This window comes from Castanea sativa, chromosome 11, assembly GCF_040712315.1.
Source record: "Castanea sativa cultivar Marrone di Chiusa Pesio chromosome 11, ASM4071231v1".
Lineage (NCBI taxonomy): Eukaryota > Viridiplantae > Streptophyta > Magnoliopsida > Fagales > Fagaceae > Castanea > Castanea sativa.
Genome location: NC_134023.1, coordinates 59,444,726 through 59,516,814, shown reverse-complemented (window position 1 = coordinate 59,516,814; position 72,089 = coordinate 59,444,726). Strand labels below are relative to the sequence as shown.

The 72,089-nt window shown below is 32.6% G+C and overlaps 4 protein-coding genes and 1 long non-coding RNA gene across 6 annotated transcripts; 1 reads left to right on the top strand and 4 right to left on the bottom strand.

The window, feature by feature from the left end:
• Positions 1-17,233: 17,233 nt before the first annotated feature.
• LOC142616830 (uncharacterized) lies at positions 17,234-17,821 on the top strand. The gene has a single exon (XM_075789596.1). The coding sequence runs from the start codon at positions 17,234-17,236 to the stop codon at positions 17,819-17,821; it is 588 nt and encodes a 195-aa protein (XP_075645711.1).
• A 24,300-nt stretch (positions 17,822-42,121) lies between these two features.
• Positions 42,122-46,138, bottom strand: LOC142615111 (uncharacterized). Of its 2 annotated transcripts, none has more exons than XR_012840657.1 (3): positions 45,743-46,138; positions 42,485-44,369; positions 42,122-42,381 (listed from the first exon to the last, which is right to left on the bottom strand). It is a non-coding gene; the product is annotated as an uncharacterized LOC142615111 (long non-coding RNA). The 2 variants fall into 2 exon arrangements; XR_012840656.1 differs by lacking the exon at positions 45,743-46,138 and having other exon boundaries at positions 42,485-43,785; positions 44,312-45,602.
• Positions 46,139-48,653: 2,515 nt separating this feature from the next.
• On the bottom strand, positions 48,654-50,433 carry LOC142614435 (NADPH:quinone oxidoreductase-like). The gene is made up of 3 exons (XM_075786955.1): positions 50,298-50,433; positions 49,911-50,102; positions 48,654-49,044 (listed from the first exon to the last, which is right to left on the bottom strand). Exons 1-3 carry the CDS (start codon positions 50,377-50,379, stop codon positions 48,743-48,745), a joined length of 576 nt encoding a protein of 191 aa, XP_075643070.1. The 5' UTR covers positions 50,380-50,433; the 3' UTR covers positions 48,654-48,742.
• A 10,247-nt stretch (positions 50,434-60,680) lies between these two features.
• On the bottom strand, positions 60,681-64,499 carry LOC142617381 (NADPH:quinone oxidoreductase-like). The gene is made up of 3 exons (XM_075790209.1): positions 64,312-64,499; positions 64,043-64,231; positions 60,681-61,114 (listed from the first exon to the last, which is right to left on the bottom strand). Exons 1-3 carry the CDS (start codon positions 64,406-64,408, stop codon positions 60,804-60,806), a joined length of 597 nt encoding a protein of 198 aa, XP_075646324.1. The 5' UTR covers positions 64,409-64,499; the 3' UTR covers positions 60,681-60,803.
• Positions 64,500-68,316: 3,817 nt separating this feature from the next.
• On the bottom strand, positions 68,317-72,022 carry LOC142614454 (NADPH:quinone oxidoreductase-like). The gene is made up of 3 exons (XM_075786973.1): positions 71,788-72,022; positions 71,527-71,715; positions 68,317-68,864 (listed from the first exon to the last, which is right to left on the bottom strand). The coding sequence occupies exons 1-3, from the start codon at positions 71,882-71,884 to the stop codon at positions 68,560-68,562; spliced, it is 591 nt and encodes a 196-aa protein (XP_075643088.1). The 5' UTR covers positions 71,885-72,022; the 3' UTR covers positions 68,317-68,559.
• Positions 72,023-72,089: the final 67 nt, after the last annotated feature.

Here is a 72,089-nt window from a genome sequence, read left to right as displayed (position 1 = left end):
AAACCATTGATAATTTAATCTGATGTAAACGTGGCAAATACATTATTCTTTGAGAAAGTTGTGAAATTCTATGCATGAGGACTGAGCAGATATAGAATATTATTATTTTATTTTGTTTTAATTATGTATTTATTTTTATTTTTATTTCGAATAAGGGTATGATTTAATTAAAATTTGAAGAAGTTAGTCTGGTGAGGATAGCATCTCCCATGTGTTGTGTGAGAGAGTTGATTCCTTTTTCTTTTTTTTTTTCTAAACCAAGTTTCTATCTGTAAAACCCGAACGGCATATAAGTAGTTTCTATCTTCCACTTCTTTTGGGGGATTGAAGTTGCAAGAAGACAAGGCAGTCCCAACTTCTACTTGGAGGGTGAGTGCAAGCAAATAGGAAAATTAGCAAAGTTATCCCTACTTTTTCCCCTTAATACACTGATTCATATATATTGATCACTATTTGTTTTGTGTCTTTTTATTTTTTCTTATTCATTTGTACAAAAATATGCCACGTGTTGTTATAGTTCAAGTTGAGGGGCAAGTGTTTCAAAGTGGTCTAATGCTAATTGTTGGCGAAAATGGGCAAATTCCCCCTTTTCTAAGCTAATTAGGGAAATTTCCCTCTTTTGAAACTTGATTTTCTCAAAATCGAGTTTTAAAATAAAAAAAAAAATTATGGAGCCCTATAGCGATGTTTTAAGGAGCCTATAGCGACGTTTTAAGGACCTATAGTGGCGTTTTGTAACTCGAGCTCCATGAGCTCAAGTTCCATGCAAGTTTTTCTTTTTCTTTTTTACCTATAACTCGATTTCTTGAAGCTCGTGTTCCCAAATGCCGCTATAGGCTCCTTAAAACGTCGCTATAGCACTTAACTCAATTTTGAAAAAATCGAGTTTCAGAATAGGGGCATTTTCTTAATTAGTTTGGGAAATGGGGCATAATGCTAATTTTTTTTGCGCGAAAAGGGCATTTGCCCATTTTGGCCGCTAATTGTTATATAAAACTGTTTTAGTAAATGTAATATGAAGTGCCTTGATTGTACTTTTCAAAAACTCTAGGAACACAACTTAAACTACAATTTTTACCAAGACCATCTACATTGCAAATTTTGAGTGGTGAAAAAAAAAAGTAGATCGATGTAAAAGTAATAGTCAACCAATTACGGTCTACCACGTAGGATAATTATTTCAAAAGTCATAACATTTTATGTGGTACTAAAATTATTCTATTCATTTTACCACAACTTTGAACCTATCAAATAAGTAATCATCATTACAAAAAATAAATACAAATTGGATCATGCCTCTATATATATATATCGGCAGCCCAATGCCAACAAGTTGCCTAAGACTTGGCCTAACCTGACCTCTCCTACTAGTAGGATTTTGGACTTGACCAACTAGAACTCCACCCAACAATTTTTCTTAATGATTTTATTCTTAATTATTGTTTAATATTGCCCCCTCTCAACAAAAATCTTGACTTTGACACTAATTTCAGCTGACATGGATGAATTAGGCTTTTATAAAATAGAGATTTAAATATGTTTTTGGTCCTCAATTTTTAGGAGGTGAGTTTTTTTTCATTTTATTATAATCCTTATTCTTTGAATGGTGTTTTATTGCCACCATTACCCATACCTAACTAAAGGAAATTGGTATCTCCAACTTTCCTCCAAATAAAAACATCTCATTTTCATTGCAGATAAAATCGATGAGAAATTTTTCTTCCAGAATCGATAACATATATATCTCCCTATCTTTTTCTCCAGGTAAAAGCCCAATGGAAATTTGTAGCAACACCATGCGCAGGCACTACAATGTCCATAAAGAATGGAAAGAACACCTTCCTCCGATAAAATTCTTTTTAAAAAATCATTTTTTTTTTTTAGTGATGTGAACTAAATTACAAATTTTATTAAATAAGTTTTACAATGTAAAGTGCCACCAAACACAATAAATAATTAAAATAAATAATGATAAAAAATTTCCTCAAATGTCCATAAAGAATGGAAAGAACACCTTCCTCCGATAAAATTCTTTTTAAAAAATCAATTTTTTAAGTGATGTTAAATATATTACAAAATTAATTAAATAATTTTTTCAAAGTCAAGTGTCACCAAAAATAAAGAAATGATAAAACTTCCTCATCAATAGTGCTATTTACTCTTGAGTTGTTCTTTGTTCTCTTTCTAAGAGTTGGCAATTTTACCACCACAGTATTCACAAGAAATTTAATATAATGAGATAAAGACACTAATTATTTTTTTAAAGAGTTGATAATTTTACCACCACCACATTCACAAGAAATTTAATATGATGTGATCAAGACATTAATTATTTTTTAGATCAAAATGAGGTTCCTAGTGCGCTAGGCACATTTAGACTATATCTTAAAAGAATTAGTCACAATTGAAGTTTTTGTAATTGTTAATAAAGCCCAGTTCAACTTAGTATATACCCGATTGAGACCATCACACACACCCACACAACACACACAATCAAATAAATTGGGGTATCACAAAACTCATATATCTTCACAATATATTAAACTATAAATTCATCATAAATCAAAATAAAATAAATTATACGAGATCCACCGTTAAAAATAAATAAATAAATAAAAAAGAGAAAAGAAGAACAGTTTTCTAAGGAAACACAGCCTCTCAACCAGCACATTGCAGGTGCAGGTGCAGCATGTATGATATATGCCTTGGATGCATGCACAGTTCATGTGATGTGCTTTAAGGGTTGAGGCTGGAAGGAAGAAATGCAAATAGGTATTTTACAGAAAAATTTAGAGATAGACATTCATTTGATTGGTGCATGATCAAGTTACGATGAGTTTGCCTATATATCAAGGGAGGTTCGGTTTGAAAATGATACAAGAAACCTTAATAATAAACTAATAATTTGCCAAGACCGTACTCTTTATATCAGACATATATTAGAGTTGTCATTTTTCCTGGCTGGGAGAGGTTTCTGGCCCATTTCAACCTTTGTTTACATTTTTCTTCTCAGGATCAATAATACAAATTTCTATCCCAAAAAAGTGGAATGGAGTGCATTCATTTAAAGCAAGAGAGTTAATCTCGTACCAGAGGTTGTACCGGTTTGACCAGTAGAACGATATATTTTGGTACCGAACAATACCGGTGTGCCGTTTCGGGTTTACCGTTATTTTATATATATATATATATATGTGTGTGTGTGTGTGTGTGTGTGTGTGTGTTTGCGTGTGTGTGTGCCGGTTTTTTAATATTTGTACCGGTTTTTTTTTTTTACCTGCCGGTATTGCCCGAAATCAGCCGGTATGGCTAGTACAGCCGGTATTTAAACCGGTACGAAATGTTGGCGTTTCGATACCGGTATACATACCGGCTAATACTGGTACGATATTGACTACCTTGATTTAAAGTCATTAATCATTATACAAAGTGGAATAAATTATAGTCTAGATAGATCAATATTTCCAATTTTTGTTTTAACCATAGTTATAATTTTATTATTAAATTTTAAATGAGTTTACAAAATCTAAACACTATATTTACTCCCCTTTGAATTATAGCCTTTAAATGGACATTCCTCATTTCATTTTAAAATTGAGAAAATCCGAATCTAGAAAGGAAAAGAGAGGCTCGGGGCTCCTTCCCTGGTCCACAATTTTATTAAAACTAAATTACAATTTTGGCCCAAAGTTTGAGGTTTATTCATTTTGGTTCTTGAAATTTGAAAATTTTCATTTTGATCACAAAATTTGATTCTGTTTTCAAAATAGTCTTCCCATCCATCTCTATTAGTGAGTTAGCCATACAGTGCCAAAAAACTAAAAAAGAAATAAATAAATAAAAACTCAATGCTGGAATAAACTGAAAAAACGAAGAAGTAAACATGAAGGTACAAAATTGATGAAAACAAGTTTGTCATCCAAATACTTCATTATAACATGTTTTGATATTATACGTACCTTTTAAAAATCCAATCACAATCATTAGGATTTGAAAGTAAGCTAAAGCCCTTACCACTTGTACCAAGTGCCCAGTGGTAAGGAATCAGCTACTTCACAAGATAAAATGAATGGTTTGGAGTGGAGATCTTTCACTCTTCTTTGACTGCCACCTCCAGTTTAGTTGTTGCCCTTTTCTTTAATGTTTGTTTAATTACTAATTTTCCAAAAAGGTTAAGTTATTGAGATATGGTAAATTTAATTATTTAACTACATATTTTTAATACACCCCTAATGTTTGGACCCAAATTTGTCTAAATAGGTTAGGCCCATCACATAGGATTTTAAGTGGAAAGTAAAGTGGATGAGACATGAATTGAACTCAGGATATCCTACTCTAATAACATGTTAAATTACCAAAATTTTAGGTTATTTGAATATGGTAAATTTAATTATTTAACCACATACTTCTAACAATGTTGATGTAAAGATGGAAGGAACTAGAGAGAAAAAGGAGTGGAGAACTTTTTTTTTTTACATATTTTACTAGGGGAAAAGGTGATGTTTATATAGAAATCATTAAAAGTGGATGTGAAATAACTTGTGTAAGAAAATCATTACTGTTTGTTTGTTTAGACCCCTATAAATTAGATTTGTTTAACCTAATTAATTAACAAAGTAGTTACTTAGGTTATGATTTGCACACAGGTGTTCATGATTGGCAAATAACAGTAGTGAGATAGCTATTTATGCATTTCTCCTAGAATTTTCTAATCCTTACGATCAAAATATGTGACATCAAAATCAAGATTGTTTGCTTAAAGACTATTATAAACAACTCACACAATTAAGCACTACATAGCACTACATAGCACAAATTAGCAAAGTCCAGAATATAGCTCATCAAAGCTAAACAAGGTACACAGTCATGAAATATAAATTTCATTAGCCAACCTCAATTACACATTCAATGATGTGCAATACAAACAAAATATATATATTTTTTTTTGTGTTTTTAAATTATGACCAAAAATAAAAAATCACTCATTATGCTAAATGAATAAAATACAATAATAATGCATGACAGTGCTCAACTAAGCTATCGAGGGTACACAAACAAGAAATATCAATTTCTTAATTAATCTATGAGTACATGTACAAACTAGTACATACTCATACACAATCAGAAATCATTTATGCACTCAATTATGCAATACACACTTTCTATGTTTCTCCACAATATCAAGCATATTCTAAGTCAAGAGAAAGATATTAAAATTCATGTAGTCCTTAAGAAAAATAAAACAAGACTCTAAACAAAATATTTTTGTCTTTTGAAAATTTTCACTGTTTTTGGATTTTTTTTTTTTTTTTTTTTTTATAGACTAAAAACCTAATAAAATAAAACAACCAAAAACTAGAAAAAAAATGTTCACAAATAATTGAAAGACTTAAATCATGGACAAGCAAACAACACTCACCTTAGCATATCTTTTCTCACCCAACAACAACAAAGGTGACCAACAACACCACAAAGGTGACAAATAGACACAAACACAGATTTCTTTTGCACCTTAGTAGCAGGTTTAGACACAGGTTTAGAAACTTCAATGTCTAACTTTTACCTTTGTCTAACCTAGCAAAATAAGCTTTTTCTTTATGAATCCTCTTAAAAGGAGGAATATACACTTTGTCTACTTTAGGCTTATTAGAAACAAAAACAGATCTGTCATCAAGTTTAGCTTTAAACTCAACTAATTCTTGTTCCAAGCTTTTCATCTTTTCATCCTGAGAGGAAAATTGATTTCTCAAAAATTCATTCTTTTTATTAGAATCATCCAATCTCACAATAAATTCCTCTTTTTCAAGATTAACCAATTTTAACTCTTCCTTGAATTTATTAGCAATTTTCAAAGATTTAAATAATTCCTTATAGAGAGTTTCACAAGCATCAATAAAATGAACAAAAACATTAGTGTCCTTTTATTAAATTCATCATAACTAAGAGTAGTAAGACACTTAAAATTATCCATGACAATAGGGATCAAGGATCTCGCTCAGGACGTTAATCCTATCAAAGTGAACCTGCTCTGATACCACTTGTTTGTTTGTTTAGACCTGTATAAATCATATTTGTTTAATCTTTTTGGGTTCAAATAGATTGACCCCGGTTAATTAATTCAATTACCCAAATTAATTAATTATGTCAAATTACATGCAAATTGTGGGGGTACCAACAAATCACCAAATAAACTAAATGCACAAGCGAAAATTAAATTGACATGGTGATTTGTTGATAAATGGGGAAAACTTCTCGCAAGGCAAAAATCTCACTGGGTGAATTTAAGATCACCACTCCCAAGAATCCACTAATCAATAATCAAGCGGTTTCAAGTACGTGGAATCTTACCACTACCCTAGCCTATCCTAATATACGAACGAACAGTTGAACTTTTACTCCAATACCCAATTGGACTTAATCTTTTAGGAGCCTTCTTTCCTTTGTAGCATAAATTTCCAATCTGTGACTAACTCCTTTGCACAAATTCTAGTACATGACTAACTCTAGCAACTTGAATGGTTGTTGTTGGCTGTAAAGTTCTTTACTTCATCAATAATGAAGTGAAGAACTTTTGTTGCATAAATCTCCAATCTGTGACTAACTTCTTTGCACAGATCCTAGTACGTGACTAACTCCAGCAACTTGAATGGCTGTTGTTGGCTGCAAAATTATTCACTTCATCAACAATGAAGATCAAGAAGCACTTGATTATAAAACCCTACAACATACAAACGTAGTTGCTTCACACATAAAATATATGTTTTAGATCTTTGTTTTTGTGTGTGATCACTTTTAAAATAAACCTTATATATGACTAGGGTTATGAGAAAAGAAACCCTAATCAAACAAGTCATCATGGGCCAAATTTCAGATCTGGAAATTCTGAAATCGTAGTTCTCGATAAATTGAGCTTGTGTCGAGTTTCTCCATCAATCCTCAATAGCAGCATCTGTTGTGCTTGTGTTGAGACTTAATGAAACAACTTTTCTTCACTTGTTTCTTGGATTAACCTTCATGTCTTTAACGAAATCACTTGATATGTTTGAACAACATACTTCTTGATATATTAAACCCAACTTAGATCTACCCAAGTACAAATAAAGTGCGATTTGTCAAAGGATTAGTCAATTACATAGAAAATATGACCCAACAAACCTAATTAATTAGACAAGTAGTTACTTAGGTTAATTATGAGATTTTGCTTAAACACAAATAGTCATATCATGACAAAGTTACGAAAAGTAAGGAAGACAAGCGACATGATTACCTAGGAAAATCAATGAAATCAACAGTTTCAAGGTAAAAAACTTGGGGAGGATTTAACCTAATCTATTCTCAAGGCAAACAAATCCACTATGATAGAATGAAAGTTTACAATAGATTTAAACCCTAAATCTAAAGCTACCACTTGTAGAACTTACTCACACGACCACTGCAGCTTCGACTCCACAGACTCTTCTATCTTGAATTTGCTAAACACAAATACCCACGTTTTTGACTTTGAGATGTCACTCAAAGGTTTTAGATCATTATCAGTAGTTGATCTTTATGTAGCAACTTGTTTTCACCAGTTTTTTATTGTAGATCTCGTTCCGGCAAATGCTTATTGAGTTAGAAGGTATAGAAACCTCTCAGATTTCACAGGAGTAACTCACAAGTCTTTCAAGGACTTTTAAAACGTAGTTAGGGTATTCCTTTTATGCCTAGTAGTGTTTCACTCGAACCCTAAATGTTTTCGAGTGCTTTGGGCTTGATTTAAAATCTGCTATTTGCGATTTTCAATCTGTCGAGTCCGATTTTCGATTGGTTGAGCTTCACAGAAACTGAACTCTTCTTTCTACAGCTTGCATGTTCTTAAATCTTGACTTGAACCAACATGAGCGATGTCTAACCCCTGATCTAAACATGTTTTGATCTCGGTTTGCCAACATACATAAATTTAGAAATCTAAACATTTAATCCTAAATATTTAGAACCTAACAATTACCAAATCAACAAATACGAGAGAGATAAGATGGAAAGAGGATAAATAATAATTTGATTCTCTTATATATATATGGGTGATTTGTCAAAACAACAACCCGATCTAAACATCAACAAGAACACAAATATATTCTATAGGCAAAAACAATAAATAGATTTTGTATATAAGATGAAATTTGTACAATAATTAAATAACCCATAGACTAAATGTCTGTTTGTGAACAACTTATTTAGCTTTTGTTGAAAACATTTTGCTGAAAGTGTGCTAAAGTATACTTGTATCTTGAAAGATTTTTAAAAAAGTGGGGAAAAGTAAGGTTTTAAAAAGCTGTATATAAAAGCTAAAGCTAAAAGCTTGTGTTGGACAAAATCTTCGTAAAGAAGATTTCATCCCTGATACAATCTGTGGTGCTTAGATACTCACGGAAGTCTGCCTCTCAAGATAAAAAAAAAAAATCAATCGCACTAAAAAGAAACACTGCAAGATGCATGCTCAGTGAATTGAACTATATCTCTCTATCCACAATCTTCACATAGAGACTCTTCAAATTCCTCTACTCTCTTCCTCTCCATTGTTACATCCTTGAGAGATACATTAACAAAACATTTTATCACCATACCCATATCTGTGAGAAGGCTGTTTGGTGCTTCGGGTAGCAGTTAGGAAGGGACCAATTTCATATTAGTTGATGCTATGGGCTATAGCGGAATCCAGTAAGCTAAAGAAGAAATAGGTTCGGCGCAACCTTGTTGGAGTAGGAGCTTGGAGGGCTTAGGTACACTGGGTAAATTAGGCTTGGAGGGTCTTCTGCTGTTCATGTATCCAAACTACATTTTTTAGTAGATTATTGACCGCTTGGAGGGCGGTGGAGAGATTTTACGCCGAGGGCTTCGGTTTCCTCTTCGATAACACATCGTTGTGTTGTCCTTGTGTTTGCATCTCTCTTCCCTTATTCTTTGCCATTTAATTTCTGCTGTGGATGTGATTTTATTTGGTTTAGATTGTTTATCAATTCTCTTATAAGCTTATGTTCATTTTCCACACATACTTTGTTTGATATTAAGCTTGAATTGGTAATTTGTAATTTGGGGGTCTAAACGTTCATAGGTGTTTAATACACATTTTGAACTTTCAATTATTGTTTCACTAGAAGTTAACATACAATTAAATTAATTACAATTATAATGAATAATACCCTAACACATTCTATGGACTTCAAGACCTCTCTGTGAGCCATGAATAAGTCATACTTGCTCTCTCTTGCTTAATGAGCTTTTTTTTTTTCTTTTTTTTTTCTTTCTTTCACTAGTGCACCATTGGCAATAACAAGATTGTTTGTGTGGGCTTTATAGGCTTGCTTGGTATAACATATAGAGACATACTTTAACCTAAAAGGCCTAAGCTTAATAGGTATGTATTCGACTATGTTATATTAACCGCTCAATTTTCTCATCATTATTCAATATGGGACTTTACACACACATGTACCAAACACAAACTAGGAAAACAATTATTAGAAGGACCAAAAGTTGAAAATTCCAACAATGATCAAGAAAATTAATATATACTATAATTGTTTTTGTTCCTAAAGGACTTAATTTATCAAATTGTATATAAGTTTACGGTCAGGAAAATTAAGGCCCTATTTGGTAGTGATATTCAAGTATTGTTGTTCAAAATGATGTGAAAATTGTGGTTTAAAAAGTTTTGTGAAAACACGTATTTATAGTATTCATAATGTAAAAAATGTGTTCGGTATCGTATTTCTAATAATATATTTTCAAATGTGAAAAAAATAAAATTTTGTATCTGGTATATGTATGTATTTCTTTTTTTAAAAAGCTTAAAGTTTTTACTTTTTCTGACAATAACAGTACTTTTAAGTTTTTTAATTTTGTTGCCCATGACTCACCCATTCCCATAGCCGCACATATTTTGACACTTCCTCTTCTTCCTATCTTCTTCTGCCTCTTTTTCCCACGTCTTCTTCCCATCTCCTTCTTCATTTTCTTCCCACAAATTCCCAAAGGCCTATTTTACAAAAGTCATAAAATTACGCCCAAATCATTCAACCAAAATTGAGTACCCACATGAGAATAAGAGAGAGCCCCGTGTGTTTGTTGTTGTTGTTTTTTTTTTTTTTTTTTTTTCCTTCTGGGTTGGGAGTTTTTTTTTTTTTTTTTTGCTATGACGATCTTGACAGTTTTTGAATTTTTGTTCCCTTGTGAGAGACAAAGGACAATGAATTGGAGAGAGAGAGAGAGAGAAATTCAATTAATATTTGTCAAATCTATGGGTCCCATCGTTTTTAACTTATTTACAAAATTGTCATTGAGTAATATTGTTTGAAAACTGAAAACTAATAAGATGAGTTTTCTAAATTTTGTATTTAAACCAAGGAAGACGATTTCGCACCGTATTGGTGGGCACTGTCGAAATATTCCATTCTGGTACCTTAATTGGTACCGAAACAAGGCTAAATCGTACCGCTCCAAATACCGGGGTGTAGCGGCTTGTTTAGGCTATTTCGACAGATTTCTGAGCTTTTTAGTGGTATTTGCATTTCCGGCCGATACAAATTTAAATGGGTGTTTTGAAAAAAAAACTTTATACTTATAGCAACTAGTGGCCATCATTGAAGCATCAGCTTGCCAGATCATCAACAAAATCATCTTCTTCTTCGTTTTAGCCATTTAGATCTTCTTTTGAGCCACTGTAATCTCCCTTCATTTGCTCCGCTTGTATTCTTTCTCTAGACAGTACATAGGCTTTGAATTTTTTACGTTTTACTTTGATGTTGTACTAGTACTAGTCAAGCTGTGGTGCTGCTCATCTCATTTACTCTTGGTTTCTCTGCCAAAAGCTTAAAAGCTTTTATTTTATTTCCTTTTTCCAAAACCCACGTGACTCCTTGGTCCTTATCTCTTCTCTTTAATGCTTATTATGCATTTTTTTTCTTTGGCTGAATGCTTTGCTCTTTCGAATTTTCAATTACTTGTTTTTTTGGTCAATTTCTTAGATGGGCAAGTATGGCATCCAATACGGTATTGACTCACTTGATTTAAACATCCTAAAAGGAATAACGTAACTCAAACACTCTTAAAAAAAAATCCTATCAAACATGTTTTTTTTTTTTTGAACAATTTTCAGTGTTTAAACACTAAAACTGTTGTTTGAAATCATCAACCCAACAGGCCCTAAATATTCCACATCATGACTAAATAAGGTTTTAGGCAAAGAGAATAAACTATTAGTACTAACTACTAAGAAGCCAGTGGACCCTTAACTACCATTCCCTTTACTCGATTGAATTTGACAAAAATACTCGATTGAATTTGAAAGAAAGTTATTTGATTGAAACAAAAATTAGGACTAAACTAAATCAAACTTTGGACTAATTAATAATTGTAATATGTATTTTAGAACAAAGAAATAGACAAAGATTCATTTTAAATGTGTTTGGAGGAATATTCTCTAACATACTGCTTGAAATGGAAAATTTAGGCCGTGATTGTCTAAGCATGTGGGCCCCAAATCCAATTAAGTGGACTTGAATACCAAATTTCAAGACCAAGGGTCTATTTGGAATTCATTTATTTTTCTAAAATTGAAAACTTTTTGCTGAAAGTATTGTAGATAAAAGTAAAAGTTAGCTGAAATAGTATAGTGAGATTCATGAATAATACCAAAAAATGCACTGAGGTCTATGAATAATAGCAAAAATAAGTTGAATAGTAAAATAAACTGACTTTTTAATTTAGAGCTAAACGCACACCAAATGTAAACAAAAGAAAAGAGAATAATCTTTAAGATAAATGCAGCCTCCACCTAATTATACTAAAAGATTATTTGTAGTGAATAAATCATTTTTAACAAAAGAGCATTTGACCTTTAAGTTTTAACTGATCATGTTAATTTGTCAGTGTGTTAGGGCCCGTTTGGTACATGTGTTTAAAAACTGAAAATTGTTGTTTGAAAAAATTTGTGAAAATACGTGTGAATGAAAAAGTGTGTGGAAATACGTGTAATGTTGTTTAAAAACTGAAAATGTTTGTTTGAAAACACAAACCAAACACCCCCTTAGCCTCCACCAAATTATTTCTCAAAAGAGCGCTCCCCAAATTGTCTATTGACACTCCAAAAAAAAAAAATCAATGGTGTAATCTATAAAATATAACAAAAGAAAATATAATTTAATTGGCTTATTGTAAATTAATTCAAGAAAAACAAATTTGGAATGAAACCAAGAAAATCAAATCAGAACCGTAACCCAAATACCTAAATAAAAATCAATCCAACTATATTACTCAAAATTAATTCCTATGTGTGTGAACCAAATTGTTTATTAGCGCTCCAAAAAAAAAAGGGTTGTTTTCACTTTTTTCATCATTCAACCGAATAGCAAAAAGTCATGAATAGGAATGGGTATGCTAAATACTAATTATACGGAATGCTTTTATTTATATTTTTATGTCACATACTCATACGCAAGGGCGGAGGCACACAAGCTTGGGGGGCCATGCCCCCCCCCCCCCCTCCAAAGCTTTTGAAACCCCTATATAATACTTTATAAAAACAAGTTGGCCCTGCATATGTATTAATTGGCCCCTCTAAAAAAATTCACATACCTAGCCTAATGTTAGTTTTAGTGGTTTCCCCTTCGAAATATGTTGTGGTTGTATGATCGATCAAAGGGCTAAGGCAATTATCTCTCAAAACTACATAGAATGACACATTAGCATGAGTGATAAAAAAATATTTGATACCATAAGTATGTCTCAATCTTTTTGGTTGATGATTGGATGTACCCAGAACATTGAACAATTAGGATTAAAGAAAGTATATGGAAGTAATGAAAATAATTAGCTAAGTGGGGTTGTCTAAAAATTATGCCTTTGGCTCAACAAATGATTGGAACAATTGTCATCTGTTTTATTTCGTTATGGGTCTTACGCATCATACAATGTTAATTTCTTTATAGCATTTCTTTTGAAATATGACCATTTTTACAATTACAATATTTTAGTTTCTCAAGTGGACTTCACCCAACAAAACACACATTTACTCAAACCAAAAAAAAAAAAACATACAAAGTTGTCAAGATGCTATTTTTTTTTTAAGTAAACAAAAGTGCATTATGTTTGTTCGCATTCCAATGTAAAAGTCGCTAAAAGTTTATTGTTTTGCTTAAACTATTGATTTTTTTTTGTAGCATTCTTAGTCATTAAGCTTCATTTTTTTATTTCTTTTAATTCTATCTCACACACACACACACACACACACACACACACACACACATATATATATATATATATGAGTTATGACCAATGTACAAACATGTAATTTGGCTCGCCCAAGTTAAAAATCCTGGCTACGCCCCTGCTCATACGATTATTTACAGTGAAAGCCCTTTTTTTTTTTTCAATTGTAGTAATCTATAAAATAAACTCATGTAATCATATTATTCAAGCATTTCACAAATACAAATTCTCTCTCTCTCTCCCTCTCCCTCTCTCTCTCTCTCTCTCTCTCTCTCTCTCTCTCTCTCTCTCAGTTATGACCTCCATAGCCAAAGCTTCACACTTTGATACTCACTTTTGGTCTCTTAAATACGTAAGAATTAAAGCTAGCAGTGAAGAAATAATTTGTAACTAATCCTGCATTCCTGTGACAGCAGCAAACGCTCACGAGGCGACAAGACAAGATATGGAGGTTCTCTCCAAATTATGTATTGACGTTCTTTAGAATTTCCCTCTTTTTGTTGAGTTTCATGCCTTACATTGAATTTTTTTTTTTTCTTTTTTTTTTGGGCGTTGAGTTTGATATATACCTTATCTCAACTCAGTGGCGACGCCACGTGCAATTCAGGGTGTTCCTAGGAACACCTTGACCTGAAAAAAAAAACCTGAAATTTTTTTTTTTAATTTTTTATATTTGCTCTGTATTAGGAACACCCTCAATCACAGAATTAGGAACACCCTCAAATTATTTTTAAAAAAAAATTATATGTTCTACTTTCAAGCCAAAAAAAAAAGCCAAAAAAAAATTGAACTAAAATTTGAAAAAAAAAATTGTAACAAAGCCAAGCCCACGGCAAGCCCAACAGATTACAAAGGCAACAAACTCACGGATTCTCCACACAAAAAAAAAAAAAAAAAAAAAAAAAAAAAAAAAAAAAAAAAGAGCAACGCCTCAGTCCCGAAAGATCTAAATCAGAAATCACTAAAGGCATTATCAAAAAAAAAAAAAACCACTAAAGGCCTAAAGCAAACCTAAACTCAGTCTCTCAAAGCAACGCTGCTTGAGCCTCAAGCCAACAGACGGAGATCGGATCGGTCACAGCTCGCTCGTCGAAGATCGGATTGGTCACAGCTCGCTCGTTAGAGATCGGCCCAGTCCAGATCGTTGTTGTCGCTGGTTCGCCCCTCTGCGTCGTCGTTGTTTGTCGCTCGTCGCTAAGCCTCATCGGACTATCAGAGGATGGAGATCTTAGATCGGCAAATCACTCATCACGGTGTCGCCTCGTCACTGCCTCAATAGCCTCAGCCTTCAAGCCTCCCTGCTCAGCTGCTCCGGTGCTCCCTCCCTCAAGGTACTTCTCTCTCTCTTTTTTTCTCTGACTCTCTCTAAGTCTCTCTCTCTCTCTCTCTCTCTCTCTCACTCTCTCTCTCTCTTTCTGAATGAAATGAAAATTATGAAATAAATGAAACTCTCTCTTTGTCTGTCTGTCTCTCTCTCTCTCTCTCTCTTTATTCTTTAATAAGACTAACTCTCTCTCTTTACTCTTTTGATTCTTGAACCGTGAGTCTGTCTGTGAATTGTGATTGGCTCATTGGCCAAACTTTAAGTCTTTAACTTTATTAATATTTTGTCTGTTTTTGACTTTTTGAATTTGGCTTTATCAGTTTATCTTATCTGTTAGTGTTGGTGTGTGTAGTCAGTAGTGTGTTGGTGTTAATTGTCTTTTAGTGTAATGTGTGATTGTGAAATTTTCTGATTGGCAGGGGGCATCAGGCATGAGGCGTGCTTGTGTGTTGAGTGGGGAGGGGGTAGATGGGCACATGGGGGGCCGGGCTGCCCATTACACTACTTTAGTGCTTTAATTATTGTGCTGCACATGAGATGTGTAATGTGCACATTAGTGGCTCTTTTAGTGTAAACAATATAACAAATCAAAGCAATATAATTAATGACAAATAAATTAAAGCAATATAGTTTATTGTTAGGCTAAACAACAATAATTAAAGCAGTATAATTAACCAATACATTATAAAAGACAAACAAATTAAATTATGTTAAGCTAAACAATAATTAATAATTTTACAATTAATGAAACAACAATATAACAAATTATAGTTTATAAAAAGAGAAATAATATGTCCACAACATTTTTACAACATTTTTACAACAAATCCTAAGTGGCAAGTTGTTACTGGTTGTTTTTGTTGGGACAAAAAAGTAATCTTAGTGTTAGATTCAAATTTGAACCTATAACAACTAACCACCTATGATTTGTTGTAAAATTGTTGTAAAAATGTTGTGGACGTAGCACCTCTCTTATAAAAAACAACAAATTAGTGAAACAACTAAACAACAATAATTAATCATTTTATTAATATTTCAAATGAACTTATAGTTTATTGTTTATTCTTTTGCTAGAATTATGGACAAATATTTGATAAGAAAACCACGTACCCAAGATTCATCTTTTGTGCAAGATTCATCTTCATCTTCTAACTGAATTCGTGTTGACTTTAACTTAGAAAATCTTCCTTCAGATCCTGGGCTACGTCAAAAAATATCATCTTATCATCCTAATAATCATGATGAAATAAGAAGACATTATTTAACAAAAGGCCCTTGTCAATTTGTTCATGATTTCCCTGTATCAAAATTTTCTGGAAAGCCCTGTCAATTTAGATCCGATTGGTATGTGAATAGAAAATGGTTGGAATATAGTATAGACAAGGATGCGGCATTTTGTTTTTATTGTTACCTATCTGGGCAAGATGTTGGTAAGCAAGGAGGAGGTGAGACTTCTGTAACGAAGGGATTCAAACTTTGGAATCAGCTTGTGAAGTTAGATTCTTATGTTGGAGAAGTTAATAGTGCTCATAACCAAGCTATCAAGAAGAATGAAGATCTACTGAAGGAAAAGAAACACATTCAAAGTGTTTTGGTTAAGCAATCAAATCAAGATAAATTTGAATATCAGATTCAATTAAATGCAGTAGTTGATTGCATAAGATTCCTTTTATGCTGAGGATTAGCTTTTCGTGGTCACGATGAATCTCAAGGTTCAAGTGATAAAGGAATTTTCCTTCAGCTTCTACATTTTTTGGGGGATCATAATGATACTATCAATGAAATGTTGCAAAAAGTTTTGAAAAATTGCAAGCTTACCCACTTTGATATTCAAAAGACATTGTGAATGCAATTGCACGTGAAACATCCAAAGTCATCATCAATGATCTTGACAATGGGTTCTTTTCAATATTAGTTGATGAGTCATGTGATATCTCAGTGAAAGAACAAATGACCCTTGTTCTTCGTTATATGAACAAAAAAGGAATTATTATAGAGCGGGTCCTTGGTATTGTATCACCGCTTTGTCACTCAAATATGCTATTGAATGTTTACTTTGTGAACATAATTTGAGTTTATCAAACCTACGTGGGCAAGGTTATGACGGAGCTAGTAATATGCAAGGTGATATCAATGGTCTCAAAACTTTAATTTTGAAAGAGAATAAGTCAGCATTTTATGTCCATTGTTTTGCTAATCAACTTCAATTGACACTTGTTGCCGTTGCTAAAAATCACATTAACATTGTTGAATTGTTTTTATGTGGTTAGTAATTTAGTAACTATTGTTGGAGGCTCATATAAGAGACGAGATGCTCTTCGAGATGCACAATTTGCCTAAATTAAAGAAGAGAATGGTGTACGTAGAAGTGGGCAAGGTTTGAATCAAGAGACAAATCTTAAACGCCCTGGTGATACACGTTGGGGATCATATTATGGGACTATTTTCAACTTGATTTTGATGTTCTCTGCTGTTGTTGATGTACTTGAGATTATTGAAGAAGATGGCCTCTCCGACCAAAAAGTTGAAGCTCGATCTATTATGAGGTCAGTTCTATCTTTTGAATTTGTCTTTGCTCTATACTTGATGAAAAAAATTTTAGGGATCACAAATGAGTTGTCAACAGCATTGCAAAAAAAAAAAATTCAAGATATAGTAAATGCTATGGATCTTGTTAAAGTGTCTAAGCAACGATTTCAAGTAATGATAGATGATGAATGGGAATCTTTATTGACTGAAGTGTCTTCATTTTGTACCACACATGATATTTCTATTTTGAACATGGATGAAATATTTGTAGTTAGTGGGAGGCCGCGACACAATACTAAACAAAATACAAATTTGCATCATTATCATGTTGAGCTATTCTACACAGTCATAGATATGCAACTTCAAGAGCTTAACAACCGTTTTTCTAAGGAAAATACCGATTTGCTACTTTGTATGGCTTGCTTGAATCCAAGTAATTCATTTGTGGCTTTCAATAAGGAAAAGTTGATACGTCTAGCTAAGTTCTATCCTTCTAATTTTCTTGGGACAGATATTTTAGCACTTGACTCTCAACTTCAGAATTACATTTTTGATATGCGCAGCAATGACTTCTTTTTAGAGCTTCAAGGAGTTAGGGAACTTGCTGAAAAGTTAGTGAGCACAAGGAAGCATGAGATATATCCGTTAGTCTATTTGCTTGTGAAGTTAGCTTTGACCCTTCCAGTTGCTACTGCAACAGTAGAAAGAAGTTTTTCAGAATGAAATATATAAAGAATGAATTGCGCAATTGAATGGGAGATCAGTGGATGAATGATTGCTTGGTTGTGTATATTGAAAAAGATGTAATTTGTAGCATTGATAATGAGACTATCATACAACGATTTCAAAATATGAAAACTCGTAGAAGGCAATTGTAAATTTTATGTAATTGCGTGTTTTTTTATTGTTGTTGTTGTCAATATATAAAATTTTCTTTTTATTAGATTGTGTAATTTATGCTTGTTGAGGAACACCCTGAAAAAATTTCCTAGAGTCGCCACTGTCTCAACTATTCGTTTTTGTTGTTGGACTCCTCTGTGAAACCTTTTCCCAATTATCAAATATTCATTCTCTTCTCTTTGCCACAAAAAAATGAAATAAAATCCAAAACCCTGAAAGCTAAGCCTGTCTACCAAAAAAATGGCAGTAAACAAAGCCATACTCTACGGAGTGTCCTTTGCAGCCTAAATGCCCTAAACTGTATTATCATTTTTCTAGAGGGAAAAACCTATTGCCCAAAATAACTGAAGCAGTGACTTAAAAATCACGATTTTTAGTTATTTTGTGTACAATAAATAGTTTCCTTCTCTAGAGAATTTGTTTAATTTGCTCCAGAATTGTTGTTTGTACTTTGTACTCTGTGCATGTAATATGCGTAATTTTACGTGAGTGTAGGAACGATGTACTGAGTATCAATTTTTACGGAAAGCTTAAACTAGAAGAGGGTTCAACTTGAACGTGACTTGATCTATTTAACAATATCTATCCATTTATATATTAAATCCAAATCATCTATTTCATTTTTGGTGCTCCACTCTAAATATTCTCCACCATTAGATTTTATTGGTAGAGCAAGAAAAATATGAGAGAAGATTGGACTCCCTATTTAGGGGTGAAATTATATGCTCTTTTAAATGTTCTTTTTATCCTTAAAAGAAAACCCAGCCCAAAACACATATCAGTAAATCCCAAAACCAAAGAAACAACAACACATATCACCTCTCTCTCTCTCTCTCTCTCTCTCTCTCTCTGAGTATATCAGTATCTCTAACTCTAAGGTTCCGCTTGGTTGGAGGGATGGAAAAGTGGGAGGATAGAAAATAGTAAGAGGGTAGAAAAATTTTTAATTTCTCTTCTTTTTGTTTGGCTTAGAGTGGAAAATTTGAGGGATGGAAAAAATAAGTTTGAATAAATTTACTCATATACCCTTGTTAAAGAATGATGCCCAATTAAAACAAAAAAGTGACAAATAATATAACTTTAGAAAAAAAAATCATGCCCAAGCCCTAAAATATATTTTAAAAAAAAGCAACAAATAATATAACTTTATATAATTTAATAATTAGGAAATATAGAATTTTTTTACACGTGTATATTAATTTTTATCATGTTATGTTAAATTTGTCATAAAATTAGTGATTCAAGAAAAAAAAATAGTAAAGTTATTGATTTTTCAAGTATTTAATTGGTTAAGTAGACACTTAGTGTATTATTTATGTATGGATAAATGGTTATGGAAAAATTATTAAATACTTCAAAAGTACAATAAATGCGTACCATAAATGCGTACTATAATTAGAAGAAAATAAAAGGATGTATATATGAGTAGATACATAGTCATTTTTAATTAAATTGTCTTTATGAATATTTACTTATTTAGTTTCAAAAAGAGATGGCATGTGTCATCGTAGTATGTTTGGTGAAATGAACACATCATCATTACAAGCATCCTTATTTGGGGACTAACTTTTATAATATACTAGTTTTATTATGTTAGTGAGATGCACAAAAGGACTAAAAATATGTTAAAAATATATTTGTCAATGATCTCTTGTAATTCAATCGACACTTTTCAAGGTTGAAATCACCATTTAGCACTGTAACTATCACACAATGATTATCAAACTAAACATAAACTAACTACTAAAAATGCTATTGCATCAGTGAAATTATATTTATTTGAAAATAAGCAACTATACACTAGCATTCCCTTTACCTTAAAAAATTCTAAGGGATAAAATTGAATAGGATATATATATTATATATTTAGTAGAATATATAAGTACACATGAGTTTACATTTTTTTTTTTTTAATGTACACATAAGCTCATTCTTAAAAAAAATTTGTATGTACACATAAGAAGAGGAGAAAATACCTAGAGGTTCCGGAAGTATTGATGACTGATACACGCCTTCGCATTTAGCTTCATGCTTCACGTGTTTTAAGAATTCTACGTCATAAGATAGTGGCAAACGGACAAAAAAGAAGATGAGATTGTGACCGGTTTCCCAATTTCTTCCGATAACTATGATGTGCTGGATTAAAAAAAATATATGGTGAGTTTTATGTATAAGTAATGGTCAATAGGGGTTGAATTAGAAATTTTACTTTGGGGACGAGGCTAAACTATCAAATTGATTCAAAAGTTAAAAAACACTCAAAAGTACCATGCGGCACATGCGTGCGTGTGTGCACACCTAAGGAAGCCAATTTTAAAAGAGTAAAAGTCAAAGCTAAAAAAGAATGAATAGTGTAAAAATTAAATGGTAAATTCTATCCTATATGATTAGGAGAAGAAATTATTATTTACATTGGAAGGACTGCTGATGTGGTCTTCTCTGACGAATAGTATGATGTCATCTAGGTAAATGTATGTATGAGTTTTCCAATCAGTGCAAGGAATAAAAAATAAAAATTACCAAATGATGTCACATTTGCATAAATAATAACATTTTTTTAGTTAGGAGGTCAAATAGAACCACATCAGTATTCATCCGGATAAATCTAATAATTTCTCCATTAAGAGATTCAATTATTTTCTTGTATGGACCAAGTATTTGTAAAATATTATTTTCTTGTAGGGACCAAGTCTTCATAAAATATTTGTGAATCTATATACTTACCTACTGATACTTAATTGTAAAAGTTTTTGTATGGGTGGGAGCTTGGCATAGTAGTTTGTAGGGGGTTTACTTTTTCTTTTTCTTTTTTTTAAATTTTTAATGAAACATAATAACTTCGGAAAAAAAAAATTTATTAATTACCAACATCGTTACGTCATGATTTTTTTTTCTACGATGTCATGAGCACATAATATATATATATATATATATATATATGTATATATGTTGGGATACTAAGGCAGAACTAAAACTGGGCTGGGTTAGGAGTGGCCTTTCTTAATTTGGTTTTTAGATTGTAGAAACCACATAGCGATTAGACAAGGAAACTAGGGAAACTGGGACTATCTGACCAACGTTACCTGACTAGTATTGCTGGAGGGCGACTGTTTAGGTAGCTTCTGGGGTTGGGGCTGATGTGCTGACTTCTTTCTAGACATTTTGGGCTAGACTCTGCAAGAATTCACGGGTAAGGAAATCAGGGATACTATTTTGGGTTCCTTCTATGAATTCTCTCTCTCTCTCTCTCTCTCTCTCTCTCTCTCTCTCTCTCTCTCTCTCTCTCTATATATATATATATATATATATATATATCATATACTACATAATAAAAATTGGGCTTAAACGCCGTGGTTGCGTCAAGTGGCTTCACCAAATTACAGATTTATTTTTTAGATTTAAAAAATATATATAATTTTTCTTCTCTTATAATTTCTAAGTTGATAAAAAAATTTATTTGATTACAATCCAAATTCTTCATCTAATCCATCTAATTCTTATTTAATTTTAATTTGATTACAATCCAAATTCTTCATCTAATCCATTTAAAAAACAAGTTTAAGTTTAAGTAAGACTCTAATTCTATTTGTTCTAATTGACTTATTGGGATAAAGTAACAATAATTATTGTATCAATTTTTTAATAAAGTAACAATTTTACTTTTAGCCTAATTTAAACATTAATTTTTGTTTTTTTGTGTGTGGATAAAGTATCAAATGATAGCTAAGATGTATTAACGTTAACGTAAACTTAATTTAAAAAATCTAATTAAGGTAAAAACAAAAAAAATTAGGATAAAGTTACCCAAAAAAACTAATATATATATATATATATATATATTTGAATAATGACAAATTTTGCAAAAAAATAAATGACAAATTCAAATCCACATAAGTTTGAAGAAAAGCATGCAAATTTTCTTTCATGATATTGACAAAAAATAATATACAAAAAAAAAGAATAAATCATCTTATGCATTCTAAAAATAAACATATTTATTGCACTCTTTTCATAAGTTATTGCTTTATATATATATATATATATATATATATATATATATATATATATATATATGCATTTCATAATAATTTAGTTTCACAGAATATGAATTTATTATATAACTTAAAAGTAAAATATTTATTTATTTTTATTATCTACTCTATTATCTAATTTTAAGTAAATTAATAAAAACAATATTTACATATGAATTTTAATTAAGCCGCGCATATGTGTGTGTGTATATATATAACCGAAGCCTCAATATTTAAATAGAATTATCATTTTATTTAAATAAAATTATTTTGTTTAGTCCAAATTTAAGAAGAAGTGAAACTCTATCTCTCTTACAAGTTCAATTTAAAATCAGACTCATCATTTTATTTAAACAAAATTACTTTTATTTAATCCAAACTTAATAAAGAGCGAAACTCTATCTCTCTAACAAGTCTAACTTAAACTCGAACTTAAATGTTATTATTATTATTATTATTATTGTTATCTCTCTACTTCACTAATGTAATATTTTATAATAGGATGCAAACTTATAGCCATAGATTATTCTTTTGAATGTAACCCAATCTTTTTCTTATATGTTTTAGTCATATATATTTTGTTTTATTTTAATAATTTCTAAGCAGTGAATCATTTAATTATTTGATATTTTTTGGTCCCTCAGAACTTTTAATATTTGAACTTTTGAGTTATTTTTTGCAGTATCTGAAATTGTCTGACAAATTTTTTGTAAGCCATTACACGTTCAAGTAATAATTTCTTCATCAAATTGTAACACAAATTGAAGTCATACAAAAGCAAATCATAATGATGTAGTTTCTTAATCAATTTAAAATGTTATAAATTTATTTTAGTTTACCTCACTAATAGATAGGTTCCGTGTATCGCATGGGTTAGCGACTAGTTTTATAGGAAATAACAAAAAACGAATATTCTCGGCCAACACTTCGATCGCGAAATATATCTAGCGCTCAGGGTTATCTACTGCCTATTGTTGATTTCAGAACTTCGATCGCGAAATATATCTAGCGCTCAGGTTTATCTACTGCCTATTGTTGATTTCTGACTTCTGATCCTCTATAAATACGTACGAAAGCTGCGATAGCAGAAAACGCTGAGGCAAGAAGACAAGGGTAGGGGACAGCCCCAACTTCTCTATAGATGCTCTTTTAGAAATTACCCTTTTCTTTGTCTGTTCGTTTTGTGTTGTTGGACTCCTCTCTGAAACCTTTTCCCAGTTATATTTATGAAATATTCCTTCTCTTTTCTTCTCTGTAGTGTCCTTTTGCGGCCTAAAGTCCCTTAACTGTATTATTCTTTGAAGTTTTGCTCATGTGTGCCTTTAAAGTACACAATAATTTATCATTTTTGAAAAAAATTTCTTGAAAATTGAAAAAATTTTGACAACTTTTTCAATTTTCAAAAATCTTTTTCCAAAAATTGATGAGTTAATGTGTGTCCTAAGGGCACACATTAACCGGACCCTTATTCTTTTACTACAAGGAAAAATCTATGGCCCAAAATAACTGAAAAAATAACTTAAAGGTCACGATTTTCAGTTGCTTTGCGTACAAATGATACTGTCCTCCTCTAGAGAATATGGTTTTGCTTCACACATTTTGATGTAAATTCGGTACATGTAATATCCGTAGTTCGGGTAAGTGTAGGAATGATATACACAAGAAGATGGTTCAACTTGAACGTAACTTTATCTATTTATGTATATCCATATTTATTGATCTACTTATTGAATCCGAATTTTCCTTTCTATTTTTCCACTCTGTTCTGTGCTTCATTAATAAAAAAATTAGATTCTATTGATAGAGCAAATTGTGGAAGATGAAAATTGAGACATAAAATTTGAACTCTAAGGGTAGGGTTACATTGTCTTCAAACCCTTACTTGAATATATAATATATATATATATATATATATATATATATATATATATATATAAAGACAAATGTTCCCTATGAACTTGGATTGCAATTCAAATCCATATTGGATTTTAATTGGAGTCTAATTTTTTGCCATATATCCCCTTTAAACTTTCAAATTTTTGTGCCAAATGAGATATATAGATTAGTTGAAGAGTAAATCCAAATTAGTTTCTAATTGTAATTTAGCCAAGTGTCCATTTTAATTTTCTTAATTTGAGTGCCAAGATGATCATCTCATTTACCTAAGTCATATTATCTTATCATCACTATTGTTGAGTGTTTTCCTGCTTAAGCATAGGTTACAAACTAGTTTATATTTTATGTGTATGAGGATGTGTCTAATATTGATTGTATGCGTTAGTTTTTTTATATTATAATGTTATTTGTGTGAATGTACGCGTACGTGTATAGTATAAATATAATATAATTTTAAATGATTAAATAATTAGAAAATATAAAAGCTTTGGTGTATGTATATGTATTGTTATCATGTTATAATTTTATTTTATATCAAAAAAGTGATTAAAAAAAAGTAGAATTAGTGATTCTTTAAACATTTAATTGGTTAAGTAGACATTTAATGTATTATTTATATATGGATGAGTGGATCAATAATAAATACAATACTAGTGAGTTTAGATTTGTCATTTAATTTAAAATACTTCTATAAAGACAATGAAAAATGATAATAATCCATTATAGAATGATCTCAAAATATAAAAACTTACAGAAGAAAATTGTGTGTGTTAGGGTTTTTATTATTATTATTATTATTATTTTTGTTAATTAGATATGTCAAAATTCCTCACTTTAAAGTTGTTGGGTCGGTTTTGACAGTCCTAGTATTACGTACTACCTTCTTCATCACCCAAGGAACAATGATGACAGACGGGGCAGAATCTTCTAGCAGAAGAAGGGGAAAGGAAAAAATAGTTATCTCTTCGTCCGACGACGAGTCAGAGACACATATCCACAACTTCCAATCCAGCTCAATCCTTGCATGCCATGACTCTGTCCTGTATGATTCGAATCTCTTAGCTATTCAGCATTCCCCCACCCTGATGGACCTCATGATCAAAAAGCAATTTAGGTACTCTTTTATTATCTGTGTCCTTGACAAAACAATAGGATATCACAAGCTTTCCACTCGCCTTGGTCGCTTGTTGCCTCTTTCAAGACCCCAGCTAATTGATCTTGGTCTTGGATTTTTCTTGTTGAAAATTTCAAATCCTTCGGATCATACCATGGTAGAATCCAAGTTACCTTTGTCTATCCCAAATTGCTGCGTCACTTTTATGCCATGGAAGCCAAACTTCAAGCCTTCCGAGGAGAAAATCACCAGTGTAGATGTTTGGGTCCAGCTGCCAGAACTTCCAATAGAATACTATGATATTCTCCCCACAATAGCATCAGCTATTGGTAGACCTCTCAAAATTGACCCCATCACTGAAAAAAGAAAGATATGTAAGTTTGCAAGGTTTTCTGTGAAAATTGATCTGAACCGTCCACTTAATACTCGTATAATGATTGGAGCAACATGGCAGTCAATCGTGTATGAGGGATTGGAAATGGTGTGTTCTCTGTGTAGGCGTTATGGGCATCTGCAGCAAAAGTGTCTGATCAATGTGACCTGCTCTCAAGCTCAAGCCTCTACAAGCAGTGGATTGGTGACTGCCTTACCTCGACCTTCTTCCATTGTAGATCAAAGCATCAAGTTTTACTCTACAGTGATACATAAGGCAATAGTAAACAAAGAGATAAGCACCACACCAGTAACAGAACTCAGCAACAAAATTCTTCCTACCCTTTACAGCATCAGATCAGGTGTAATGACTCTTGAAATTGGTATTGCACTCTCTCCTGATGGGTTGAGAGACCAGCATATAGTAAGTTTTCAGCCAAGAGTTGGTGACTTCGCCAACTACCCTCTTCAGAATACACGCCATACCTATTCAGAAATTGTGTCACAATGTCATTTTCAGAAACTACTATGCTGGAAGTATAATGGGGCAGACAACATCAAGCTCGTCCAAACAATGACATATCTTAAGCTACTTGAAAATCCCTCCATTGTACTGATTCTTGGAATAAAATGTAGGCGTAAAGATACAATTCAAGCCGTCGAGGTAATTGGCTTCTCTTGTTCATACATCATTGATGGTGGAATATGGCTGTTGTGGAACAAAGATGATGTGAAAATTGAAGTATATGTATCGACCTTACACAAGTTTTGTGCAGAAGTAAATTTCCTTAATCAACCAAGCAATGGTCAGATGTTGGAGTACTTTGTAAGGCCCCTTACCCCAACACCCCTTCCTACTAAGGTGGGGTTTCAATGGCCTCCCAGAAGAATGGCTGAGTCCTCTCTTGGTTGTCACGAGTTAGGGTTGTCTTAGGTTTCCCTGATTCGTTCATGCATAGTTCTTTTCTTTTCTTTTATTCGTCTTAATACAGAGATGCTTTTTTTTTTTTGGCCTAGTTCAAGCATTTTTCATGCTGATCTAGTGCTTTTGGCATAGTGCTTGCGTTTGTAAACGTTTTTCTTCTCAAGCTCAATAATACAAACTCTTTGTAACCTTCATTCTACTTTTACTTTGTATTGGTTTAGATCAAAGTCAAACTACATGTGAATTCCTGACGTCATTAGTATAACAAGCACTTCAAGTTTGATATTTATTTATCATTCCTTATTTACTTGATAACCGTATGGATTTGCTTTGAGAATTACTGGCTTATATAGATCTTACTTTTTTTCTCCTAATCGAAAATAAGGGAACTTGATCTTTAAAAATGCCACTAAGCTATATGACTTTTGGCTTCTATTTGATTATATATATATAGGAGAGAAGGGAGACAAATCAAATCCATGACATCGGAAGAGAATAAGTGTCAATTGAACTATAAGCCCGTAAACACTAGCTAGCACTTCTCTTTTAATTCTTCCATTTTCTTTTCTTTGCATTTGAGTTTTACCATATTATCTTTAAGTTATTAAATTAAAGTTGGATCATATAGAAGAGTGAGAAAGGGTGGGTGGGGTAATAGAAAATTGCTTTGTATATGAGATAAATTGAGGAAATTTTCCATTTTAATGGAAAGGATGATTGCAAAAATGGGAGGAGAGCTTTTTAGGGTAGTGGGGTTTTGGAGAGTTGAAGGTGGTAGAGGGTAGATTAATATATTTTTGGATGAGAGTAGTTTATTGTATATTTGGTCAGTTTTGGGTGGCAAAGCCGATAAGGATCGAGTGTCGTTTGAGGGGAGGATCTTTCTTATGTTTCTATCTAGAGGTGATTCAAGAGGAGTTTTACACGATGAATCCAAAAGGCACAAAAAAAAAAAAATAAAGAGTGAATCATTCGTTTTATATATATAAAAGAGCGTGAATTATTAGTTCAACTGTAAAGTATTTGTATTATAATGAAAAGGATGCCACTTAGTGTCCGTTTGGATAACTTATTTTTTGCCAGTTTTTTTTACTATTTAGTTTATTTTTGCAATTATTTAAGAGTCACACTACACTTTTTGATACTATTCATAGGTTCCGCAGCATTATTTCAGTTAACATTTACCTTTATCTACAATACTTTCGCCAAAAAATTTTCAGTTTCAACAAAATAAGCGGATCACAAACAGACCCTTATTCAAATCCTATATCATATCTCTTAAAAAGAGGGAAAAAAAAAAGAAAAAAGAAAAAAAAAAGATGAGACACATGAAGAATAGAGATTAACATGATTCGTATAGTCCTAAATGGTTAATTTTTACAATAATAGGCATCCAATGGGATGCAGGTTTTTGTTTTTATGTTTTTTTTTTTCTTTCTTTTTTTGAAATCCTATTTAGCACTATCAGTTTCTAAAACGCATTCTCTTAAAGTGCGTGTTACAATAATTGTCGTATCATCACTTAAATAAATATAGCAAACAGTTGAGGAAAAACACTACAAGAAATTTGGGTTTAGGTAGCGTTTTTTTTTTAGCGACGTTTTTAAATTCGCCGCTATAATAAGTGATATACTATGACGTTTAGCGACATTTTCTAAAAATTGGCATTAAAAAGTCACATATGGCGACGCTTTTAGAAATGTCACAAAAAAAGGTCGTTGTAGACCATTTGTGTCTATAGTGACGTTTTATAAACGTCGCCTAAACCCAAATATCTTGTAATATGAAATATCTTACAATCCTACTTAATAATTGCCCCTAATTTGGATTCAAAAAAGAAATTGTCCCTAATTTTTTTTTTTTTTTTTGTGGTGTATATTGCCCCTAATTTAGCTTAATAAACCTTACCTACAAAACTAAAATAAAATCTTATACATTATTAATTTCTTAAAATAATAAAATCAAACATAACTAGAGGATTTTTTTTTTTCTTGATATAAAAAGAAAAAATGGAACTATCTAAAGAATTAGAGTCAATGATTGAAAACATATGTAGATTTGCCCTCAGTCTTCTATTAATCTCCATTACTACCAATCCCTTAAATAACTTGATCACCATTAATTTGTTCCTTTTGTTGACCTCCGTTACACGCATATCGTATCTTTCTGTTTATCGAGCATAGTTCGTATGCTTGTTACCAAGTAGAGCATTAAAATAGTTGAATTTATGTGAATTCCTTAAGTTATGTGCATTGAATGGTTTTCATGGTATGTCCAGATAAGCCCCATGCCCTTGGGGTTAAAGGATGAATTCTATCCACCATGGATGGTTAATGATGCTATCTTTTTAAAAAAAATGTTTGAATTCTTTGGAAACAAAAAAAAAAAAAAAAAAAAAAACCATGCCTTTCCCTCTTTATATTGAGTTCAGCAACTCAGATCATGAATATCATTTTAAATGAGTTGGTGAGAAAGTTTTGAAAGATTTCTCTCAATTTTTCTCTCAAATATTGTACCAATTTTAAGAAAAGTTTTACTTTTCTTTTCATTGCAATTTCCTCCGTACGTGAGTCTACGTTGACTCTAATTAATTAGCCTACCCATGTGCATTTCGGACAAGTATTGACATGTAAAAAGGGCAATATTCTTGGCTTATGATCTAACGTTATTGTAAAATTCTTAAAATATTATATATATTTTTTGAAATAAGTGGATTGAGTTTTGCCAATTGGAATATTTTTTGAAAAGGGCAATTTCTCTCTTTAATTTCTCTCTTTTTTTTTTCTTTTTTTTGGAAAAAGCATGTCATCAATATATTTAGTTTAGGAAAAAGCTTGTCATCAATATTTAAATAAAGCTTTGATTATCAACAATTAGTATCTACTTCTCTCTCCGGTTTGTCATTGTGTACTTGCAGATTCCACGTGTCCCCAATGCTCCAATCAACACAAAGATGTCCTTCATTCTTTGTGGTCATGCCCGTATCTATGGGATAGTGATCCACAGTGGAACTTCGAAAGGCATATCATTTTCGAAAATTTTCCACAGCTGCTATCTCGTGTCCTAGAATCTGGGTGTAATGCTGAACTCTTTGCAATGGTTGCTTGGACCTCCTGGTTCAAACGCAACAACGTCAGAACAGCACCATGGGGCTTCTCGTTGGACCAAGTGCATCAGCGTGCAGTCGAGTCTCTGCTGGATTATTGGGTTGCCCAGCCAAGGAAGACACCAATGCCAATCGGAATACATTCTAGATGGTCTCTACCTTGCTGAGGAAGTTTACACGATAAACTTCAATGGCACCATGTTTTAGGAGGAAGATAGAGTAGGTATTGGGGTGATCATTAGCGACTGCCATGTGTGGGTGCAAGGGATTACGCCTCAGACGAGTATACCATGGCTAAGAAAATTGGAGATTAGGTCTAAAAACCATATTGGGCCTTTTGAGTGTTAGGCACCCAAGACCGTCTAACTTGTGAGCTGGCCTCCATTAGTGTTGCTAGGTTATATTTAATTAAAGAGCTTATTAAGAGAATTCTAATCTTTAACCTAAACATACATCATGCACTTAAGGAAATAACATACACAACATATTAAAGATCTCGTCACAACATAAAAGGAAACAAATAAAACACAATCAAACAAAATAAATTAAGGTTAAACTACGTATTTGGTCCCTATTTTTTGCATCATATTTCAATTTAGTCTCTAACCTTTTAATCGTATTAATTTGGTCTCTAACCTTTCAACGCCGTGTCAATTTAATTCTTGCCGTTATCTCTTGGATGGAAAAGTCTGACATATCTAATGGCCTAAATAAAATAAAAAAAATTTATTATCACACCAATTGCCACTTGGACTAACATGTCAGCATAAACTTAAAATTTAAAAACAAAAACAAAACAGATAAGTGAACGCGAGTAACTTTGGCCATTACTATCTGGATAATATAATAAAAGGCATCCCAATAGATTCGGTAACGTGATTGCATGAAGTGACTATTTGTGATAAAAGATCCTAATTATCCGTTTGGATATTGCTGAAACGCAGTGTGTTTGCATGTCAGTTTTTTTTTTCATTGAGAACTGTGTTTCAGTGCTATTCAATGGGTCCCGTGCACTATTCACGGGACCCACAAACCTCTTTTATTAGCAACTTTTTTCATTAAAAATGGATTCCACGGCACTATTCACACATTTAAAAATTATTTTGCTACAATATTTTTAGTTTTCAATTTTCAGTTTTTAACGGTATCCAAACGGACCCTAAATCTCTATATCGGCTTAAAATGGGTCATTGGATTGCTCACAATGCTTTAATTTCATGGGTTCACTAATATCACTTCCATACCATACCATTCTTTGCTTCTCTTCTCTTCAAATTCATTCTTACATACATAAACATGCACAAACAAAACAAAGAAAATGTCACAATACAACATAGAATTTGTGGACACACAACTCTCAAAATTGACCTCAATCTTCAGCCTAAAACTATGGGTAGTCAAAGGAATCTCAGTTGATTCACTTAGCTCCCTTCATGCTCTCTCTATACATCACTTATCGCAGCCACCACCATCAGTGGCGACTCTATGAATTTTTCTCAGGGTGTTCTTGGGTAGGCTTGCTTTGTTACAAATTTTTTTTTTTTCTTCAGATTCTCTGTTACAATTTTTTCTTTTTTAGATTTTAGTTCAATTTTTTTTTTTAGCTTTTTCTTTTTGCTTGAAAGCAATATTATGAATACCGTTTTGGACCCTGTTTCGATTTGTTTAGTGGAACAAAATATATCAGTACTGATCTATTTTGACGTACCTTTTCAGGGTGTTTTGGGGTTTCTAAAAAAAATTAAAAATAATATATTTATATTTTCTTATACAACATAAAATTATTGATCCAAATAAATAAACCGCAAATAAAACAAATCATTTAGTTTTTCTTTTTTGATACTCAAATTATTTAGTTATTACATAACAATTATTGTTTTAGAATATTAAAACATAAATATGTAATTAAACAATGAAAAACAACAATAAAAAATAGTACAATAAGATTGTATTATATATATATATATATATATATATATATATATATATATATATATATATCAACCCACTGCAAAATTTCATAACATATTTTTTTTTTTTTTTTTGGTCTTTTATGATGTGTATTCACTCACTTTTAAGGGACTTAGGGACCACAGACACTACCCCAATTCAATGCCGGCCCCATCCACCCCACACTAAGAGACAAGAGCAAATCAACAATTTCAACAGAATTATATATTGTTATATTTACATACACTTCCACAAAAAGACAAAAGCTAAGCAATTTACATTTCAAAAAAAAAAAACTAAGCAATTTCTATTGTAAAAAGATAAGTCTAAACTAAGTCACAAGAGTCACAACACAAGTTAGAAAGTATTGAGTATGTCAGTATGAGATAGAGAAAAATTGAGAGAGAGAGAGAGAGATAGAGAGAGAGAGAGAGAGAGCAAAGATGAGATAGGGAAAAGGAGAGAGAACTGAAATACCTTGATGTTGCCTGAGGTTAGGGGCGGCGCCGCCGCAGCACGTTGAAGGCCGAGGTTCTTATTTCCTATTGGACCCGATCTTGCTTTTTCCGTTGCCGATCTCGCTTTGCTTTTGCCGTCGCCGATCTCGCTTCGCTTTAGCCGTCGCCGATCTTGCAATCTCCGATCTAGGCCAAGTCAATCTGCGATCTCGCTGTCGCAAAGCTACTCTAGATGTTCAGTGTTGCTGACTTGCTGTTGCTATCTTGCTAAGTTTTTTTTTTTTTTTTTTTTTTTTAGAATCGTTGCCTTCGTAGCCTTGTTGATGCTGAGTCGCTGCTGCAGTTGCTGCTGAAATGTGACTAAAGTGAGAACATGAGGTTCTTATTAGGTTAGGAATTGGGTAATGGAATGGGTAATGGGTATTGGAATGGATAATGGGTATACCGTATACGTATTAAGTTTATAAAATTTTTTTATTATTATTATATTTGTTGAGAATCCGTGGGTTTGCTCTTTGTTGGGCTTGCACCAATCAGTTTTTTTTTTTTTTTTTTTTTTTTGAGAATCCGTGGGTTTCTATTTTCAGTATACTGGGCTTTTTTTCTGGTGGGCTTGCCTGATACAAATTTTTTTTTTTTTCAAATTTATTTCAAATTTTGGGCTTTTTTTTTTTTTGCTTGAAAGTAGAACAAATTTATTTGAGGGTGTTCCTCACTTTGACTGAGGGTGTTCCTCATTTTTTTTAGAAGGTAAAAAAATAAAATAAAAATTATTATTATATATAAAAAAAAATTTCAAGTCAAGGTGTTCCTGGAAACACCCTGACATTAACGTGGCGCCGCCACTGACCACCACAAACACATTAGACCGGTTACTTCCACCATCGACCCCACCACCATAACAACTACACCAATCTTGAAACAAAATCCAGGAATTTGTGACCCACCCAACTCCACCAAACGAGATCCAAATCAAGATTGGGAAACTAGACCTTTGCGTCATGATGGTGTTGAGTGGGGAGACTAAAATGATGGTGTATGGTGGGAGTGGGACCTGAAGTTTCGCACTTGGGATAGGGAAGATCGTACACTCTGAGAGCGCTTGAAGTTGCTGCTAATGAGTTGTGTGAAGAGAACTTTAATGGAGTTTTGGTAGTTTGAGACTTTGAGGTGTGATCTAGAGAATAGAGATTAAGGGATTTTGGTCCCAAAAAGGCACTCATGCACATGACTTACTGAATCTACCCCACAATTTTTTTTTTTAAATATATATATATAATATGACTTGGCATTCAGGGTTCTGCCTATATGGCAAGAAAATAATAGTTTATTTGATCAGTTAGACTATTAGCAATTTCCGTCTAACAATTAACAGCAGGGACCAAGTTGACAACATCGAAAGGTTAGATATTAAATTGACATAATTGAAAGGTAAGAGACCAAATTGACATATGTTGTAAAGGTTAGAAACCAAATATGTAGTTTACCCATAAATTAAACATAGAATTTTGACAATAAAATAAAACACACAAGGAAAAAATATTAAATAAATCAAACATGGCAAAAAGACTCAAACAAACATGGAAAATAATCAAACACAATTAATTAACCTAAATAGAGTCAAACAGAATCAAAGAACATGTGAAAAATCATTAAACAAATAAAAACAATATTTTTACCCTAATTTAGGTTCGGGGTGTGCACGCATACTCAACTATGCATAGGCATGGTTGAACCATATGCGCGCATACTCAATGGATGCATATGCATCCTTTAGCACAGATCCGAAAAATTACATTTTTTATTGATTTAATCATTCAAAGATATAACATGTGAGATCAAACAAGCATGTCAAAAACCCTAAAAACTAAACTAACATAAAACAAAAATACAAAGCATCAACATAAACGAACAAACATGAAACAAATCAAAGAGTAATAAACTACATCAAATAAACATGTTAAACTTGTGTAAAACTAAAATAACAAACCAAGAATAACAAGAATAGATTATAAACAACATAAAATCATATTAGAATATATCAGGAAGATCATAACATCAATCATACATGATGAGAACACTTATGATAACATCAAACAAAGAACTATGTGAATCCTACGTAGCAAAGTGAGAAATCATTGAAAAGAGACTCACCTTGCTTTGGAATCACATATTTGAGATAGTTTAATCAACCCCTTAGTACCTACAACACAAATATTAGATTGAGGGAACAAGAATATTTAAAAAAACACAACAATAGTTAGTAATCACAACTCAAGAACAAAAGGTTTTGAAAGGGTTTTAGAAAACAATTTGGAAAAGCAACTCTCTGCCTTAGAATTAACTAAAGAGAGTTCCTTTATTTGTAAAAAAAACGTGCTTAGGTGTTGTGTTAGGGTTTTGAAAAGAGAAAATAGGGTTTTAGAGAAAACTGAGGAAAAAAAATAGCTCTCTCTAGCTAGCGTTTTGATTGGAAGCATAAGATGAGTATTTATAAGTTAAAATTAGGGCTTTTAAAGCTTTTTAATAGTCTTTGGACGTTCTCAAGAGTCTAGGGGCCAGCCCATATCACATCAAAGAATGATGTTTTGGGCACCTAAAATTGAAGTTCCACTACCCAGAAAATCGGCTTGCATACGCATCTTTTGAGGGTGCGCACGCATCCTTGATTCATGCGTATGCATACCCTAATTCCTAACAGCTTTGAACTTACTCAATATAAATCTAAATTAGGCAAAATTTGTGTTCAAATTGAATTCCAGGGTGTCTACTTTCCAATTAAATAAACCACACTAAAAAATTATTTGTTGAACAAAAGTTATGGTAAAAAACGTGAGCAAAGGTCATTTTTCAGTATCAATTTCTAAGTGATTTGAACACTTTTGAATTGTGATTACTTCCAAATTATTGTGAACTCTTTAATTACTCTTGGTTGACATATGTCAAGCTCATAATTAGGATCAAGGGCCAAAATTTATTAACGGGGTACAAAATGAGGTGTCTACACCATGGCATGGTTATGGCTTCATTACCCCAAAACATTGCTCTCCCTCTAAATGTGGTGGAACTTGAAGCAATAGTAGCGAGTAGAGCCCTTGATTTCTCCCTGAAGCTGGGTTCCAAAAATGATATCCTTGAGGGAGATTCGGAGATTGTGATGAAAGCACTTCAACATGATTCTTCATCTCTTGCTTCCTTTGGTCTACTAATTCGAGATGCTCATCTGATTGTCGATTTTTTTACTTGTATTAGTTTTTTACATGTTGGTAGGGATGGTAATTCTATAGCTCACAACCTAGCTATACATGCACGTCATGTCATTGGTTTTTTTGTTTGAATGGAGGATGCTTCATTTCATACTCTTGCAATGTATCAGGCTGATTTTCCTGTTTCATAGTGAAATGGAGGATGTTCCATTTCACTATTTCTCCCTGATACTTCTTCTAAAATCCTTCCCCAAAAAAACAAAATCCCCATCTCCTTCCAAACGCTACCCATCACCTTCCCAGCCTCCCTCTTTTCTTAGTTTGTTTCATGCCCTCTCCTTTGCTCACATTAGTAATGCACATCCTAGCCAAATTTTTGTATCTATTTGGGTAGACATTTTCTTGGAGTAAAAGAGCGTTTTTAATATAAAAAAAATGCTAAAATTGCTGCGTTTGGATTTGTGATTTTAGAGAAGTTGTGTTTTTTTAAACTCAAAAAACAATGTTTTATAAACAGAGGAGAGTTCAACTTTCTTGAAACGTTGTTCGTAAATCAAGGTCACGTTTTCACTCTGCAGGTGTCAATACCTAAAATACCCTGAAATGTATGCTTGTTATCAACGTACCAAAAGCTTGAACCTTCTTATGTGTTCTTTCTCCTATTCTTATCCTTTGTTCTTTTCATCAGTTGTTTCTCCAGTGCCATATGCTCACTGCTGGTTTCAAGTAGTGGTCCCTTTTTCTTCGCATTTGTTACAAAAATCTAAGCATCCATTAGTGTAGATAATCATATCCTCTACATCTGCTATTAAACACAGTGGTTTCTTCTTGTAAATAAGAAGTAGCTTTGAGAGTGAAGCAAAGACAAAAGAAAGTTGTTTGAAAAAGAGATAATAAATAAAAATAAATGAATGAATATAAACTGTAGTGAGCAACCAATCAGCCATATATTGCTAAGGTCCTCATATATTAGGCCTTGTATTGTGTGGTGACAAAAAGCAGTCAAATTTCGGACGAGACATGAATTTCGGCCGGTACCAAATTTTGCTTGTTCAAAAAAAATAAATAAAAAATAAAATAAAAAACTAAAACCTTTGCACATCCAAGAATAGAATTCTTATCTTCTTTGGATTTATGGTCCATTTGGATTAAGGGGGAGAGAGGGGAAGTAGTGTAGAGTAGATTTAGCACAAAATTAGCTTATTTTTACCCAACTCTACTCTACTCCCCTCCCCTCCCCCTCCTTCCCCCCTCCATCCAAATAGGCCATTAGTGGTACATCCATTTTTCCTTGCAGTTTCCTTACTTGTTTTTGTATTTCAATGAAATCTTTGCTCATTGAGAAAGAGCTCAGTAATGTGGGTTCAAATGGGTTCTATGTTTGATTTTGTATATGATTAACCAACATTGTCTGTTCTTTCATGTTTGGTTTTTTGTTTCAAAATAAGTTCCTACAAAATTATTATTCTTTGCAAAGGGCCAAATCTTCATCCAAGAGGAGAAAGTGTTGAAGCAATCTTGAAATTTAAGTATGAACCCTTGAGTATATCTGCCTCACACCCACATTTTTTCATAAGTAGCAGATTCTGGAATGACTTAAGGTGATAGTGCTAATAACATAAACATAAACACATATAATTACTTCCATATATAATAAAAAATCTAAAACTTTATAAATATATAACTTGATTTATTTTACTAAAGATAAAATTATATAAATAAACATAACATAAACATAAACACAAAAAAGAGAATAAAATGAAGGGAAACATTAAACTCACTATGATCGATCACAATAGAAGGATCTAGTTCCTTACATTCTCGAAGAACATACTTCTTCCTTGCAAATTGCTTGAAATCTTCAGGACATTTTTTATTTAGCAAAATATTTAGGACACAAAAAGAGGTAGAATCATGGCTCTTAAGAAATCCTACACGGTGTGCAAGAGGAGCTTTTTGTATTGAGGAATAAGACTATGATAAGCTATGACATTCAAACTAACTTCATTTCAATTACTAAGCAAGAAGATCGGACATTAAAGTTTACAATTCTACTTTAGTTGGCTGCTGAGCGTGAAGTTGCTAGGTATCTCATTGGAGGTCATAAACATTGACTTTATTTGTAACTTTACACATGTTTCTCTAATTGGATTACTTTTCACCAAGTATCAATGATTGACTCATATGTAAGTAATGTTCGATCCAATCACAAGTCAACACATGTGCTGTGAAAACTTACAACAATGTTCTCCAGCAGAAACCACATGGAACTTAGTTGGCCGCAATTAAAGCAAGAGTTATATATAACAAAAGCCTAGTACATTATGTCCGGAGGAAAATAAAACTGTCAGAAAGTTTCCATAAAACCTCTTCTAGCAGTTCGAAGTGTAGGACCAAAGTAAATTCCCAAACTAAACCTACCCTTCAGTGATTATTACACCATACAAAAAACCCCTACCCTCAATTGCCAAGGCCAAAAATGAAGAAACTAATGATAAAATCAATCTTAGAAATTTGGATAGATTTTAAGTTACCAATTAACAAGGTACCAGAAAACCTCGAAACACACATGAGAAATACCAAATTAGTTACGTTGTTTGCAGGGTAGCTGTAAATTTTGGCAATCTTTGCTAAATTATTCTCAAAAGAAATCATGGTTCCAAAGCTGAATATATTAATTACCAACAGGCACATAATTTTAACACTAAATGTGTATTTCAATTTTTCAAAAATGGGAGGGGCTTGATAAAAAAAATCTAAAACTTTATAAGTATATATAGAATTATTTTTCTAAAGATAAAATTTAAATAAATAAACATAAATATAAATACAAAAAAAAGAGAATAAAATGCAGGGAAAGATTAAACTCATTGTGATCGATCATATGAGAAGGATCTAGTTCCTTACATTCTTGAATAACATAATTATTCTTGCGTATGGTGGTGCTATTACTTAGTATTTTCAGATGGTGGGCATCAAATAAAACTATTTGGTTTGATTATTTGTGTTGGTTTGAACTTTGAAGCACTAATAAAATATTTTTTGTTGGTTTGATGTTGATTTTTTATTTGTTAGGTGATTTTTGAGATGAACATTACTTGATATTGGCCATCATTAGGATTGTGTGGGAGCAATTGATGGAACCATATTCATACATTTGTTCCGATCGAAATCCAAGGAAGGTTTTGTGGTCAAAAGGAGGGGACAGTACAAAATGTGTTAGCTGCAATTATGTTTGACTTGAGATTCACATATATGTTAGTTGGTTGGGAAGGTAGTGCTCATGATTCTCTTATTTTAAATGATGCACTTAATGAGCCCAGGGGACTTAAAATACCAAAAGGTATTATATAGATAACTAGCCTTTGTGTTTGGTTCTAAGTGTGTTGTCTATCACTTTATGTTGGTATTTTTGTTACGAAAAGAAATGACTTAAGTTGTCTATCACTTTTGCTACAAAACTCTAAGCATCCATTAGTGTAGATAATTATTTCCTCTGCATCTGCTATTGAACAAAGTGGTTTGAGAGTGGAGTGAAGTCAAAAGAAAGTTGTTGGAAAAAGAGAGAATAAATAAAAATAAATGAACGAATGTAAACTATAGTAAGCAAGAAATCAGTCATCTGTTGCTATGGTCATCATATATTGGGTCTTTTATTGTGCAGTGACAAAAGGCAATGCTATTGATTCCGTACCGTTCCATCCAGAATGGCCGAAATATTTCGTATTGGTATGCAAACCGGTACGAGAATACCTCACATTCCACCTCGGGTCAAATTTCGGCCTATTTTGTTCTGGCCAATTTCAGCCGGTACCAAATTTTGCTTGCTAAAAAATAAAAAAATAAAAAGTAAAACCTAAAGGTCCTAAACTACACCATTTTGGACTTCCTTAAAATAAACATAATCATCTTTCTTTCACTCTGTCACTCGTTCTCTACTTCTCTTCATTGTCTCTGCCGTTATCTCACTCTCTCTATCTTTCACTCTCTTGTTCTCCCTCAGTCCCTCAAGAACAAAGATCAGAGTTCATTACTTCATTCTCAAATTCACATCATTGAAGCCTTGGCTCTTTTCTCCCTCAGCTGAATTAGGTATTCTTTCTCTTCTTCTCTTTTTTCCTTTTTTTTTTATAAATTTTTTCCTTATGATTTGTGGTTAAGAACTTAAGAGTTAAGAACTTAAGATAAGTGATTTGTGGTATATGAGATTTTGTTTTTGAATATTGATTTGTGGTATCGGTGATTTTATAGTTTATATACAATTAAATGATGTCTTTTGTTTGTTCATTCACTTCATGCAAAGTAAATTAATTTTTAGCTACTTCATTTGATTGGTCATTTGCATTAGAAACATTAATTTTAACTAAAATATTTAAATGTTCAATTAATAAAAATGACACTTTTTCTTTTATTTTTTCTATTCTATATTCGAATCTTGAATTTGAATATAGAAAAAAGTACGCATTTTCATATTTGGTAGCGTTTGCTAAGTTATTTTGAATACATAATTTCGGTATAGAATACATTATACCCGAGTTTGGTCATTGTTTTTTATTTTTTAAAACAAAGTAACTTTTCTCACTTACTCACAATCACACACTAAAAAAAGTAACTTTGTGTTTTCACAACATTTACTAGTATGCCATTGTATGCTTATTTATAGAAAATGAAAACGCTGAAAAGTTGTTTTCATTTTCTGTATTCAAATCCAACTTTTAGGATTATAAAATAAAAACCAAGTACAAATGTTAAAACCAAACCAGTTTATTAGTAGTGAGTCCCACAGAAAACTAAAAATGAATACTGAATATATTGCACTTTTTTCTTTATTATTTTTTTTAATTGGGAATCTATGGGTTACTGGTTATGAATTATGGATTTTTACCAAAATTTTCAGACCAAATAAAAGTGTGGGATTAAGGAGTTTGTGATTTTAACGACGAGTATTGTAATGCACCTTTTAAAAAATAAATTTAGCAATATAAAACCTTTTTAATGCATTGAATTCCTATTTTATAGATTTTATTTATAAGTTAGATCAAGAGCTACACTTATCAATTAAAAAAAAAATCAAGAGCTCTATATTGGGGAATAGATTCAATTCCAGTGCCTTAACAAATTTTATAAAGACGTCTTTTTTATTTTAATGTTTCATAAGTTTGTTTTATTAATTGTAAATAATAATAATTGTACAAAACCTTATTCGTTTTCTTCGTTCTACAACATAAAACTGTTAATATATGTTTTAACTACATAGTATTACTGGTCGCTGACCCATGCAATGCACGGGAATATCTGCTTGATGAGTATCAAGAAAAAAAAAACATTATTTTTTAGTTAGAGTAGTAAGTAAAACTGCATGAAATTATAAACCAAAAAAAAAAATGATATTTAAAATATAGCAAAAAGTTTTATTAGTTAGGCATAAGAGAACAATGTTATTTTATTTATTAGTTTTTGTGGGAATGAATAAGAGAAAGAATGTTCAATGCTGTGTCTCTAGTTTAGTTAGTGTTATTTATATAAATAGGAGTATACAAGATAGATTGTAATATATATACCAAAAGGTGCATATTGAAAGGTTATAACCTTTTATATTGGATATACCAAAAGGGGTCTATTGAATGGTCATAACCCTTCATATTGGATACATATTAAAGGTTTCTATTGAATGAAAAGATACCCATTGACTAAAGATGTGTCTATAGAATGAAAATGCGTATATTGATTGAAAATGTGCATATTAAATGAAAATGTATCTATCGACCGAAATGTGCATATTAATGGAAAAGTACCTATTGAAGGGTCACAATCATTTCGGTATAAATAGTAGTTTATATTAATTTGGTAACTTCTTCTCAACTTCTTCTTTTTCATTATTCTTAGAAACATAAGAAACTTGTGGGTCTTCTACGAAATTGCTATTTGTAGAACTTGTCTATGGATAACATTCAATTGTGCCTCCAAGTTAATCAAATTTTATGTTTGTCTACTGGATCATTTTGTTATTTCATTATATGACTCCTTTATGTTCCCAAAAAAATCAAAAAGATTGGTGAAGTCTAATACTCATTTTAGCATAACTGAAATGAAGAATTTTTTAGAGGAATTAAGAGACTTTTTTTTTGTTGATTGCAATCTATGGATATATGGCAATTAAAGTTTTTACTTTTTTTTTGTTTTTTTTTTTTCTACCAAGGACTTGTAAACGCATGATTGGTGGTTTATTGGTAATCAGGAAAAAAAAAAAGAAGAAGTATGCGGTGGAAATGTTGAGATGTTGAGGAAGGAAAGGAATTTAGTAGGGAACTTGAAAAGTATACATAGAAAATGTGTTTATGCATTAAGAGAGAAGAGAATGATACCTTTGTCAGAAAATGTTTGTCACACTGGACATAGTCTATTGGCGTTGTCATGGATATACTGTGACCTATCTCTCCAAGTATGCAGTCAATTGCTACACCCTGATTGTATAGACTATCATTAGATAGCAACAAAAATGCAAAATACCCATATACTAAAAATAAACATGTAATATTAGAAATCTTAACTATTCAAACATGCTATCACCTTTGTTAACACCAACTGCTCGCATCTCAACAGATCGTCCACCTTGAACAACGTCAACAGATGCATTTAAAATTGGGCTTGTCCAATGAAGTTGCACGACGTTCAAAATGTCATCGGGGAGTTCTTTCCGTGAAGTGTTTAGGATATGAAGGAATTTTTAAGTTTTTTGAGAAATAGTATATGAAGGGTTTTGATATGATATATACGTTTTATCTGTAATAGTTTCTAAAACAAACCAAAAATAAATAGAATGTGATTGGGATTTTTTAGTGTTATTTATAGTTAATTCTTAAAATCTATATTTTAAAAAAATTGAATTACACGAAAAGTCACAATCTTTGGGTGTTTTAAGATGTAAACGTGGCTGCAATTTATGTAGACGCGTGGCGCAATGAGGCGCGGTCAACAAAAAGTCAAACATTTTGACTTTTAGTTATTGCTAGCGTTTAACTCGCGCAATGCGCAGAATCATTTTACAAATTGAAATACTTTGCATTCAACATAAACTTAGTTCTCCCACTTCCATTGCATACATTCAAACTTAAATAATGTAGTATGTTTAAACATATAGTATCCAATATTCCCAAAAAATGTTAAAACATTAGTATCTTCGAATCACTTCATGTGTGTCATTCCCTTCTGAGAGGGGCCACTTGGAGGAACACATGAAATGAGTTTGAACAAAGGGAATTCTCCATAATGCTCCTCTATATTGCATACAAAAATGCAATATCTTCAAAAACATTTAATATTTCCTGTCAAAGAATATTTTCGTTTTTATGAGCTTCCACACCTAAGAGAAAATAGCGCTTATCTAAAAAAAGGAATTTCTCTTTAAGAAAATAAAACTTAACTTACATTTGAGCATCATGTCAAGCTTTTGCAGTGCAAGAAGATTGACATAAAAATCTGAACTTGGTGCATATTTACAATGAGTGATTTGCCTGTAAGCCTCCTTTAACAACCATCTATTCTAGAAAAAAAAAATTTGTTGTTTATTATAACCAAATATAAACATCAATATTTATGCCAAATCAATATCTAATTTCTTGTTTCTATTGAAATGAAATTGTTATTTAACTGGAAAAAAAAATCATGGGATAACTTTCAAAAATATTATCTATTTAAACAACATATAAGGTGAAGAAATTGCACCCTAGAACTACATGCATATTTAGTGGAGGACCACAGACAAACGCTATTATGATCCTTCATAAATTTTGAAAAATTGCTCAAAGAAAGCTTCTAAATAAACCACTCTACAGGCAATATTAATTATTACAAAGACCTTCTAAATGTGTACATTCTACAAATTTCAAAAGTATGCATTCAATAGATGAGTCCAAATCTTCTGTCCCACTTTTCCTGCTCTACTCTATAATCCATCAATAAAAACTTGCCACGTGTTTACCTAAGTAATTAAATACTATCATTATTGACTTATTAATGTTACCGTTATTAATTAATAGTAGTATTTAATTAATTAGATGAACACGTGACAAGTTTTTATTGGTGGAGTATAGAGTGGAGCAGGAAAAGTGAGACAGAAGATTTGGACTCTCAATAGATACTGTGCCATTAGAACTAAAATCAAATGTCATATCAAAGAACTTCAGCTTCATCTCAAAGCCATAAACTAAGCATAATTTAAGATATAGAAATTACAAAGTAACTTTTTTGTAAATTAATCCAAGGATTTATATACAAATATTTTCTACATTAGATACTCTATCCATATACTTAGCTTAAATTTAGAAATACACTTTCCCCAACTCATTGTAGGTAATTCGTAAAAGAGGGAAAAGTGAGTTATTTAACCAAAAAAATTTAAGTATCATATTGTATAGCCTTTGCCATCGGCCTCATCAATAATAGATAGATAACCAAAACCAACCTAGCCCAAATACCCAAAATGGCATAAGTTTCATGAAAATGGCAATGACTCATTATAACATTTATCCTCAACTCCAAAAATTGCAAATGACTTCAATAAAACAAAAAGAAAGCATCAATTCACTTGAAGTAAATAAGGGCAGCTCTAAGAGCTAAAAAAAATCAAAAGAACATGTTGGACTTAGGAAGCACTAATTGGATATGCTGCTTGTGATTCTCTTTCAATGTTTTATAGAGCATTAAGCTCCATCGCAAGAGATTTTTATCTGTATAGAAACAAAGGAAGACAGATTAAATGAGAATTAAAAATAAAATTGGAGGCATTTCATTAAACATCTAGCAAATATAGTAATTTGTTCTTATTTGACATAATCCTTGTGGAAAAATAAACAAAAGATACAGTTTATAGAGCCTGAGTATTATCTGCTAACTCAAATCCTATAGTCTAGGCCTGATGTGTCCATAGCAGAATGATCAAATATTTAGATGCTAACCAATCAAATGTCTTCACCTAAGCACATCCCATTTTCTAATAATTTGGTTCAATTGGTCTACATGTTAAAGGTCTTCATAAACTAAGGAAAAAATAAGAAAATCAAGAAGATCAATGGTATAATGAAATGAAAAAAAGTAAGATGTTTCAATGTTGGTTGAGCTAGAAATGATTCAACATATTTAATAAATACTTAGCAAAGGTGTACCTGTAAAACATATTTAACAAAATTTTAATACCAAGAAGCAGACACATTCTCATACGAAGAGATTCTAAGTTAATACAGATTATGGGCTCACCTTCAAATAATGGGGAAACCATATAATTTGTTGCTACCCACATACTGGAGATACCATTCTGAGTTAACCAAATAATGAACCACAATGAATAAAAGAATGAGAACATAGAATATTTGAGAATCAATAAAATTTAAAAGAAAATATTTGATTACAGAATTTTGAAATAGAATGTGAAGAGGAAAATAAAAATAAAAAGTTGGAGATGGGTACTTCATTGCATACTTAAATTTTCAAAAAGAAAAGAAAAATGAGAACAAATAACTTAGGAACAATAAAAATACCATTTTATCAAATCATACCATTCACTAATCAGTAATATGTTGCATCAATACAATTTTCCATTAACATAACATTTATCCCTGGGGCGGGCAAGAGGTTGAGTTTGACATGGGTTTGAGGAAAAGAGTCCTAGTCTTCTGGGTTTTGAGTCTATGTAGGTCATGGTGAAGAATGCAAGAAGTGATGCAAATTATGGCTTGTGAACTGTACCAATTTTGTTTAAACCAACAGCTTGTTGTAGTAGTTTAAGGTCCCCTACCATATCCAAAGAAGTGTCATCCTTTACTGCGTCCTTTCCAAGCTTAAACTCTGTTACTTTCTTTTCATTTTTTGTAAGGAGGCTTGTCTTTTTGTGCAGATTGTTGTGACTTGGCCCATTGTCTCAAAAGCAGATAGTTTTAGACTTAATATGTGATGTTTGGATTAGATTTTTCCCGCCCTCATACCAGGATAAATGTAAACGATTTACTCATTTATGAACAATGAATATGAACAAAAGTTCTCAAGGATGAAATCTAGAAAATATTACATAACATGTACATAGTTTTTTTCATAGCTGTTATGTGATGGTGTGCTTGCTTATTGCAGATAGTATTGCACCACAATTTCAGATGAATAAGCAGCAGTCCTCCAAGAACTTCTCAAGCATTTTCTACCCAAGCATCAACCCAATTGTATGTAATTGATGGTCTTTACGTTAGAAATATTGTTCTAACGGTAATGGTAACTACATTTTAGTTAAATAATGGTAACTACAAATTATATATATAATTTGTTGCTGCCCATGTAATGGAGACAACATTCTGAGTTAATTTTTTGTTTTTATTTTTGGGCAATGAGTTTTTTTCATTTTAGCAGGACATATATAGTATGTATATATTGTGGTAATTCTTTTATAAAATTTCTGCCAAATTATCTTTAACCCTCAATAGATACATGGGTTTGCGCTATGATGGCACATGACATGGAAGAGCTCGATCTATTAGTTAGGCTTCTCTCTCATGGATTTTTCTACATGAAAGAAATCTATTACCGAAAAAATTGAAAAAAGAATAGTCAAATATTAAAACTTGATTTCCTTAGCCATAATTTTTTAATTCAAATCTAGAATCAAATTGAAAAAATTGAAAGCATATAACAGATCTAGTTTACCTTAAAAAAATCATCTTCCTTCTTCTACTTCTTTCTCTGGTAAAATCAAAATGGAGAATGAACTCTGATCTTAGTGAGAGAAACAAAGAGGCGTTCTCTTCTTCAATCTCAATTCCTGTGTGCCTTACTGTATCTAAGTCTCTCTCTATCTCTGTCTCTCTATTTCTATGTATATGTCTCTCTATGAAATCAAAAAGTTTCAAAACACAATTTATCTCTCTATTTCTTATGCCCAATCGATGCAGTGTTCACCATTCTGCCTCTTTCTCTGTTTCTTTCTCCATGTCGCAGCCTCATCCTCTCTCTCTATTTCATCGTCTTTCTTTGCTTCTTTCTCCATCTCCTCGTCGCCTCTCTCTATTATATCGCCTCTCTCTGTTTCTATTTATGCGTACTCTTTAATTTTTACCATTTATTTTTTGTTATTTATAAAGAGAGGATTTTAAACGGTATTGGACCCAAACAATATAATTTTTTGCTTTTTACCTCGTAAGTGGCTGAATTTTAACTAGTCATTTTTCCTGTACGGCAGCACACTCTTAATTGTAGAAAAAAAAACTTATGCTATTATATGTAGTATATAATATAGATTTGCAAATTCAATTTCTATGATTGTAGTAAATTAAATTAAGATTAAATTATATGCATACTCAATACCTTTCCAGTGCATCGTGTGGGTTAACGACTCATCTTAATAATAAGTTACCACAATGCTTCCTTAATTGCCTCCATAAATAATGAAAGGAAAACAAATCCATCCACCTCACAAGGGCGTACCACCTTCTATATATGACAGTCATTGAAGCCAGACGAAGGGTTTCCAGATGAATTCTTCATTGCAGCTTCGTCCAACACTTTGCCTCAATATTACATTCAACATCTGTGTCACCAGCCCGCACACGCAATGGTCAAAAAAGCATGCCACACAGCTACATGGAAAGCAGCCACAGGCCTCTTCCTCAGTGACTCTCTTGCCTCGACCTTCTCCAATGGGAAACAAAAGCATTCAGCAAAACACCAAATGGATACATAAGCCAAAAGAAAAGGAGATAAGCAACACACCAGTAATGGAGGTCTGCACAGACATTCATCCTACTCTTTACAGCATCAAACCAGAGGTTATGAGTCTTGACATTGCTGTCTCAAAAACTGGAAGGACAAACCAGCATATGATAAGATTTCGACCAAAATGCCCGACCACTTCAGAAACTGTGTCACAATCTAATTTGGAGAAACTACTATATGTTGGAGCTGAGCCTGACAAAATCGTTCTCATCCAAAAATAAAATATTTTAAGCAGCATAAAAATCCCTCCATAGTATTGTTTTTTGGAACAAGAAGTCGTGGCGTAGTTCAGGCTATAATAGAAATTGGGTTCTCTGGTTCATACTACATAGACTCGGTTGTCTTTGAAGATGAAGTATGGCTGTTTCGGAAGAAAGAAGATGTGGAAATTGAAGTAATCACACCCAAATACTCACACCAGTTTAATGCAAGCGCGCGTTTCCTTCCTCATCTTAGCAATTCAATGCCATATGGTACGGCCAAAACTTCTAAGTCAAATTGCCCATATGCAAAATGATACTACTCAATCACTGTCGGATGCTGTGAGAGGAACGCTACATGTATCCGCTACATGGTAAAAGTTTCCCTATCATGGGGGACAAGCTCAAGAGTCCATGGGCTTTTGAAAATTTTCATATTTTCTATTGCTTCTTTGTTTCTAGCAAGGACTTGGAATTCCTCCTTGTTGGCATGATAATTGTGTCTAGGCAAGGTTTTTGGAGAGGATTTACATGGAAAAGCACCTCCTGCTTGTAAGGTGAGGGGGGTGAGGAAATTTTTTGAGTGTCATGTTAATTTGATACATATAATATGTAGTATTTGTAAATCTTGTTGCTATATGTCATAATAAATATTGAATAATGAATTTGTGGATGTAGCCTTAGTTTTGGGTGAGCCAAGTAAATTAGGTGTTCTTGTCTTGTGTGTGTTTTGATCTTTTTTTTTTTTTTTAATCATGTTTGTATTTAGTATATCTTAATTAACTATTATTATTCAGTAAGTCTAATTACCTTAATAGGAAAATGTTAATTTAATCTGTTCTAATAATAATCTTACTGAAATCTAGATGGCTATCATGATGAAGTAATTAACTAAATCAGCTGGAGACACTTTTTTAGCTAAAAGGTTTTACATATGCCATTAACTAGGCTTGTGGCTTCGTCAACCTATCCTAATTTATGATAAATGGACTAATCTCCTCTTTCATGGCATGAGTTACAGCTTCTAATGGAGTAATCATTTTAGCCGTGATTCATATAATGTTTATCTATTTGGTGGTTTTTTTTTAATTGCTATTCATCTAAGGACATCATCGATTAATTTCTTTGCAAAGAGCTCCTCAGAATTGTTTGGTTAATTAAGGACTATCATATAATTTATCAACAACTAATAGTTAAATCTGATTAATCTGAATGTTTCTAAACTCATTTTGGTAGCTAGCTTTGCTATTTTACAGGCCACCATTGACTATTTGCTATCAAGTCAAAAAATATTTAAATATTTTGCTTCAAATTGTACAATGTGACGGTTTTCAACAATTTAAAACTGAGGCTCAAAAAAGAAAAGCCAACTAATTCACTTATTTACGACATTAGTATATTATATATTGTAGTTAATTACACGTTTTATTCTCCACTTGGGCTTGATTATGTAGCACCCTTAAACAAAAGAAATTGTGTAGATCTAGCTAGTGCAAACATTATTATGTCAGAAACAGGAACAAAATTTTACTAATTACCACATTACATACCAAAGAAACATTAAAAACAAGTTGAGCTGAATTCCACTGAAAACGACCAAACATAAAACGGACAAGAGAAAACAAATTAAGGAAAGTAGTAACCCAAACTAATTAATGTTATGTCCTTTGCACCATAAAATTATAATATCATATTTTTGTCCCTTTTTTTTGAGAATTACACACATAGTATCTCATCACTTGCCCCGAATACGCAAAGTAAATTCATGCAAGGCCAGAAGAACTCCCTTCAACCTCTCTTTGGTCTCTGCATGGACCAAGTTGCCATCTTTATCAAACTTTGCAGGTTGCTCGAATGCATTCAAGGAAAACAATGGCGTATTAATGAAATGAAGATCAAGAAAAACTCCGACTTGGCGAAGATGATACTGTGCTCGTTCCCCACCACCATTTCCTCCAGTACTTACAATGGCAGCAGCCTTGTTTGCCCAAGCATTTGGTGGTCTAGATGCCCAATCAATAGCATTTTTCATAGGTGCTAGCAAAAGAATGCAAAATACATGCACAAAAGTTAGAAATTATATATGTACTTGAAAACTCAATTGACTTAATTAAAACTAAATAAAATCTAATATTCTTTTTCTTGGTACGTTTCTCCTTGTAAAATATGCCAAAATTAAATAAATCTTATATAATTCCTAAATTGTTTAAGAGCCTTTTCCTACATTTGCTAAGCATGATTCCAAACATTGTTAATTAAAATAGTTTTTGCTTCACCTGTCACTAGAGAAAAGAATATAAAACAAATATTATTTTAAAATTCTCTTATGTTCTAATGTTTAGGGTGTGCTTGCATTAGTTATTGGAAAACTTTGTTTTGAGTTTAAAATAAACGTTTGTAAAAAAGATATGAAGAGTTGTAGTTGCAAAATAGTGTTTTAGGTTTTAAAAACACTCTTTTATTCTTTCAAAATACCTAACCGAATGGACCCTTACTTTGTTATGCCTTGTATAGATATATTTAATATATATATATATATATATATATATATATATATATATATATATATATATTAACTGAGAAACATATTTCTAAATTTTTCTCTTGGCATCAAATTAAATTTCACTCTAAATTGATGAGACATGCATGGGGGGTGTTAACTGTTAAGTGCTTTTTACCCTTTTAACTAGATTTAACACGACGATTCTCTTGGATTTTTATTAAATTATAATGATTTATACAAAGAATAAATTATATTTCAATATCATCTATATGCACATCAAAATAAACAACTTATAGAACTTCATTTTTCAAGGTTATTGAACTGAATTAATTAGCAAACACCAATATATCCACAAATAAACATCACAATATATATTGGAGAATGAGAGAGAATAGGGTACCAGCAATGGAAAAGTTGTACTCAGGCGAAGCAAATAGAATACTATCAGCTTCATTTATTTTCTGACGGAAAGCTTCAACTGCGGGTGGAAATGTTCCCTGGCCTTCAAGGTCAGTATTTAGCAAAGGCAGCTGGTTGATTTCTACTTGCTCAATTTGAATTTCTTTGAATGACTCTTGGCATAGTTGGATTGCTACAAAAAATTAATTAAAATCCCATCATATATATAAAAAAATAAAAAATAAAACTCATTTAAAATTAAGAAAAATGTATCAAAAAAATTAAAGAAATAAATTAATCAACAAATAAATTAATATCCTTCTATACTAAATAAATAAATAAAAATTTGAACACATAATTTTGTTTGGTCATAAACGAAATTACATACCAGCTCGAACAAGGCCTCGGTGGAAGGAACCTTCACGGAGAGACCCACATACTGCTGCCACTTTGATTATAGGTTTCGCCATCTTTCTCTTTCTTTGTGTTTCAAATCGTGTAGAAATAACTTGAATGAGAATGTAAAAATGTCCAAATGCTATGCAATTTTCTCTCTTTTATGCAAAACCAAATTTATACGAAACCTGGAGCTATGATGTTGATAAATATAAAATACAGTTATGTTATTGTTGGATCATGATCAGACGGTGTAAATCTTATTGAGTTATTGAAGGGTTTGCATGTAGACATGATTCTTGAATGTGTTAGTATGTCAACGGTCAACGAAATGAGATGTTCTAAATTCTAACATAATATATGGACAATTCTAGAAGATTACAGTTATACGAATCCGTGGGAAAGGGGGGTTTCTTAAGTAAGCAATGAGGTCTTTAAAAAGATTAAGTTTGTGTTTTGATTTGAATTTGGATTCTAAATTAATGTATTTGAAATGATATGATATCAAATTCATTGAATTTAGATATTATTTCAAATCCAAGGATTTTAATGATCGATTTGTCAAATTCAAATTATTGGCCTATTTTAAAGTATCCAAATGCATATCCCCAACTATAAATCTACATCCCCAAATCCTGCCATACAATCGCATCATAAAGAATTATAGAATGGTGCTTGACTACACGTGTGAAAAATGAGATAGCAGCCTAACTTCTTACGGATTTAGGACACAAAATACTCCTATCCAATTAATATTTGGCTTTTTGCCAAATTTTTTGGCTAAAAGTGAGTTTAACTATACATATTCTTTAAAAAGTGAGGAAAAAGAAAAGAGGGTTAATTTCAAAAAGTTATAAATAAATAAATAAAAAATGATGGCAAAACAAATAAAATTAATTCCATCTTACTTTTTCTTTCTCATTTTTTTTTTTTTTTTGGATAAATGTTAAAGTTATTATTAATTTTAATGTAAATGGTTAACAAATTGATCTAATAATGAATATGATTGGTACCATTTTAATAACATAATAATCACTTAATTAAGTTACTTTTTGTTGATTGGTGATAGCATTCGCCACTTTGTAAACCTTTTGTAACAAGATTTGTAGTATCATTATTATTAAATTTAATTATAATAAATAAACAAAAACTGAAATTTCATTAAGAACTAAAAGATGTAGTAACAAGTTCCTTAGTTCACAATTCCTTGACAGACTAGAGAAGAGAAGAAATATTACAACATAAAACACAATTTGAATCAAAAGATCAAGGTTTAGCTAAACTATGAGCAACATTATTAGCTTCTCTTTAGTCTAATTAAAATTGGAGCATGAGAAGCACTTCTTCACTTCCAGAATATTCAGCGAAATATTAGTGATAGACCAATCTATAGCATTGTCAAGGTACTCCAGGATATCAAAACATAGCTTTGAGGTGCAAATTGGCATCATGATATGATTGGTGATATATTGAGATTCTTGAGATATGCCCAGAAGCATTTGCTTTAGCTTGGTAGAACATGTGAGGTTAATCATAGATAAACTAGTGTTGAGGACACTTTTTAGAATGAGATTTTAGGACCCAAGCCTACAAGGCACAAGCCCAACCCAAATTCCCAACGTATTTTAGGCTCACCAAAAAATCTAAGACTTCACTTTATTTTAGGCTAAAAATCAGTAATCCCAAACACTCACTACATGAAGCCCATTATAAAATACAGGGCTACACCACACGTGGCCCACAAAGAGGTGCCCGACTTCACTATGCACAAATCCTTTGCCAAGCCCCAGCTAAGTGAAAAGCCCAACAAAGGCCCAAGGCCAATCCCGAAATAATGAGCCCTTTTTTCTATGAGCAACGGAACAATATCTAGGCTTTTTTTTTCTTTTTTTTCTTTTTTCTTCTGAGAAACATGCATTTGGGTTAATTAACTATGCCAAATACCATGTTTTCAATATTTTTACAATACTTTCACAAAAAATTCTAAATGATAAATTATTACTAGCTATAACTGATGGGCAAAAACGTAATTTTAGTACTGAGTTCAAATTAAAACTAACACTAACTTACCATCTAAAATTTATTGTAAAAGTACTATGAAAATATTATAGACATAGCACTTGTCAATTGTTACACCTTCACTAATTAAGTAAATCACTAAAAAAATTATTTTCTATATGAAAAAAAAATTATTTTATATATGAAGGTTCATTTATTTATCCCTAAATCTTGGATTTTGCTAATGTGTTCCCTAAGGGCACACAATAATTATTCATTTTTGGAAAAAAAAAATTCTCGAGAATTGAAAAAGTATTGACAATTTTTTTAATTCTCAAAAAAATTTTATTATAAATGGATAGTTTAATGTGTGCCTTTAAGGCGCACATTAACCAGACCCATAAATCTTAGATGCTTAGCCATCTTTAATGGCTACACGAGTGTCACTGCATTGTATCGGAAAACTCCTCGTATGCGTGTTTGTTTAGCTTGAATAAGTGGTAAATTGGACCGACTCACTAGCAACAGTCTTACTACCTCTTCATCTAGTTACTTAGGCCTAAACGTTTAGGCCCAACTCAAAGACCCAACGGACTTCAGGCTCACAAAATAATCCGAGACCTCACTTTACTTCGGCCCAAACTCTCATTACACGAAGTCCATCAGAAAATACAAGACCTTAGCCCCCCAACAAAGGCCAGAGGCCCTTCCCGTACTAATGAGCTCTTTCTCTCTTAGGGCAACGGAAAAATGTCCAAGCATCCAATAACAATTCCCCCGACTCTTTCTTAGTCAAAGTGAATCATGAGGACGAAAGCTTGGTCACCGCGTGTTTGGTTTGCTGAGTTTTGTAACTCAAAATTCAGGATGTTTGATAATGTTATTCTAGTAACGTTGTTTATATTTTTTGAAAATACGTGTAATGTTATTTAAAAACTGAAAATTATTACTCAAAATCACATACCAAACGACCCCTCAGTTTTCACCCGCTCAAAATTAGTGAGCCCCACCTAAAACATGGGTACTTGGTTTACTTTTTTTAGTTGAGTTTCCATAATTCAAAACTCAAAATTTTGAGTTTGAGTCACAAAAAATAGGAACAAGTTTTCAACATTTCCAAGTTCTAAGTTTTGAGTTTCAATAGTACTGTTGTCAATCAATTAGGCAAAGTATAACTTATCTACTTGTGGTCAAGGTTTTCAAACCCGGACTGTTCAAAAAACCGTTAAAAAGAGAGGTTCAAGATTTTAGAAGTTCAACCGAGGTTCGACCGAGGTCGAACCATGATGACGTCATAATTAATTTAATAATTAAATTAAATAAATATAAAGTTATTAAATTTGTAAATATTAGCAAATTTGACTAAAATATCTTTAAAAATTGAAATAAACTTTCAAATAAAATATTATTACTTATTCTTATTATACCTAAATGATATAAATTAATGAAATACCTATAATGTTTTTTACAAAATCCAAATAATAATAGAGATGATGAGATTCAAAAATTAAAAAAAAAAAAAAAAAAAAAAAAAAAAAAAAAAAGAGAGTAAAAACTCAGGACTTTCAGTAAATAAAGTAGTACGTACTAGTACAATGGGTATTTAACCATTTGCATTTTTCAAAAGCTAAGAGGTTCAGTATCAATTTAAATCTCATTATTGCATTCTGACTCTCACCTACCCACCCACCCATGTCATTTCAGATCTATCTATGCACATTATTACTTTCCTTTTGTGATGCTTTACTTCCTTCACAATTCACACGGTTTCCTAGCACCATCTTCTTCTTCCTCCTCACGTCTGCAACTCATCTCATCTCCTTGTTTTTTTTTTTTTTTTTTAAATATCAACATACCATCAGTGCTTCTTATATTTTTTGCTTCATTTTCGACTCTTCTTCATCATTTTCTCTTTTTATTATTATTTTTTTCTCACTTCAGATCCATGCCAAAATTTCAGATCAGAAAGCAAATTTCTTCACAGACATGCAGTTGAACCAGCTTACGGTTTGAACGGTTTTCTAGGTTAGACCTCGGTTCAAGCGGTTCTCTCATATTGTTTAAATGCTCGGTTTTTGTATATAAAAAAATTGTTTTCATCAACAGTTCACGGTTAACCCGGTCGGACCGTATGATCCGATCCAGGTTTAAAAACCTTGACTATGGTTTCAGGTTTGGTTGAAATTTAAGTTGTATATCTATGGTTTAAAATTTGACACTTTACTCACCATAGACTTGACCAAAATTTAAGTTACCTACTTGTAATTTGAAATCTATGATGCAAGTGTTCCGTTGAATTCTTTTGATCTTATTTGATATTGTATTTTTATGTTTTTGTGTTTTTGTAGGAGAGAAACATAAAAGTGAAGCAAAATTACATATTTAGCCATGTTTTTAACAGAGGTGGCTTAAGGAAATCTTGAACTAACCTCAAGTGGGTAAAGTGTCAAATTTCAAATCACAGATAAGCAACTTAAATTTAGGCCAAACCATAGATAGGTAAGTTGTAATTTTCTCAAATAAATACATCCATGTGGGGCCCACGCTAGAGAGTTGTCTCCATTAATTCAGTTTGTGAAAGCTGCTCATTCTCTTCATTCTTTCTCATTTACAGACTTCACTTAAACCTTAGTAATAGCACACCTACCCTTCTTCTCATTTTATAGACTTCTTCCCTTTTCCAAAACCTTCTCTCCTTCCTCCTCTCTCTTTTCTTCTAAATTTTTTTTCCCTCTACATCTGTAGACCACCACCAGCCCAACCAAAATTGAGAAGCTGAGTTTAATCCCATTTGATCTTTGGGTCTCTCATTAGTGTTCACACCACTTCATGGTTGTATCATCCCTCTCTCACTGTTCCTACTTATCTTTTTAAATCAAGAATTGTAGTTAATAATATCACTAGTGAGTAAATCTTTATTTTCTATGAAGGTCCATTTATGAAACACATAATAAATCCTAGATTTTTTTAATTGACAAAACTACAACCTATGGCGTCAGCAAAATGATGATCTATCCTTGAAGGCTACACGAGTGTCATGGTATTGGATTTGGACATCTTATGTGTGTTTATTTAGTTTGAATAGGTGTTGGATTGGACCACATCATTAGCAATCAAGACTGATTAGAGTGATGGGTTAGACTCCCTAGAGCAAATTTAGGCCTCAACAAAATCCTAATTGATAAAGTCCTTTTGCAATAGTCTTAAGTCTTAACTTTTATCTCTTCAACTAGTTACATCAGCCTAAAGGCTTAATATCAACCATAACAAAGATACCCCTTAGAGCATTGGTATTGAGTCTTGCAAATGGTATATGTTGATAAATTTTAGTATCAAAGCACAAAACAAGCCCATTACCAGATCTTCTAATTGCAAAATTTTGTATAATAGTGCTATAGTACTGTCTTAGTTGTATGATGGTACTGTAGCGAATGGTATAATATTAAATTATTTTTTTCTCTCATTTCATTTATTCATTTATTCTTTCCTCACCTCACAATTCTCTCCGTCTCCTACTCACCTCACAATTCTCTGATTCTTTATCTCATTCCATTTCAGTTCACTCCTTCTCTAACATCTCTCTCTCTCTCTCTCACTCAAAGCTTTCCACCGGAGCTAGCTTGGATAGTTTTGCATGGGAAATAGCGTGACGAGGTTGCAGTGGCATGGTTGAGGTGGAGATCAGTGTGGTGGCTAGTCGAGATCGGCGCATGGCATGTGGCGTGGTGAGATAGGTGTTGTGCGCCTCATGGTGGTGGTGGGTATGGTGGTGGGTTTTGGTTTCGATGTGGTTGTGTGTTTTTTAGCAGTGGTTGTAATGAGTTTTGTTGGTGGAGTTGGTTGTGGGTTTTATGGGTTTTGTTCCTGGTGGTGGGGGTGGTTTTTTTGTGATGGTGGTGGTGGGTTTTGTAGGTTTTGTTGGTGGAGGTGGTGGTGGGTTTTATGAGTTTTGTTCCCAGTATTGAGGGTGGGTTTTTTTGTGGTGATGATGGTGGGGTTTGTGGGTTTTGTTGGTGGAGGTGGTGGTAGGTTTTGTGGGTTCTTTTTTGCTATGGTGGCAGTGGGTTTTTGCTGTAATGGCAGCAAGTTTGAGAGGAAGAGAGAGATCAGTAGCAGTGGGTGGTTTTTTTTTAATGGTGGTGGTTGGGTTTTTTTATTATTTATTTATGGTGGTGGTGTTCTTTCAAACACAAAGATGGTGAGGAAGAGATATACAAAAATGGGTACTGAGTTTGGTTGCTGGTAGGAAGAGAGAGAGAGAGAGAGAGAGAGAGAGAGAGAGAGAGAGAGAGAGAGAGAGAGAGAGAATAAAAAGAATATTTGAATAAAGTGTGTTAAGGACATATTTTATATAATTGGTTAATCCTTTGATAAAATGCACTTTACTTGTAATTGGGTAAATCTATGATGGGTTTAGTACTTCAAGAAACAAGAGTTCAAATCAAGTGTTAAAGTCATGAAGATCTGACCAAGAAACAAGCGAAGAAAGAGCTCTTCACTAAAGCTCAACAGAAATCTCAACAGAATCCTTTCTATCGAGATTTAATGTTGAAGCTCGACAAAAACAGACAAGCTATTTTTGTCAAGACTTATGGAATCAGGATTTCTAAGATCTTATTTTTGGCCCAAGCTAATGTGTATGTGTTGGGTTTCTTTTCTCACAACCCTAGACATATATAAGGCTTATTTAAAAAGCCGTCATATATGTATTAAGTGACCCAGTACCTTATTCTCTCTGAAAGAAGCTATTACATTTTTACGCCAAAGGGTTTGTAACCAAGGAGCTTCCTGATCTTCATTATGCATGAAGTGAAGAACTTTGCAGCCAACAACCTTCTTCAAGTTGCTGAATTTAGTTACATACTGGGATCCATGCATCATTAGTTAGTCATGTATTGAGATTCGTGCATTAAACGCAAAGAGAGCCACTACAAGATCAAGTGCAATTTAGGTATTGGAGTGAAGATTCAACTGTAGGTTGATAATTTGGGATAGGCCAAGGGTAGTTGGTAAGATTCCTTTTACTTGTAATCGCTTGATTATTGATTAGTGAATTCTTGGGAGTAATGACCTTAAAATCACCCAGTAAGGTTTTTGCCTTGGTGGTTTTCTCATTCGTAAACAAATCACCGTGTCAAATTTAATTTCTGTTGCATTTAGTTTAGTTGGTGATTTGTTTGTGCTACTACGTCATTGCATGTAATTGAACCTAATTAATTAACCTAGGTAAATTAATTAATTTGCATTGGGTCAATACATTTTTGCCATTTCAAGTGGTATCAGAGCAGACACATTTTGATTAGGTTTTAATCATTATTGTGAGATCCATTGACCCCTGTTGTCATAGCATTAATCAATAAGAAAATATCTTATGTTTCAAATATATCTTGCTTTTGAAACCTTTGTCTGCTTATGTGTTTCAGAAAATGCAAGTCTAAAAGTTATTTGAAAGCTCTTTTATTAAATATTCAAAAGGATCTTAATGTAACCCAGAAAAGACTAGACTGTCTCAAATTGCACATGTGTAGAGGTGTTCATCAAAGAAAGGTGAAAATCAAAGGTCTTACAAGAAGATGGCCGTTGAAGGAGAAAACCATTTCAAGTGATCTCTCAAATAAGCATGAAGTATGCTTTATGTTGAAATCGGCATTCAAAGTAATGGACACTTATTTATGGTATCTTGACAGTGGATGCTCAAGGCATATGACTAGAGACTAATCTCTCTTTAAGGTTTTTGAGTTTAAGAAGGATGGTAATGTTACTTTTGGTGATGGTAGCAAATCACAAATAAAAGGAAAATGAACTATCTCCTTGCCTGGACTACCTGACATTACTAATGTATTGCATGTAGAAGGTCTGAGAGTAAATTTGCTGAGCATAAGTCAAATTTGTGATCAAGACTTCATGGTACTATTCTCCAAAGGGAAGTGCATAGTACTATATCAATCCGGAAAGCATCTCATAAGTGGGGTTCGCACTTTGGACAACTGCTATGGTTTGGTACCTGATGCAGATATTGTGTGCAACAGTATTCAGCTGCCTAATGAAGAATTGTGGCACCAAAGGATGGGACATGCTAGTTACAAGCATCTGTCAATTGTGTCCAATCATGAATCAGTTCTAGGAATGTTGAAGCTCAGCAGAGTAAGCAATGTTGTGTGTGGTCCATGTCAACTTGGGAAACAGACCAAAGCCAAACATCTTAGTACTCAGACTTTAGCCACATCTAGACCTCTAGAACTTCTACACATTGATCTCATGGGTCCGATTAGGACAGAATCTCTTGGAGGAAAGAGATACATCATGGTCGTTGTAGATGACTTCATTAGATTCACTTGGGTAGTTCTTTTCAGATCCAAGTTTGATGCTCCTAAGCACATTGAAGCACTGTGTACGAGATTGTAAAATGAGAAAGGTATGAAGATTGAACGAATTCACAATGACCACGGTAAAGAGTTAATCTATCATTAACAAAAGTCAATTTCATCAAAATAACCTCAATTGAACAAAATCCCCAATTTCACAAAAATTCCAAACCCTAGAATTTCCAATTGTTCTTAATTTGGTCCTTAAACACACCTTGCATGTGTTCTCATTCATATATACTTTAAAGGGCTGTTTCGAACCCAAGGCCCAACCCACTGAGAATGAGCTAGGATGGAGACTCAATACAATTAATTTGTAGAGATGGGAATATAGCCCAACATTTGATTCCTTAAGGAAACATCTTTATGATTAAAGAAGTAAGTCAGACTCCAAAGATGGCCAATACTAGTAAGAAATGGAAAAGGAAATATGAAATTCTTGTTTATTACTCTTCTCGGGTTGGCCGAGAATAAAGGGTTCTTGTTTGGAGTTAAAACTTATAGTATGATTCTTCTCTCTTTTCTCTCTCCTATTTTTTCAATCTCCTTCAAGGATGATCTTTTTCCTATTTATAGCTATTCGAATTGCATCCCAGCCTTCTACTTGGAGGGCTGCTGATCTTTCTTTGGATACTTGTTTCATCACTGATTTGCTGATGGTGGTAAAGTAGGTTACAGGCTGTGAGGACACTGTTTAGGAATCATTCTGTCATTAATGCAATAAGCTGAGTTGTTGTAGTGCATTTAATGCGAAGGTGATGGATGTTTTATTTGGAAGTTTCCTCGATTTCCAATCTCATAGCTCTTGTGGCTTACCTCCTATCTTCCTAGAAGTATCTATTCCTCAGCCTCCTCGGGCAGATTTCCATCCTAGGTTTTTCTATCCACTAGTACTTTGATTGTCTTGATTGGACTGGGTTTGATTTGATAAACAATTGGGCCCAATTACACCTCAGGTGGATCCCGTTGATGGTTTCTTATTTTCGGGCTCTCTCGCCCACAAAAACCAATAATACAACCTAGGCGTCTAGAACTGGAACTCAAACTGAATCATGAAAAATATTGATAAAACCATCACCTTTATAAATCATTATACAAATGCATACAATTACAAACTCTTCAAGAAAGATTATTTTGCAGTAGTGATTCCATTAAACCAAATGTTGGAAGAAGGTACCTATATATAATTCTTGCATTGTATTTATGCTATTTTTGTATGAAATCCTTGCTTTCAAGGATTGAACCTGTACAACCATTTCATCAAACGAAAACTTTAATTACGCCAAATAATATATTATGTAGAGATTTTTTTTTTCAACTTGAGGAATTCAGCCTGCATTTTTTTAGTACTATGACACGCCTAGCATCTGAATGAAGTTCACGGTGAGAGAATGGTTTACACGTTATATTTACATGGTATAGAATCATAGTTCACAAATGAAAAACACTAATTTTTTTGCTTGGACAAAATAATCCAATATTTTCTTTGTGACAAAGAAAATCTTGTATCGATCATCTATACCTTACAATACATTACAGATTACGTTATCAAAATGTATCCGTTTATCATTTTTTCATACAAAATGTAATTCTACAACAGGTTGGAATTGGATAGATCCAGTGTGCTTATATGCTTCTTCTTTGATGGATAAATTCAAAAGTCACAAACCTAAATGGATTGAATCCATGATCTTACTTTCAACTTTTTTTTGAGGGGAGACATACCAGTTGTTCCAAGGACCATTGGCACTGGCTTTTCATCACCAGACCATGAACAACATGAACAAAGCTTGGCCGCAACAAACAACTCTCTAGAAACTTTGCACATGACATGCCAAAAGAACATGAATTCAACTTGTTGTCTTCCCAACTTCGCTTTTATAGAAAATAATTAAAAATATATAAACTTTAGTAGAATTAATAAAAAAAACTTTTCAATTAAGGAATTAACAGGAAGTAGCAAAAGAATTCATGCTAACCTCAACTAGCCTGTGAAAGATTCATTAGCAACTCTGAAATTTGGGATTAAGACTTGTTATTATTTTTGTAGTAGTATATAAATAATCAGATAGGTTGTAATGCCAGCATAGTACATATTAAATCACACATTAATTATTTTCACCAAAAATCACAAATTATTTCTCAAGCTTTCCTTGGAGGCGCAAAGTAAATGCGTGCAAGGATATGAGAATTTCCTTCAACTTCTCCTTGACTGATTCATCAACCAGATTACCATTGCCATCAAACTTTGTAGGAGGTTCGCGTGCGTTCAAGAAGAACTCAGGTTTGTTGATGAAATGAAGATCCAGGAAAACTCCAATTTGGCGAAGGTGATACTGTGACCGTTTCCCACCAGAACCTCCTGAAGCACTTACAATTGCAGCTGCTTTGTCAGCGCAAACATTTGGTGGTCTAGATGCCCAGTCAATTGCATTCTTCAATGGAGCTGGTATAGTGGGGGAAAGAAAAGAGTTGGCAAAACACAAAAAGCAGTAATAACAAGCACTTGGAAGCCCCCTCGTTTTCTTTTTGACAATTGAATAATATAGTGAAGGATCTATCAATGCCATTTACACAAGGGATAGTCAAGTATTCTTGCTTGAGACTTGGGAACAAGGTTAGCGTTTCCATTTTTATCCGTTGTAAAATTTTTCCAGTTGACTCAAACATCTCTAGTTCTCTATATACTTTCAACTATGCATAGTACAAAGGATATTATTATATTAATGGCGTAAATGCACTTTTGGTCCCTACATTTTGAGATCATTTTTATTTTGGTTCCTACATTTCTATTTTACCACTTTTAGTCCCTAAAATGAAAAACGCGTTCCATTTTGGTCCTTAACGTCACTTACTTAACGGAAGAATCCTACGTGGCAAACGGAGTGCACTGTTGGCACAGTAAATGCTGACATGTCCATTAAAATACTATTAAAAAAAGGAAAAAAACAGAATTAAAAATGCCACGTCAACTTAGATTTTTAAAAATTAATTTATCAATTTTAATAAAATAAAAAAAGGAAAAAAAACAAAACTAAAAATAAAAAACACACGAATTCAGATCTAAATCATACAAACCAGAAAATCATTCAAACCCAGAAAACCATACAAGCCTAGAAAATCAAACAAACCCGAAAATCATACAAACCTAGAAAAACAAACAAAACCAAAAAATCATACAAACCCAAAAAAATCATACAAACCCAGAAAATCAAACACAGAAAAATCATAAAAGAATATTGTGAAAAACATAATCAATCCATATATATGCACAAACCAAATCATCCAAAAGAAAAAATAGATTTAAATCCAAAATTTAATCAATACAATCATTAACAAAATACCCACAAAATTGAACAAACTCAACTCAATCCCTCAACCATACCAACAACAACAAACACAACTCCCACCCAAACAAAATACCCACAAAACCATTAACCCAGCACACCTCAAACTCTTTCACTCAGTGAACTCCCTTAACCGAATCTTAAGCCCTCATCAAAAAACCAGATTTGAACAAGGTGAAAACCCCCACTTAGATCAACAAAAATCTTCACCCACAAACCCACCATTGGAGTGCGCCGCCACCTATCTCCATCGAAATCTCCAGCACTGAACTGAGAGATAGAGAGATGAAATAGAGAAAGACCCACCGATTTGAGATAAAAACCACCTACATATCCAAGAGCATTCACCGATCTGAGGTAGAAACCCACCGATCTGAGGCAGAGACCCACCGATCTGAGAGAGACAGTGATCTGAGATAGAGAAAGAGAAACCTATCCAAGAGCACTTACCGATCTGAGGTAGAGACAGTGGTTTGAGATAGACAAAAGTCACCTACTGATCTGAGATAGAGACAGTGATCTAAGATAGACAAAAACTATCTACCAATCCAAGAGCACCCACCGATCTGAGTAGAAACCCACCGATTTGAGGCAGAGGCCCACTGCTCTGAGAGAGACAGTGATCTGAGATAGAGAAAGAGAAAGATTTGGGGTTTTCAGCTAAGAGATTGAGAGAGTTTGAGCAAGATATTTTGAGCTCAGAAAGGAGAGTTCGGGGAAGAAGTTAATAGGTCTGATTCACCAGCCAAGGTTTCAGTTGACAGAAGAACATGAACAATCATGTTCTAGTGAAGAACATGTCTTCCAAAAATCTAATGAAAAGAATATTTTATTTTATTTTATTTTATAAAAAATAATAATTTTTTTTCTGATGTGGCTTTTTTATATATTTAAAATGCTGATCTGTCATTTATTAATTGCCAAATAATTTTTTTAATTATTATTTTAATAGCCATGTCAGCATAAAATGTGTAAGTACTCTGCTCCATTTACCACGTAGGATTCTTCCGTTAAGTGAGTGACGGTAAGGACTAAAATGGAACGCGTTTTTCATTTTAGGGACTAAAAAGGGTAAAATAGAAATGTAGAGACCAAAATAAAAATGACCCCAAAATGTAGGACTAAAAGTGCATTTACGCCTATATTAAATAATTACATTCTTTTTAAAAAAAAATTTGGACAATCTATAATTTATTTATTATAATATTTGAGCAAGAGGTCTTTGATTCTAATCTTTAATAAGTGTAGTTTAGACACGTGAAAAGTGAGTATTAAATTAAAAGATTAAATTTACTTAAGTTTTCCGGATAATTTTTCTCAAAATTTTTTTAAAATAATAATTAGTAATTATTTATCAGATATTAGAGATGAAAGGGTGCTCATCTCTGCCGCAAGTATGCATACGCCTAATAAATCAGCTTTGTATTTGACAAGAATGAAGAAAAAATTTATCAACAAAATAGTGCCAGAAATTGAAATCTTAAGAATTGCTATAGTAAAGACAATTTCACAAGAACAAATGTCAACAACTCTCGAATCAGTGACAGAAAGCAATACGATCGAAGAGGATTATATTAGATTGCAGCATCTGAAAGAAGCAACATCTAGAAACTAAGATATTGATGTATTAATAAGATATGGTCATTTTATCTGTGTCTAGCTCAATGCCAGAGACAGCACGCACGCAGCATAGACAATCAACTTTCCAACGGGTGACCAGAATAATCAAGTACAAAGAGGAAAGAGAGTTCCAAGCATCTTGGCTCTACAAAGGACATCAAAGATTGATCAATAAGCATTAGAAAGAATTTACAGAAACTGGTCCCCAGAAATGTTTTTTACATGTTGAAGCTCCTTATAAAAAGTGTCATTTCGATACACCCCATGGAGGTTGGGTTGGTGAACATTGAAAGTTACCCAAAATAAATTCAACCCATGACAAAAATTTGTAGACCAAAACTGAAAAGTTGCAAACCATACCAACTTTCCAAGACTATAGAATAAAATGAAGGTATAGAAATTAGTACCTGAGACTGAGTAGTTGCACTCGGGCGAGGCAAAGAGAATGGAATCAGCTTCTTTAATCTTCTGGCGGAAAGTTTCCACGGCTGGTGGGAAAGTTCCCTCTCCTTCTAAGTCAGTGTTGAGCATAGGCAAAGGTTCAATGTCTATGTATTCTATTTCCAATTCATTGATGGACTTGCTCAGCTCGATTGCTTTAACAAAACACACACACACAATCAGTACCCAACTCCCAAAAACAAAGCAAGAAACAGAACAAAAGCGGAGAAAGTACCAGAACGAACAAGGCCACGGTTATACGAGCCTTTGCGAAGAGACCCACATAGAGCCGCCACTTTAATTCTTGGTTTTGCGGCTACAACTGCCTCCATAGCTCTGTCTCTTTCTCTCTCTCTCTTAGTCTCAGTCTCAGTTTTCTGATTCTCTCTACTGTTTCTCTGTGTCTGAAGGATGTGTCAGACGAAAATAGTTTTTAACTTTTTGTAGCAATCTGTCTAAATCTGCCTGTATGGTTTTGACCGACGAAAAGTAGGAGTTTAGTGAAAAAAGTCACTTATATTAGCCGACTTATATTAAGGATTGGTTTGGATTGCGCTGAACGCAACTAGTGTTCAGCATTTTTCAACTTTTTTTTTCCTTTTTTTTTTTGTACATGGGTTTCAATCAGGGGATAATATTACTGTTTATTCATTGTGCGGTACTGTTTACACACAGTTTTGCACTGTTTATTTACTATTTACGTACTGTAAGGTTCACGTACTTTTCAATAACTTTTTATTAAAAATGAGTCTCACGGTAGTATTTACACATTTAACAATTATTTTACTACAGTATTTTCAGTTTTTCAGTTTTCAACTGTATCCAAACGGACCCTAAGAGCATTCAGGATGTAAAACGTGTGTCTATTTTGCAAAAAGAAAATATATTTTTTTCTATTTTATACATCATATCTCTCTCTATATCTTCCCCCCTCAATCAATCTTCCTCAATTTACCGCACCCATCAACCAAACCAAGTCAAAGGCAGAGGCTCAAATTAATACCAAAACAAAATTCACACATTCTATCATCAATTCCAACAAACCCACAAAATTCCCCAAGCTTGAACATTAATTCCAGCAAACCCACAAAAGTCCACCAAGCTTGGAGCAAATAAGAGAAAAAAACACAAATTGTGTGGGTCTTGATTACAGGTTTGTGTAGGTGAAGTATTTGATGTTGAGATTGTGTGGAAATTTTGTATTTGGAGGGACAGATTTCTGTAACTAAAGTATTTGATGATGGGTATGTATGGAGATTTTGTGTTAAGAAGAAAGCAAGTCTAATGAGGTAGATAGAGAAGAGAGTGAAGGGAAAGTGACGAGAGAGAGAGAGAGAGAGGGAGACAGATCAGATCTGTAGAGAGAAAAAAAAAATAATATAAAAAGAAAATGAACAATAACCGTGTAAATATACATGATTACTATAGCAACTTTGGATATTTAGACAACTTTATTTGGCTTGACTGATGTAGAAGATTTTTTGGGCAAAATATGTAAAATTTGTTGCTTTTTGTATTTTGCAAAGTTTTAAAAAGACTGGTGTGATTACTTTAAGATTAGGTAAATTTTGTATATTCTAACTTCAAAAATCATCCACATTGTTGAATGCAAATTTGTGTAAAATACAATGTGAATTACAATAACAATGTAAATAAACAAGATTACCAATCACATGAAAATTTATTTTTTAATATTTCATTACTCATATGCACAATGAGAAAGAAATGATTTAAAAGAGTAAAAAAAAGTTGATAATAAATAATGTTTTAATTAAATGAAGTATAAAATAGACACAAATTTGTGCATAAACTTATGTGAAACTCTTATATTTCAAGATTTATCTATTTATTTTACAAATCTAAAAGCATATAATTTAATACGTCATTTATAATTTAAAATGATGTAGATTTATGTGTATTATGAGATTTAAAAAATTAATGCAACCATAAAATAGATAAAATTGACAACTTTGAAATAAAAATGAGCCTGGGAGAAAATGGGAATAAACATGAAATTACAAAATTACCCCGATCTAATTGTTACAAACCACAATAGAGGCATAATGCTAGTTATTTAATTGTATTATTCCACTTTTTCAATTTCTGTAATCTATATTAAACATGCGTGATGAAAAGCTATAGTTATTTTTATTATATATTTTCTGCACATTTCGATCCTCCCACATTTTTATTTCAAATGGAGGATGTTGTGCTGATATGATTGGTCTATTAAATTAATAATTACGTAAGTGATGAGGTAATTGGGTAAGAAGATCGAAAACATCTCGTATATATGTTGACACGTGATGTGACTTGGGAGGTTGGTCTGTTACGTAAGTGATGAGGTGATAATATGGTTAAAGGAGAGTTTCTTATTAGTGCAATGGTATGTTGACACGTGGAAATCTTAGGCAAAGGATTATGCCCTCAGAGAATCACAGCAGTGGAGTTAAAAATTTAGCAATTTAGCTCCACTAAAAGTTACTTTATCTATTTTACCTACACACATGCTGCAGCAGTGGATCTATTTTAGCTTTCAACACAATAAAATAATTTAAACATCACAATAAAATAATATATCTACCACAATAAAATAATACATCTCACTACAATAAAAACACCACAATAAAAAAGGTAATGTGAACACAAAATAAAAAATTAATTTTTTTTTAGCTCTCATGAACAGTGCACATCTAAAATAAATTTAGCTTCACTGCTACATGCTTCTTTTTGGTGTTTTGATGAAGCTAAAATAGCTCTATAGCTATTTAGCTCCACTGCTGCAAGTGCTCTAAAAGAGTTTCTATATCTTGTGAGGTCTTTTCCATAACATTGTTTTATGCCAAACGTTAACGAGCACGCACGTGTTTGTCAAGGTTGTTCTGAGACGGATTTTAATTAATAAAAAAATTAAATAAATAAAAGAAAAGTATATAAAATTGATCCTATGGATTTTTTTTTCTATAAAGTTTATCCCATACTGGAAAAAAAAATACAAAAAAAATAGTAAAAAAAGTCAAAAAGTTGCTCTTAAGGGGTGTCTATAAAGTTGGTCCCACACTAAGAAAAACTGACATAAAATTACAAAAAAAAAAAAAAAAAAAAGTCAAAAAGTTGCTCTTAATGAGTAAAGTGACTGTTAACAGAACTCTTGTTTTATTTAATTATTATTTCTCACATTTTTTGCCACACACAAAATACACAAACACCATTTTTGCACTAAACTACAAGTTCAGTGTAAAAATTGTGTAGTTCGGTCCAAAAATTGTGTCTGTCTGTACTTAGTGTACAGTAGTGTATAAATTAGTTACTACCCTATTTACAAATGGAGTCCAATTGAATTGATCTTTCGGTACATTAGTTCGGTGTCATATATCATATCCATCATAAGTAGATCCCTTTAATGAGAGATGCTTTTTGGTACTCTTGAACAACTGTAGTCTGTAGATAATATAAGACACTGAAAATTGAAACTTTTGTGTTTGAGAAGCCAAATTGCAGGAATGCTGGCTTAAATTCCACCATCCTATGACACAAGCCTAGCATCTAAGTGTGGTCGACTGAGAGAATTTATTACAAGTATGGATAGTAAAGGGCCATAGATGACAAATGAGAAGTACTTTTGCTTGGACAAAATTTGTGGTCATTGGACACAACAAGTATGCCACAACAATGATATGGTAGGCTTCAATGGTGGATTCATGTGAACAATTGAATAATATACTAACAAGTAACAACGGACCACGTTAGAGTTATGAAAAAAATTATGACACAAAAGTTGTAATCATAGAAGAATCATTCGACAAAATATTCCAATATTTTCTTCATGAAAAGGAAAATCTTGAATCAATCATCTATATCTTATAATAGAAGTACATATTAGGTTATCAAAATGTTATCAGTTAATCATATTATTATGCAAAATGTAATTTTGCTACAGGTTGGATAGACCCAGTGTGCTTATATTCTTCTTCTTTGACAGATGAATTTGAAAGTCACAAACCTAAATGGATTGAACCCATGATCTCACTTTCAACTTCTTTACGAGGTAAGACATGCTATTTGGTCCAAGGACCATTGGCACTGGCTTTTCATCACCAGGCCATGAACAACATGAACAAAAGCTTGACCACTACAATTCTCAGAAAACTTAGCACATGACATGCCAAAAGAACATGAATTTAAGTTGTCTTTCCAACTTTTAATTTACTTTCATAGAAAATAATTAAAAATATATAAATATTAGAAGACTTATCAATTAAATAATTAACATAAAGTACAACTTCGAATAAAATGGAATGGAGCATAAGAATATATGTGGCCTACCCCGACTAGTCTATTGAAGATCCATAGGCAACTCTAAAATTCGAAATTAAGACTTGTTATTATTGTTGTTGTAGTAAATAATCGGATAGGTTGTAATGCCAGCATAGTACATGCCAAATCACTTATTAATTTTCATCAAATAATAACAAATTGTTTCTTAGAGGTTTCCTTGGAGGCGCAAAGTAAATCTCTGCAAGGATATAAGAATTTCCTTCAACTTCTCCTTGAATGATTCATCAACCAGGTTACCATTGCCATCAAACTTTGCAGGATGTTCGTGTGCGTTCAAGAAGAACTCAGGTTTATTGATGAAATGAAGATCTAGAAAAACTCCAATTTGGCGAAGGTGATACTGTGACCGACTGCCACCAGAACCTCCTGAAGCACTTACAATTGCAGCTGCTTTATCAGCCCAAACATTTGGTGGTCTAGATGCCCAGTCAATTGCATTCTTCAGAGGTGCTGAAATCGAAGAAGAGAGAAAAGAGTTGGTAAAACATAATGCAAAAGTTACAAGAACTTAATTTTATAGCAACGCATAATTCTAATAATATCTTGAATAAAACATATATAGAATGCAAACTAATTAACTTCCCCTGCTCCTCTCGTTTTCTTCTTGACAAGTGAAAAATATAATTAAGGATCCATCAATGCCATTTACACACGGGAAAGTCAAATATTCTTTCATGAGACCTGGTAACAAGTTTAGCTTTTCCATTTTCATCCATTGTGAAATTCCTCGAGTTGACTCAAACACCGGTGTTTGAGTATTGAAAGTATATTGAGAACTAGAGGTACCTCTAGTTCTCAATATACTTTCAACTGTACCTCTAGTTCTCAATATACTTTCAATTATGCATAGGATAAAGGATATTATTCGATTAATTGATAAAATTCGCAATTCCTTAACAACTTTAAGCTTTTGAGAATAATGGGTAATTTCTTATAGCATCTTAAGCTCTTGGATTCGAACCCTGTTAATAAGTGTAAGTTAGGCCAACATGTGAAGTGAGAGTGCTGAATCAAATGGTGAAATTCAACGTTTCCTTACACCCTAAACTTTGAAAGAACTGGTAATTTATCAAATATTAGAGATGAAAGAGTACTTATCTCCGCCTAAAGAATGCTTAGGACTAATAAATCAGCTTTGTATTTTACAAGAATAAGATCATCCACATCAGTGGATGCATAATTCCTATTCATCTTGCAAGAAAATTTTTTTTTTTTCTATTTTACACATCTACTTTTACAAAACATCCACGTCAGTTTGTTTATTCTACACATTTATTCAATAAAATATTCATTCATGACTTTATACCCAACCACTATTAACGATCAGAGCAGCGACGATCATCAACCCAGCAGCGATCAAACAACGAGATCAAACAACCCACCGATCAAACAACTCACTAATCAAAACCCACCAATCACACGACACCAATCAACCCGATACCTCTTTCTCCGCTGGAGATGACGTGTTTGCGTCGCAGCCAGTCTCAGAGATCTACACCGATGAAGCGATCGGTGAGAACTTCGATGGAGGGTTTCTTGGATCGGACAATCCGATTTTGCCCTCTCCGATGGAGATGGAGCCTGAAGAAGGTTTCGCTCTCAAGGAATGGAGGAGGTACGCTTTCGAAATTTCACTTTGTTTCTTTGATAGGCGAGAGATTAGGGCAGTGGCTATCGGCGACGGTGGCGAGAGATGATTTGATCAGCGAGAGATCAGATGGTTTGATGATTTTGATCAAATGAGAAAAAGGGAGAGTGAGGTTCTTTGGTCAAAGCAGGGGAGTGAGGTGAGAGTGAGAGCAACAGAGCCAGGAGAGGAGAAAAATTACTAATATATTAAATGCAAGTGCTACAGTATATATACATAGTTACTATAGCAATTGTGCATTTATGCACAATTTCACACCCACTAATGTGAGTGTTTTTTTTTTTTTTTGGTCAAAATGTGTAAAATAAAGGGGTTTTTTGCATTAATTTTGCAAGATTTTGCACATCAGTGGATGCTCTAATGTAGCATCAGGATGGAAAGAAAACGGTGCCAGAAATTGAAATCTTAATAATTGCTACAGTAAATGACGATTTCGTAAAAACAAATGTCAACGACTCTTGAATCAGTTGAATTAATGACAGAAAGCAAAATGAAAAGGATTATATTACTACATTGCAGCATCCGAAGGAAGCAACAGCTGGATCCTAATTAAGAAAATATTGCTGTATTAATATAATAAGAAAATGTCATTTTATCTTTGTCTCGCTCTATTTTATCAATGGTCTACAGCTTACATTATATATGTTAATATTATATTTAGAGTTGATAATAGTGCCATTTGCTTTGGCAATAGAGACTTTTGAGTTTTTACGTGTTGTGGACATGTGGTTTACCACTTCTACTATTGATGTTTTATTATTTTAATTTATATTTAGTTTCTAGTTTTGTATATTTGAGATATATATATATATATATATATATATATATATATAATTTTAGTAAAAAAAAAAAAAAAAAGTAGGTTACAACTTTAATTAATTTATGAAATATTTTCTTTATAGAATAGCATTTTAAACCTATGAATCTGTTCCATGATGATTGCTCTCACATCAATTAATTTTTCATCTAGGTAGAAATCAAACTTCAAATATTTTGTTCAACAATAAAGACCTTTATTAATTAAGTTAATTAAAACCTACATAAATATTTAATAATCATTTTTTTTTTTGGGTCATATTTAACTTGATCTCCCTAAAAAAAAAACTCCTGGCTCTGCCTAGCTCCAAATTCCAACCATCTTGGCTCGTGACAAGGCTCGTGACAAAGAACATCAATGAAACATCAGGAGTTGTTGAAGCTCCTTAAAACAATTTGTCATCTTGAAACACTTTGTACTGTGTTCAAGGTCCTTTAAAAAGCTTTTATTATTTTGTCTTGAAATATAATAGCTCCTCCAACTTTAGGAGTGTCATTTTGATACACCTCATGGAGGTTGGGTTTGTGAAACTTTCCCAAATTAAATTCAACCCATGACAAAAATTTGTAGGCCAAAACTTAAAAATTGCAAACCACACACCAATTTTCCAAGACTAATGAATAAAATGAAGGTATAGAAAGGAGTACCTGAGACTGAGAAGTTGTACTCGGGCGAGGCAAAGAGAATGCTATCAGCTTCTTTAATCTTCTGGCGGAAAGCTTCCACGGCTGTTGGGAAAGTTCCCACTCCTTCTAAGTCAGTGTTGAGCATAGGCAAAGCTTCAATGTCTATGTACTCTATTTCCAAGCCATCGATGGACTTGCTCAGCTCGATTGCTATAACCGAACACACAAAAAATCAAAACCCAACTCCTGAAAACAGAGTAGAAAACTGAAAAATAAAAGTACCTGAACGAACTAGGCCACGGTTGTACGAGGCTTTACGAAGAGACCCACATAGAGCCGCCACTTTAATCATTGGTTTTGCTGCTACAACTGCCTCCATTTTCTCTCTCTCTCTCTTAATCTTAGTTCTGAGTTCTCTGGTTCTGTCTTCTCTTTCTGTGTGTATCTGAAGGATGTGCTGGTATAACTCATCATATAGACAAGCAGAGAAAATAGATTTGAGTTCTTCTACCGCAACAATAGTGCATGTTTTGGTGAGAAATACTATGGATATATTAAAGTACTTAAATTTGTGCCACAACTTA

Coding starts and splice junctions, on each gene's coding strand:
- LOC142614435 (XM_075786955.1), bottom strand. CDS start 50,379: ATGGCGAAACCTATAATCAAAGTGGCAGCAGTATGTGGGTCTCTCCGT. Junction 50,103..50,297: donor CCGAGGCCTTGTTCGAGCTG/GTATGTAATTTC, acceptor AATTTTTTGTAG/CAATCCAACTATGCCAAGAG. Junction 49,045..49,910: donor GTACAACTTTTCCATTGCTG/GTACCCTATTCT, acceptor TTCTTTTGCTAG/CACCTATGAAAAATGCTATT.
- LOC142614454 (XM_075786973.1), bottom strand. CDS start 71,884: ATGGAGGCAGTTGTAGCAGCAAAACCAATGATTAAAGTGGCGGCTCTA. Junction 71,716..71,787: donor CCGTGGCCTAGTTCGTTCAG/GTACTTTTATTT, acceptor GTTCGGTTATAG/CAATCGAGCTGAGCAAGTCC. Junction 68,865..71,526: donor GTACAACTTCTCAGTCTCAG/GTACTCCTTTCT, acceptor CTTCGATTTCAG/CACCTCTGAAGAATGCAATT.
- LOC142617381 (XM_075790209.1), bottom strand. CDS start 64,408: ATGGAGGCAGTTGTAGCCGCAAAACCAAGAATTAAAGTGGCGGCTCTA. Junction 64,232..64,311: donor CCGTGGCCTTGTTCGTTCTG/GTACTTTCTCCG, acceptor GTTTTGTTAAAG/CAATCGAGCTGAGCAAGTCC. Junction 61,115..64,042: donor GTGCAACTACTCAGTCTCAG/GTACTAATTTCT, acceptor CCACTATACCAG/CTCCATTGAAGAATGCAATT.
- LOC142616830 (XM_075789596.1), top strand. CDS start 17,234: ATGGATCTTGTTAAAGTGTCTAAGCAACGATTTCAAGTAATGATAGAT.